This window comes from Salvelinus namaycush, chromosome 3, assembly GCF_016432855.1.
Source record: "Salvelinus namaycush isolate Seneca chromosome 3, SaNama_1.0, whole genome shotgun sequence".
Lineage (NCBI taxonomy): Eukaryota > Metazoa > Chordata > Actinopteri > Salmoniformes > Salmonidae > Salvelinus > Salvelinus namaycush.
In genome coordinates this window covers 17,945,205-18,011,503 of record NC_052309.1, presented here as the reverse complement: position 1 = coordinate 18,011,503, position 66,299 = coordinate 17,945,205, and the positions used below count along the sequence as shown (strand labels likewise).

General features: G+C 42.0%; 2 protein-coding genes across 2 annotated transcripts in view; one reads left to right on the top strand and one right to left on the bottom strand.

Moving 5' to 3' along the window:
* LOC120044249 (neuropeptide FF receptor 1-like) overlaps nt 1-1,657 on the bottom strand; it is a 19,725-nt gene extending 18,068 nt beyond the window's left edge. The window contains exon 1 of the mRNA XM_038988855.1: nt 1,366-1,657. Within this exon, the coding sequence (XP_038844783.1) occupies nt 1,366-1,657 (292 nt within the window). The remainder of the gene's footprint in view (nt 1-1,365) is intronic.
* Nucleotides 1,658-8,190: 6,533 nt separating this feature from the next.
* On the top strand, nt 8,191-55,354 carry LOC120043152 (anthrax toxin receptor 1-like). Its single transcript, XM_038987849.1, has 18 exons — nt 8,191-8,345; nt 25,477-25,548; nt 26,236-26,307; nt 26,475-26,556; nt 26,759-26,789; nt 27,049-27,128; nt 30,501-30,569; nt 30,659-30,739; nt 31,412-31,472; nt 38,614-38,712; nt 40,139-40,208; nt 42,712-42,790; nt 42,968-43,063; nt 47,128-47,169; nt 49,891-49,986; nt 50,111-50,278; nt 53,101-53,181; nt 54,890-55,354. The coding sequence occupies exons 1-18, from the start codon at nt 8,191-8,193 to the stop codon at nt 55,352-55,354; spliced, it is 1,899 nt and encodes a 632-aa protein (XP_038843777.1).
* The last annotated feature ends 10,945 nt before the right edge of the window (nt 55,355-66,299 follow it).

Genomic DNA, 66,299 nt, shown 5'->3' with positions numbered 1-66,299 from the left:
TCTTTCTGGCGGAGCGAATCTCGGTCAAATAAATTATCAATATTTCAATATTATATAGCTACTTGTAGGTTACTGTCTGTAATTTGTCTCAATATATTTCATGATGTGTAGCCTAAGGTGCCCAATGATGTGCCAAATATTTTAGTGCATTATTATAGGGTAAGTGTTAGAATAAGCCACCTCAATATTTGCAGTCATAGGTAATAATATCTTTCTAGGAGCTGATCCGTCGTCACGATTGTGGAATAATTTGAACGTTAATGTAAGATTTGAATGGAGAACGCTGATCCGAGAGGAACGTTGCCTTTCTTTTGATCCCATCAGTATCAACACATGCTTCAACAACGCACTCAGCAAATTTTTCTCTGGGTGCTGTTTTGGGAAACACCTGTTACATCTTCGGCCATTGTAGGAAACATGTATCAATAAAACACTTATTGTCTTCACCTTTTTGCCCTTTGTGCTGTTTTCTGTGCCCAACAATGTTTGTACCATGTTTGTGCTGCTGCCATTTTGTGTGGCTACCGTGCTGTGTCATGTGCTGCTGCCGGTGTCTCTCTTGTCATGATGTGTGTTTTGTCCTACATTTGTATTTTTAATCTTAGCCCAGTCCCTGTAGGAGGCCTTTTGCCCCTTGATAGGCAGTCATTGTAAATAAGAATTTGTTCATAACTGACTTGCCTAGTTAAAGAAAGGTTAAATAAAAAATAAATAAAAGTAAGCCTAAACACTATGGGAAACCAGGCCCAGGTCATTTGGTTGTGATTTTAGATGAAGCACAGTAATAACAAACATGAAGTAGATGTATGAATACAACATTTCTGACATTCTATTCCCATTTAAACTTTATTGTGCTTGTAAATTGTTGAAATTGCAGTGATAACACATTTAGATGACAACTAAATCAAAAATCTGACATTGTTTTAACTTTTTCCTTTGGAATTTTGTTGTGCTTTTTATAGATGGATGAAAGCGTAGTGAAATCAACAAATGTTTGGAATTCAAGAAACTTATGGCTGTCTTTTTGCGTAGGTAAATAAAGGTTGAAATCTCATTGAACAACTTAACCAAATATTACCCACATTTCCCCGTTGAAATGATGTGGTGTGCCCAGTAGGTATGCAATAATTCATTCATATCAACAGCAAGTTGATTGAAATTCAGCCTTTTCACTCCAGACCTTCTCACACTTGGCTGACTGAACTGGAGACAGCCTCGAGCTGTAAAAGCCAGACTGAAACCTTTGATCCCTTCATACAAAGTTAACACTCTCGCCTCCAGAACCATATGATTCCCCTTGCGGCGGGGATCCCACATCGATTTCTGCATGTGCCCTACGCATTTCTGCTCCCTCCACTTTCTCACCTGATATTAGGCTGTCAATCAAAGTCGTTGGAACGCAGAACACTCCAATGAGCAGGTCACTGATGGCCAAGTTGAGGATGAAGAGGTTGGTGACGGAGCGCATGTTGCGGTTCCGGAGGACCACCAGGGAGACCAGCACGTTCCCCCCGACGCAGAGCAGGAGAACCACCATATAGCACAGGATATAGATGACAGACATGCCGGATGAGTGCAGGTAATAAGGTATGTAGGTGCGGTTGGCTCTGTCCATGGTGCTGTTCACAGCAGTTTCATTCAGTGACGCAATCTCCATTTTCACAAGTCACCTTCCAAATGGAATCACATCAGAAAAGTGTGTTATAGCCTACATATTGCCAGAGAAACCTAGCAGATACAAATATATATTTTTTAAGAAACGTAAGGAATATAAAAGAAAAACGATAAAGCCATACACACCAACATTCTCTGAAAAAAGCTTTAGTCATCATACAAATAATCAAGGAAAGGTTGGCATTTGGACGAATCCACTCCATCGTGATTTATTGTTCTTATTTTTTACCATAACTTTATCAAATGACACGTATGTTCTTACTGAAACAAGTACATGAAACTGACGAAGAAAGAAAATACAGTAAAAGCTCAGAGAGAACAAATGGTGAGGTAAATTCATAAGATTGAGAAGGCAAAGTTGCCATTTCATAGAAATCTGCAGGATGACTATTGAGATTTTCAAAGAGAGACTTACCTTTGGAAGAGCTACACTATAGTTCCCTTGTCTGGTCTTGTCTGTGCAGGTGCGCTCTACTGCGTCTCGTAATGCTTCTAGTCCACTTCTGGAAACGCATCAGCGTCACTCATACTCTATAACGATTAGGGATACTGTACCACATGGATAGTGCGACCAATGCATGTAGCCTATATTTGATTTATAGTAAGCCTACAGAACAATTTAAACAAAATTCGATGGTCAGTCTTTAGTTCCTTGAAAAGGCTTATATTTGTAGGACTATTTTTCCCACCACTATAAGACCTGTTCATTCTTTATCCTGATTGATGACAAATAAGTAAGTAAATTGGGCACTTCCAGATCTGTCTCTAAACATGTCAATTATGGTCCAAGTGTAAGTTGCTGTATGATGATATAACCTACTGACAAGTTACAAGGAGAGTCCCAAGAGACATTGAAATCAAAGTAACCTAGTAGTTAAAAGATGTGACTGTACAGTAGAGTGGACATCTAAGAGGTGTATATTCACACATTCACAACACAAATACAACAGTTGGCTCTACAAAAAGATGAATGCTTTAGATGAGTGGATCTCTGTTACGGTAAATAGGCTACAGTACACTAAGAATATGAAAAGTACCTCTCTTTATTAAATCAGTTCTTTGGGGCTCCGTTAGACTGCTAGATCTCATGGCTCAGTCATCCCCAAGGCCATAGAGCTGCGGTAAATATAACCCTGATGACATTGACCTTTTATTTTTCACAACAACTTGCATATTTGCACTTCTCATTGTCTGTTAGCCTACTTGCACTTACAGTATTTCTTATGTATATTAAAAACAAAAAACTATGTTTTAAGTCAAAGTAGGTATTGGTATGAAGCTGAAAAAGAAAGGAAATTCACATGAGTACCACAATGCCTACTTCACCCATGTTCTACCAAGGTTTTCCAGCATACAGCTTTGACCTACTACAGTAGCTATGTTGGTCTATTGTACTTCAAACAATGTGCAGGTTACTTAGGATTCAAACCTTCTCAAACAGCCTAATTCATAATATTAGAGGAGGTTCTCCCACAATAATGTGATTTGTATCGCCTACAAGTTAAAGTATTGGATTCTTCACACACCACAATAATCCCATTCTACTACCTTTTCAAGCTTTCTTAAATTATATGAAAACAAGCTTTACTTTTATACTTACTAGACCATCATGCTTGATTTAGCGAGCTGTTTTGTATGGTAGTAATGTGGTGCCTGCCTGTATTTTCTTAAACCTTTTTATTTAGCAATACAGTACATGTCATAAAGAAAAATATACTGTATATTTCATAAAATCTTTGTTTGGTCAGTTTGTTTGGTCAGTAGATGCCCAACATAACACCAGGTGGTGGTGTGTTGTACACAGTTACTCATACAGTTGAAGTCCGAAGTTTACATACACATAGGTTGGAGTCATTCAAACTCATTTTTCAACCACTCCACAAATATCTAGTTAACAAACTATAGTTTTTGGCAAGTCGGTTATGGCTTTAGATGTCATGGCTTTAGAAGCTTCTGATAGGCTAATTGACATCATTTGAGTCGATTGGAGGTGTACCTGTGGATGTATTTCAAGGCCTACCTTCAAACTCAGTGCCTCTTTGCTTGACATCATGGGAAAATCAAAAGAAATCAGCCAATAACTATTTTTTTTAGACCTCCACAAGTCTGGTTCATCCTTGGGAGCAATTTCCAAATGCCTGAAGGTACCACGTTCATCTGTACAAACAATAGTACGCAAGTATAAACACCATGGGACCACGCAGCCGCCATAACGCTCAGGAATGAGACGCGTTCTGTCTCCTACAGATGAACGTACTTTGGTGCGAAAAGTGCAAATCAATCCCAGAAAAACAGCAAAGTACCTTGTGAAGATGCTGGAGGAAACCGGTACAAAAGTATCTATATCCACAGTAAAACGAGTCCTATATCGACCTAACCTGAAAGGCCGCTCAGCAAGGCAGAAGCCATTGCTCCAAATCCGGCATAAAAAAGCCAGACTATGGTTTGCAACTGCATATGGGAACAAAAATCGTACTTTTTGGAGAAATATCCTCTGGTCTGATGAAACAAAAATAGAATTGTCTGGCCATAATGACCATCATTATGTTTGGAGGAAAAGGAGGAGGCTTGTAAGCCGAAGAACACCATCCCAACCGTGAAGCACGGGGTGGCAGCATCATGTTGTGGGGGTGCTTTCCTGTAGGAGGGACTGGTGCACTTCACAAAATAAATGGCATCATGAGGATGGAAAATTATGTGGATATATTGAAGCAACATCTCAAGACATCAGTCAGGAAGTTCAAGCTTGGTCGCAAATGGGTCTTCCAAATGGACAATGACCCCAAGCATACTTCCAAAGTTGTGTAAAAATGGCTTAAGGACAACAAAGTCAAGGTATTGGAGTGGCCATCACAAAGCCCTGACCTCAATCCCATAGAACATTTGTGGGCAGAACTGAAAAAGTGTGTGCGAGCAAGGAGGCCTACAAACCTGACTCAGTTACACCAACTCTGTCAGGAGGAATGGGCCAAAATTCACCAAAACTTATTGTGGGAAGCTTGTGGAAGTCTACCCGAAACGTTTGACCCAAGTTAAACAATTTAAAGGCAATGCTACCAAATACTAATTGAGTGTGTGTAAACCTCTGACCCACTGGGAATGTGATGAAGGAAATAAAAGCTGAAATAAATCATTCTCTCTACTATTATTCTGACATTTCACATTCTTAAAATAAAGTGGTGATCCTAACTGACCTAAGACAGGGAATTTTTCCTAAGATTAAATGGCAGGAATTGTGAAATCTGAGTTTAAATGTATTTGGCTAAGGTGTATGTAAACTTCTGACTTCAACTGTACATACATTATAGTGCTGAGCGATTAGTGCTTTTTGAGGTCGGTTTTTGATTTCGGTTTCGAATATTTTATTTAACATTAAATGCACTTTGCAATATGTAGGTTGAATGCTGTAACAACACAGAATACAATCATTAATAAAAGTGACTGCCCATTACTGATTATCACTTATTAACCATCATTTATTCACTTTAGTTAACTTTAATAAAATATTTGTTTTATTTGATGACTTTATTATTTAATTCCAGGTTATCATCTCATCTCTAGAGAGCTCCTGCCTATGCTGTCTGACAAAATCACTATTTTGTTGTTCTTCAATGTAAATAAGGCACTCATTATGACTGCTGAATCAATCACTTTGATAATGTATTTTCAGACTCGCGAAGCAATTGCTTTCTATCCCTCTCGGTCGCCTGTTCTCTCTTCTCTCAATCCCAATGTTTTACTCAGCACAGACCTGACAATTTTAAGTGTCCGCACAATAGATTATGGTCATTGTAGTTAATTACCATGTTTTCTGCGCTAAATTATGTAGCATATTGGCTTGTTCAGGCTTGATCTGATTTATCTCTACAGAAACTGCACATCGAGCTCACAAGAAAAAAAACAACGTCGTCAATTAGTCGTTTAAAAACAGAAAAATAACCACCATTTTGGTTCATCGCTCAGCAGTAATACATTATTGACTGTCACATTAGGTGGCTTGGAGAGCAAAGCATGAGTGGCACAAACTGCATGGTGCTCTGCGCCAGCAGAGACTTGGGACACACCGAGGGGACGGCATTGGTGCGGCAGATGCGTGGATTTAGAGGGGGTCATCCGAATGTTTGCCGGGACAACAATGGTCTTTTCTGATATCGCGCAGTGGAGGAGCTGGATGTTCCAGTGGGACCAGAAGATAAACAAGTGCATAGAGAGGTCCTGGTGCTCCCTCAATCAGCTGGTGTGCACATTTCAGGGAACACAATCCACCACCCTGCCATTATACAGTGTGTCCCTGGGATGTACCGTAGGGGTGGAGTTCATCTGACAGATGAGGGCCATGACGTATTCCTTAAAAGTTGAGCTCTCCAGTCTCCACTGTTCTCTGCACCGTAGAGCCACCTAATAATTGAAAATAAGCACACCGTGCTTGCATGCACAGGCCAGTGTGTGTGTCGGGACTGGGAGACGGATATCAAAACTATACACGAAATAGAATGGTCAGAAACCCAGGACCTTCAGATCCTATGGTCGTGACGCTGACGGTTACGCTACGAACTCTGTCAAGAACGTACACTTTACACAGTCTGGTGATGACAGGAAGATTTTATTGTTGTTCGTTCACTCAGTACTGATTGAACCTTCATTTATCTTGCTTGTTTAAAAAACATAGTCTATAACACTTGATGTGTTGAAAACAGTCACATAGCTTCTATTGACTGCACAAAGGTCGCGCAAACATGCAATGATGTTGGTATTATTTAAAAAGACTAAAAAAATAAAGACTAAAATGTAACTTTTTAGGTTGACCCCACCAAATTCACATAGATATGTGATTTACAGATCTGTCATTCACCATTGTTGTCAACTGTACCAGCAGAAATGGAACATAATTCACACTCCAGTACAGTAGGTGGCGGTGTATGCATCTTTCAGTTGGCTGTGATCTGCCAATACAAATTTAAAGAAGAAGGGTTTCGGGAATAAGTTGAAAAGGACCTTGACACTGTTAATCAGTCAGCACAAATTTTGTTTACAATAACAAGAAGAAAATTGCATTTTAGGTGAAAGCTATGATCCCTTATTGATGTCACTTGTTAAATCCACTTCAATCAATGTAGATGAAGGAGAGGAGACAGGTTTGAAGAAGGATTTTTAAGCCTTGAGACAATTGAGACATGGATTTTGAATGTGTGCCATTCAAAGGGTGAATGGGCAAGACAAAATATTTAAGTGACTTTGAACGGGATATGGTAGTAGGTGTCAGGCGCACCGGGTTTGTGTCAAGAACTGCAACGCTGCTGTGTTTTTCACGTTTAACAGTTCCCTGTGTGTATCAAGAATGGTCCCCCACTCAAAGGACATTCAGCCAACTATACAAAACTGTGGGAAGCATTGGAGTCAACATGGGCCAGCATCCCTGTGGAATGCTTGGCACCTTGTAGAGTCCATGCACAAAATAATTGACACTGGCCTCAGATCTGTTTGTGCTCTTGCCAACTCCATTGTTGTCATTGTCAAGCCAAATGTTTTTTTATATATCAATGACTGACAAGGTCATTTCTGATTGAGCTGACATATGCAGCGTTTACCATGAATGCAATCTCTGCCAACGCGGTAACATTTCTTTAAATTTCAATCACGCTGTAACGCTGAACTTCTGCAATACGGATTGAATAGAGTACTGAATCTTTTATTATTGATCATTTTCCCAGTCAAAGAAATTATGTAAAATAAACATAATTAGCACCCTTAGGTAAGTCAATGCATGTCATTAAAGGAACAATGTGGAATATTTGATTCTGTTCTGATGAATGATGTGTGTTTGAGTGCGTAACAAGCCACCCTGTAATCACTACTACAAACTATTGAAAAACAATTACTTTTACCAACAGTTGATAGCTGGACTTCTAACTAACGTCAATTGATTTTGCCAGGTTTTAATTACACTGCTGCTACCGACTTCTTAGAAAAAAACATAGTAAATAGTGAACTTTTTGTAATTGTAAACTTTATGCTTGTGTTGTGTGCTAAAAATGTATGTTGTGTGCTAAAAAGAAAAAAAAACACGGCAAAAGACTACAGGGGAATCATAATCACTGCAGTCATAACCCACTTGCCACTAAGTGGCACTATTGCTGAGGATGTAGGAATCAGAGGGAAGAAAGAAAGAAAAACAATAGAAAGAAAGGAAAAAGTACTGCGTGACAAAAATGTATCCCCACTGCCAGTGTGTGTGTGTTGATTTGAGAGAGTGTCTGACCTGGAACAGCTCTTCCTGATTCAGTCCAAGCAACTCCACTCCCCCTCTCCCGGCACAGGACTGCTGCTGTGGAGATGGGATGCTGATCCAGACTGGGTATAGTTCATGCCTGGAATCTTAACTCTGGGTGGATCACCGCACCGTGAGGCGGCGTGCTGGGGAACATAGGAACTATCTAAAAGGAGATCATTTGGACTGGTTTGGACTTTTTGAAGGTGTTCATTTTGATTTTGCAGCCTCCTCCTGAAGCTGGAATAATGTCTCTGGGCAGTTGCAGGCAGACCATGCTTGCAGCAGAGATCTGCACCCTGATGGCAATTCTGGTGGCAGGCACTGCAGGACAGAGCCAGAACGGGAGGGAGGCAGGGTCCTCCTGCTACGGGGGGTTTGACCTTTACTTCGTTTTGGACAAGTGAGTGTTCTCCTTTGTCTTCTTGCCTGCTCCAAGTCTCACTTTTCTGCAGGAGCATCCATAGAGGCTCTGTAGCAGCCTGCTTCCATTTAGTCCCAGCAAGTCACATTTCTATACATTCTTATCATTATTGCCCAGAGAAATACTTACACCGAGCAATTACATTTTACTATACAATTTTTTATTTTTATGGAGTGATCCACTAATCGGAACCAGAGACATGACAACACAACGTGAACATATGTCTCCAGAGGCTAATTGGAAGTGTTCGAGCATGGGGGTGGGGTGGTTGAAGAGGGAAATAGAGTTGGGGGAGTGGAGGGGGTGCTTGGGCTGAGGTACATACGCAGAAATTAGAGCAGGTATGTGGATGATATGCAGTCCAAGAGACCCAGAGGGCCAGAGGCTGCATACTAACCTCTCCCTAGTGGTTCCAATCAGTTCCACTAAAGCAGCACAGTAGAAAACTGGTCAAATCTACTTCCTCAGCTTTCCACACCTGCTCTATCAAGAGGCTCCATTCGTTTATACTGGAAAACGAAATTGGAAAAAACTGCCAACAAAAAACATAGGCTATCTGTAAACTTGAACTTGTTGTGCTATCACGAGTCTTAGAATCTGTTTTCACAAAACATTGCCCATATGGCAAGGGTAGTGCAAGTATGTTATTGTTATGTGTTCAAGTCATGTGTTCCTTACCGTTCCAGACTCACCCCTCCCACTGTCTCCAAATTCTTTTAAAGATGGTGATTTTTTTCCCCCAGTTATTGGCAGCTCCACTGCAATGACATTTCTGTGGCGCACCATACTAAAATACAGAACTACAGTAATTCCGAGCTTCCATAGGGAAAGTTTTTTCACATTGGAGTGTGAGGTGGCACGCAGTTAGTGCTGTCTTATTCAATTCTCATCCACAATACGGTGAGCAGTCACACTAGAGGATATATGAAAGCTAGCAAATAAGATGATTTTAGAATAAAATAGCCCCACAAAACCATTAGTTCATGTATTTTTTTTACAAGTTGTTTGGATGCATGTGGTAACACTTACCATAAAAATAACCAAAAGTAAAGTAAATAAAAGTCTGCTCTTGAACGTGCAAAGGCAATCAGCTCAGTTTGGAAGTGAGAAAACAATACATTTCTACTTTGGATAATTTTTTGCTGCTTTACATTTCATCCCACAAGCAATTCAAATCTTTCATATTTCAGTTCTATAGATCAGTGTTTCCCAAACTCTGTCCTAGGGCCCCCTCTGTGTGCATGTTTTGGGGGGTTGGGCAGGATCGAGTTTGGGAAACCCTGCTATAGATCACATACAGTATTTCACACACTTTAATCAGAATACAGTATGCATGGGTGAAATGTGTGACTGTCTTCATACAACATGCAGAGCAATGGTAGCTACTTCATGACTCCCCCATCATCTTCCCTTCCACAGTGTGGAGAGCTCCTGTCTTTCTCTATGCGCCAAACCTCTCTCCATGTTTGTCTGGTCTGCAGAACCCTTTCACCATTAGGCCCAGATGTTCCAAAGCTCCCGAGTGTCTGGCAGCTGTGTCAGGACTGGGACTCATATCACAGTACAATGGACAGAAAAACAAGTGAGGGAAGAAAAGAGAGGCAAAGAAAGGAGAGAAATCTTTTGATTTATCATTTCGCAATCAAATTATTCAGACTTTCAAGCATAAACATCTTTCAAATACTTAAAACATATCCATCAACTATGTGGGACATTCTATAAGTATTCATAACTGCTGTATTGCTATTGTGTCAGTCTGAATTGGCTAATCACTCAAAACCTCTGGCACGTCTTTAGGCCTACAGAAAAAGGCACATTGAGATCCCTCCTTAACAAAACCTGTCTATATGCACCATACTTATCAAGTCTAAAGTGGTCACATCTCAAAGTTGCATTGACATTATCCTATTTGACTGGCGTTTTGGAAAAGCTGTGCTCATTTCCTGCGTCCAGTGTTGCTGTCCAAGGTAATCATCAAACACATACTGGTAATCGTCTGAATAATCTTTTTCCTTAATGCTGTCCAAACTACTCCCCATTTCACGAGGTCCCTGCTTTTATTTTTTTATTTGATTTATTAGTATCCCCATTATCCGATGCCAATGGTGACAGCTAGTCTTACTGGGGTCCGACACATAACAAAAAACACATTACAGACAAAAGACTTTACAATTTACATATATTTAAAAATATTAACATGTAGTGTCTATGTTTGCGCATCTATCAGTTACACATACATGTCAGTACATACACACAACAAGTAGGTCACATGGGGAGAGGCGTTGTGCCGTGAGGTGTTGCTTTATTTGTGTTTTGAAACGTCTGCTATATAATGGAAGGGAGTTCCATGCATTCAAGGCTCTGTATAATACTGCACTGTATTTCCTTGACATATATACTATATTTCGTTGAATTTGTTCTGGACCTGGGGACTGTGAAAAGACCCCTGGTGGCATGTCTGGTGGGGTAAGTGTGTATGTCATTGCTGTGTGTAAGTTGAGAATGCAAACAATTAGGAATTTCCAACATTAATGTTTCTTATAAAAACAAGAAGTGGCATAGTCAGTCTTCCCTCAACTCTTAGCCAAGAGAAACTGGCATGCATAGTATTCATATTAGCCCTCTGATTACAATGAAGAGCAAGACGTGTCGCTCTGTTCTGGGCCTGCTACAGATCTTTATTTTCAGCACTTGACCATATGACTGGACAATAATCAAGATAAGATAAAAGTAGTGCCTGCAGGACTTGCTTTGTGGAGTGTGGTGTCAAAAAAGCAGCGCATCTCTTTATTAGGTGGCAGGTAGCCTAGTGGTTAGAGTGTTGGACTTAAAACCAAAGTGTTGCAAGATCTAATCCCCGAGCTGAAAAGGTAAAAATCTGTCGTTCTGCCCCTGAACAAGGCAGTTCACCCACTGTTCCTAGTCAGTCATTGTAAATAATATTTTTATCTTAACTGACTTGCCTAGTTAAATAAAGGTTACATAAAAAATATATATATATACAGTGGGGCAAAAAAGTATTTAGTCAGCCACCAATTGTGCAAGTTCTCCCACTTAAAAAGATGAGAGAGGCCTGTAATTGTCATCATAGGTACACTTCAACTATGACAGACAAAATGAGAAAAATAAATCCAGAAAATCACATTGTAGGATTTTTAATGAATTTATTTGCAAATTATGGTGGAAAATAAGTATTTGGTCAATAACAAAAGTTTATCTCAATACTTTGTTATATACCCTTTGTTGGCAATGACAGAGGTCAAACGTTTTCTGTAAGTCTTCACAAGGTTTTCACACAGTTGCTGGTATTTTGGCCCATTCCTCCATGCAGATCTCCTCTAGAGCAGTGATGTTTTGGGGCTGTTGCTGGGCAACACAGACTTTCAACTCCCTCCAAAGATTTTCTATGGGGTTGAGATCTGGAGACTGGCTAGGCCACTCCAGGACCTTGAAATGCTTCGTACGAAGCCACTCCTTCATTGCCCGGGCGGTGTGTTTGGGATCATTGTCATGCTGAAAGACCCAGCCACGTTTCATCTTCAATGCCCTTGCTGATGGAAGGAGGGTTTCACTCAAAATCTCACGATACATGGCCCCATTCATTCTTTCCTTTACACGGATCAGTTGTCCTGGTCCCTTTGCAGAAAAACAGCCCCAAAGCATGATGTTTCCACCCCCATGCTTCACAGTAGGTATGGTGTTCTTTGGATGCAACTCAGCATTCTTTGTCCTCCAAACACAACGAGTTGAGTTTTTACCAAACAGTTATATTTTGGTTTCATCTGACCATATGACATTCTCCCAATCTTCTTCTGGATCATCCAAATGCTCTCTAGCAAACTTCAGACGGGTCTGGACATGTACTGGCTTAAGCAGGGGGACACATCTAGCACTGCAGGATTTGAATCCCTGGCGGCGTAGTGTGCTACTGATGGTAGGCTTTGTTACTTTGGTCCCACCTCTCTGTAGGTCATTCACTAGGTCCCCCCGTGTGGTTCTGGGATTTTTGCTCACCGTTCTTGTGATCGTTTTGACCCCACGGGGTGAGATCTTGCGTGGAGCCCCAGATCGAGGGAGATTATCAGTGGTCTTGTATGTCTTCCATTTCCTAATAATTGCTCCCACAGTTGATTTCTTCAAACCAAGCTGCTTACCTATTGCAGATTCAGTCTTCCCAGCCTGGTGCAGGTCTACAATTTTGTTTCTGGTGTCCTTTGAAAGCTCTTTGGTCTTGGCCATAGTGGAGTTTGGAGTGTGACTGTTTGAGGTTGTGGACAGGTGTCTTTCATACTGATAACAAGTTCAAACAGGTGCCATTAATACAGGTAACGAGTGGAGGACAGAGGAGCCTCTTAAAGAATAAGTCACAGGTATGTGAGAGCCAGAAATCTTGCTTGTTTGTAGGTGACCAAATACTTATTTTCCACCATAATTTGCAAATAAATTCATAAAAAATCCTACAATGTGATTTTCTGGATTTTCTTTTCTCATTTTGTCTGTCATAGTTGAAGTGTACCTATGATGAAAATTACAGGCCTCTCTCGTCTTTTTAATTGGGAGAACTTGCACAATTGGTGGCTGACTAAATACTTTTTTGCCCCACTATATATTGTCACGTGGTTAAAAACGCCATGGGACCACGCAGCCGTCATACCACTCAGGAAGGAGACGCGTTCTGTCTCCTAGAGATGAACGTACTTTGGTGTGAAATATGCAAATCAATCCCAGGACAACAACAAAGGACCTTGTGAAGATGCTGGAGGAAACAGGTACAAAAGTTTCTATATCCACAGTAAAACGAGTCCTATATCAACATTACCTGAAAGGCCGCTCAGCAAAGAAGAAGCCACTGCTCCAAAACCGCCATAAAAAAAGCCAGACTACAGTTCGCAACTGCACATGGGGACAAAGATCAAATTCTTTGGAGAAATGTCCTCTGGTCTGATGAAACAAAAATAAAACTGTTTGGCCATAATGACCATCGTTATGTTTGGAGGAAAAAGGGGGGGCTTGCAAGCCGAAGAACACCATCCCAACCGTGAAGCACGGGGGTGGCAGCATCTTGTTGTGGGGGTGCTTTCCTGTAGGAGGGACTGATGCACTTCACAAAATAAATGGCATCATGAGGATGGAAAATTAAGTGGATATATTGAAGCAACATCTCAAGACATCAGTCAGGAAGTTAAAGCTTGGTCACAGATGGGTCTTCCAAATGGACAATGTCCCCAAGCATACTTCCAAAGCTGTGGAAAAATTGCTTAAGGACAACAAAGTCAAGGTATTGAAGTGGCCATCACAAAGCCCTGACCTCAAACCTGTAGAAAATGTGTGGGCAGAACTGAAAAAGTGTGTGTGAGCAAGGAGGTCTGCGAACCTGACTCAGTTACACCAGCTCTGTCAGGAGGAATGGGCCAAATTTCACCCAACTTATTGTGGGAAGCTTGTGGAAGGCTACACGAAACGTTTGACCCAAGTTAAACAATTTAAAGGCAATGCTACCAAATACTAATTGAGTGTATGTAAACTTCTGACCCACTGGAAATGTGATGAAAGAAATAAAAGCTTAAGTAAATCATTCTCTCTACTATTATTCTGACATTTCACATTCTTAAAATAAAGTGGTGATCCTAACTGACCTAAAACAGGGAATTTTTCCTAAGATTAAATGTCACGAATTGTGAAAAACTGAGTTTAAATGTATTTGGCTAAGGTGTATGTAAACTTCCGACTTCAACTGTATGTTTTGACCATGACAGTTTACAATCTAAGGTAACACCAAGTAATTTAGTCTCCTCAACTTGTTCAACAGCCACACCATTATTTAGCAGATTCAGCTGAGCTCTAGAATTTAGGGAATGAGTTGTACCAAATACAATGCTCTTAGTTTTAGAGATGTTCAGGACCAGTTTATTACTGGCCACCCATTCCAAAACAGACTGCAACTCTTTGTTAATGGACACACACGCTTTGTTCAATGCCAGTGGCAGGTCATTAGTAAAAATAGAAAAGAGTACACCACACTTTACATGTTTGACATTAGAGAAGCTTCCATTAAAGAAAACCCTCAGTTTTATTAGGTAGGTTGAAAAGCCATAACACATACGTTTTCTCAACAACATGTTATGGTCAATAATATGAAAGGCTGCACTGAAATCTAACAGTACTAACAGCTCCCACAATCTTCTTCTTAAAAATGTATTTCAACCAATCATCAGTCATTTGTGTCAGTGCAGTACATGTTGAGTGCCCTTCTCTATAACCATGCTGAAAGTTTGTTGTTCATTTGTTTACAGAGAAATAGCATTGTATTTGGTCAAACACATATTTTTCCAAAAGTTTGCTAAGAGCTGGCAGCAAGCTAATAGGTCTACTACTCTTAGATCCAATAAAGGCCGCTTTACCACTCTTGGGTAGCGGAATGACTGGCTTTTCTCCAGGCCTGAGGACAAAGACTTTCCTCTAGACTCAGATTAAAGATATGACAGATAGGAGTGGCTATACAGCCAGCTACCATCCTCAATAGCTTTTCATCTAAGTTATCAATGCCAGGAGGTTTGTCATTATTGATTGATAACAACAATATCTCCACCTCTCCCACACTAACTTTGCAAAATTCAAACTTGCAATCCTTTTCTTTCATTATTTGTTTTCTTATGCATGAGTACAATGGCTCACTGTTAGTTGTTGGCATTTCTTGCTTAAGTTTGCCCACTTTGCCAATAAAGTAATCATTAAAATAATTTACATTAAATGGTTTTGTAATGAATAAGCCATCTGATTCGATGAAAGATGGAGTTGAATTTGTCTTTCCGCCAAAAATGTCATTTAAAGTAAACCAAAGTTTTTTTTCCCCCATCATTCTTTATATCATTGATCTTGGTTTCATAATACAGTTTCTCCTTCTTTTTGTTGAGTTTCGTCACATGATTTCTCAATTAGCAGTAAGTCAGATGTGCAGCCAGACTTATTAGCCACTCCAATTTGCCCCATCACTTTCAACAATACAGTTTTTCAATTCCTCATCAATCCATGGAGCCTTAACAGTTCGAACATTAATTTTTTTAACAGGTGGATGTTTATCAATAATTGGAATAAGCAATTTAATAAATTAATCAAGTGCAGCGTCTGGATGCTCCTAATTAATAACATCAGACCAACAGATATTTTTTACATCATCCACATAAGAGTCACACCAAAATATTTTGTATGATCTCATACACTATTTTAGGTTCAGGTTTTGGAACTTTGGCTTTCATGGATATAGCCACTATATTGTGATCACTGCATCCAATGGGTACGGATACAGCTTTAGAACAAAGTTCTACGGTATTAGTAAAAATGTGATCAATACATCTGGATGATCTTCTTCCTGTAGAGTTTTGTAAACACCCTGATATGTTGCTTAATAACCTGAACCAGATTACAGGCACTGGTTACAATGAGAAGCTTCCTCTTGAGTGGACAGCTTGATGAAAAACAGTCAATATTCATGTCCCCAAGAAAGTAGAACTCTCTGTTTACAACACACACACTATCAAGCATTTCACACATTTTATTTAGATACTGACTGTTAGCACTTGGTGGCCTATAGCAACACCCCAAAATAAAAGGCTTTATGTGCCAGGTGAACCTGCAACCACAACACTTCAATAACACTTGACATAAGACCTTATCTAAGCATTACAGGGATATGGCTCTGAATATATACAGCAACACCTCCCCCATACGCGTTCATGTCTCTTCTATAGATGCTATATCCTTGTATTGCTACTGCTGTGTCATTAAATTAATTACTGTGCATTCAGGAAGTATTCAGACCCCTTGACTTTTTCCACATTTAGTTACATTACAGCCATATTCTAAAATATATATATTTTTTAAATGACTCATCAATCTACACACAATACCCCATAATGACAAAGCAAAACAGGTTTTTAGATTTTTTTGGGAAATTAAATACTGAAATATCACATTTACATAAAGTATTCATACCCTTTATTCAGTGCTTTGCTGAAGCGCCATTGGCAGCGATTACAGCCTCGAGCCTTCTTGGGTATGACGCTACAAGCTTGGCACACCTGTATTTAGGGAGTTTCTCCCATTCTTCTCTCAAGCTCTGTCAGGTTGGATGGGGAGCATTGCTGCACAGCTATTTTCAGGTCTGTCCAGAGAGGTTTGATCGGTTTCAAGTCCGGGTTCTGGCTGGGCCACTCAAGGACGTTCAGAGACTTGTCCCGAATCCCGTCCTGGATTGTCTTGGCTGTGTGCTTAGGGTTGTTGTCCTGTTGGAAGGTGAACCTTCGCCCCAGTCTGAGGTCCTGAGCACTCTGGAGCACATTTTCATTAAGGATCTCTCTGTACATTGCTCCATTCATCTCTCCCTCAATCCTGACTAGTCCCACAGTCCCTGCCGCTGAAACACATCTCCACAGCATGATGTGGCCACCACCATGCTTCACCATAGGGATGGTGCCAGGTTTCCTCCAGACGTGAAGCTTGGCATTCAGGCCATAGAGCTCAATCTTGGTTTCATCAGATGTGAGAATCATGTTTCTCATGGTCTGAGAGTCCTTTAGGTGCCTTTTGGCAAACTCCAAGTGGGCTGTCATGTGCCTTTTACTGAAGAGTGGCTTCTGTCTGGCCACTCTATCACAAAGGCCTGATTGATGGAGTGCTGCAGAGATGGGTGTCCTTCTGGAAGGTTGTCCCATCTCCACAGAGATACTCTGGAGCTCTGTCAGAGTGACCATCGGGTTCTTGGTCACCACCCTGACCAAGGCCCTTCACCCCAGACAGCTCAGTTTGGCCGGGAGGCCGGCTCTAGGAAGCGTCTTGGTGGTTCCAAACTTCTTCCATTTAAAGAAGATGGAGGCCACTTTGTTCTTGGGGACCTTCAATGCTGCAGAAATGCTTTGGAACCCTTCCTCAGATCTGTGCCTCAACACAATCCTGTCGATTAAAAATTCCTTTGACCTCATGGCTTGGTCTTTGCTTTGACATGCACTGTCAACTGTGGGACCTTATGTAGACAGGTGTGTGCCTTTCCAAATCATGTCCAATCAATTGAATTTACCACAAGGGGACTCCAATCAAGTTGTAGAGGAATTTAGAATAAGGCTGTAAATAATAACTTCCAAATAACTTCACAGATATTCATTGTAAAGGGTTTAAACATTGTTTTTCCCATGCTTGTTCAATGAACAATAAACAATTAATGAACATGCACCTGTGGAATGGTCGTTGAAACACTAACAGCTTACAGACGGTAGGTAATTAAGGTCACAGTTATGAAAACTTAGGACACTAAAGAGGCCTTTCTACTGACTCTGAAACACACCAATAGAAAGATGCCCAGGGTTCCTGCTCATCTGCGTGAACGTGCCTTAGGGCATGCTGCAAGGAGGCATGAGGACTGCAGATGTGGCCAGGGCAATAAATTGCAATGTCTTTACTGTGAGACGCCTAAGACGGCGCTACAGGGAGACAGGACGGACAGCTGATCGTCTTCGCAGTGGCAAACCACGTGTAAAATCACCTGCACAGGATCGGTACATCCGAACATCACACCTGCGGGACAGGTACAGGATGGCAACAACAACTGCCCGAGTTACACCAGGAACACACAATCCCTCTATCAGTGCTCAGACTGTCCGCAATAGGTTGAGAGAGGCTGGACTGAGGGCTTGTAGGCCTGTTGAAAGGCAGGTCCTCACCAGACATCACCGGCAACAACGTTGCCTATGGGCACAAACCCACCGTCGCTGGACCAGACAGGACTGGCAAAAAGTGCTCTTCGCTGACGAGTCGCGGTTTTGTCTCACCAGGGGTGATGGTCGGATTCGCTTTTATCGTCAAAGGAATGAGCGTTACACCGAGGCCTGTACTCTGGAGCGGGATCGATTTGGAGGTGGAGGGCCCGTCATGGTCTGGGAGTCACAGCATCATCGGACTGAGCTTGTTGTCATTGCAGGCAATCTCAACGCTGTGCGTTACAGGGAAGACATCCTCCTCCCTCATGTGGTAGACTTCCTGCAGGCTCATCCTGACATGACACTCCAGCATGACAATGCCACCAGCCATACTGCTCGTTCTGTGCGTGATTTCCTGATTTCCTGTGTTCTGCCATGGCCAGCGAAGAGCCCGGATCTCAATCCCATTGAGCACGTCTGGGACCTGTTGGATCGGAGGGTAAGGGCTAGGGCCATTCCCACAGAAATGTCCGGGAACTTGCAGGTGCCTTGGTGGAAGAGTGCGGTAACATCTCACAGCAAGAACTGGAAAATCTGGTGCAGTCCATGAGGAGGAGATGCACTGCAGTACTTAATGTAGCTGGTGGCCACACGAGATACTGACTGTTACTTTTGATTTTGACCCCCCCTTTGTTCAGGAACACATTAATCAATTTCTGTTAGTCACATGTCTGTGGAACTTGTTCAGTTTATGTCTCAGTTGTTGAATCTTATGTTCAGTTTACTAAAAATAAACGCAGTTGACAGTAAGAGGACATTTCTTTTTTTGCTGAGTTTATATACATTAATCAGTTGGTGTGTGTAAGTGTGTGTGTGTGTGTGCTGCGGGTTTGAAACTACAAACCCATAGGCTTGGCTCTCTCATCCCTTCCAGGCTTTTGGGAGGGAGGGTGGACAATGAGCCTGTCATAGCGGATGTAAGCAATGTCCCCACACGCGCTGGCAGCTTTCATGGCTGGGATAAGTTCTTTCCTCTTCTGGCACACAGGTTCATGATTGTCCTCATTGAGGCAGATATACATTCCTCTCAAGTTCTTTGCTCTTTCCAGAAACGCTACCTTGTCCTTGAACCTCAGGAACTTGACCACTATCGGCATGGGCCTGCTTGTAGAACTATTTTTGTTTGATTAAAAGATCTTTCACTTGTGATAGAGAGACACCACTGTCTCTAACAGTACTCCCGCCGGCTTTGGTCTTTGTCATGGTAGCAAAGTAGGTTAACGCTCCTCCCAGTTTCAGACTGGGCAGGTTGCAGGGAAGATTGAAAACAACAACAAACAGCAGGGATCTAGACAACCACAAACCTGGGACAATCCGCAGTCCCAGCCACAATGGCTAATCGTGTAACGGGCTGCGTTCAAGCCCTCAAGAAATCCCTGCTAGCTTGATAGGCAACTAGCTAGCAGCTAGGCTAGCTGCTACGCCAAACAGCTCGTCAGACCCAGCTTTGCCCTGCAGGATCATTGGATAGATAGTAGCAGTCCCAGCAACTGATGCCAACCGCATTGTGAGATCCAAACTCACAAGGTAGCTAGTAACTAAACTTTTTCAATAGACTTTCAAAACAACAAACCGAGCTCTCCCTCATTCCACGTTCAACAGGAAGTGTTGAGAAAGAAAATCCCAATAACCTCCAACTTCTCATTGCCATTACCATCATTGGTCTTAGGTTACTACTCCTAATGGGGATGCACTGTTATCACAATGGTACAAATTATTTAAAGGGTCTGACTTTAAATGACATTCAGCTTATACAGGCTTCATAAAGCCTTCATAGGCACTAGATGTGTTAAATCATCTATGTCATGCTTTATAAAGGGTTCATAAATGTGGCATAATTGTGTGACAATCACCAATGTCAAATGTGACATAACCCACTATGTTGAATATGATATAAACATGTGCTTTATAAAGGGTGACGTTGTGTTGAAGGATGACATACGCTCTAAAGTGATGTCATATTACACCTAATGTCATTCCCAGACACTTCCGCCCAAATGCGCAGAAGGTCAGGTGGACCAACGCATCAAACCTGGCCTTCATTAATTAGGGTTAGGTTTAAAATCACATGTTAAGAAGATACATTGTGGAATTGGGAAGGATTGATCAATAATTATGACTTTTTGACTGTGTTAAGTAGTGACGATGACAAATACTTTACTCAGTAATGTCACTCCTGTAGAATTTTATGGTCACTCCCACTAAGTCCAACGTTGAATGGTTGATCTCCCAGGCTTATATGTGCTGTGTAGCCTGGGGACGACGTTACACCAAGAACCACTTACCTTGATGAAAGCCCCCAACCTAAATACATTGAAAGTGTCTTCTGCAACCAAGTTATATGTTCTTCAGAACACACAACAAAAACGAGCCATATTGTGCGGTGCTGGGCCCAGTCAGGTCTTTTATACATTCACCCACTACCCCGCTGAAAGATCAGCCACAAAATGCTGGCACCTTTGTAACAGCTTGCAATCAAGCCCTGTTCTCCAGCATGGAAACAGAACAGGAATATCTCAGGTTGGACTATTCCAAATCATCTTGGTTCTGTCACACACACAAGCTTCGCAGGTCCATCAACTCATTTAAATATCTGTCACACACTACAGTAACCTGTGGATCATGAGAGAACCTTCATAAATCAGCAGAACGTTAACCTATTTATTGACAAATTATGTAGTGCCCTGTAATACTTAGTTTGAAGTGAGACACCTTCGGTCAATCATAACACATACCCCGCACACTGACTCTGTACCGGTACCCCCTGTATATAGCCTTGCTACTGTTATTTACTGCTGCTCCTTAATTATTTTTTATTTTTTACTTATCTATTTTTTCTTAACACTTATTTTTCTTAAAACTGCATTGTTGGTTAAGGGCTTGTAAGTAAGCATTTCACTGTAAGGTCTACACCTGTTGTATTCGGCGCATGTGACGCATACAATTTGATTTGATTTGATTTAAAGACTATATTGCATGACGCTATACTTAATTTAAAGTCAGACCCCTTTGGTCATTTATAACACATACATAAATGCCTTATATCATATGACGCTGTACTTACTATAAAGTTAGACCCATTTGGTCATTTATAACACATACATAAACACAAATATATTAACACTTATTATTACAGCTAAAACAAATAAACATTAAAGACATGTTTAAACCATACATGTCCTTTTATTTGTACATTTTTAAAACAATACAAATACAAAGTCTGGCAATGCAATTACATTGAACTGCATCACAGGGCTGTGAATAGTGTACCTTGTCCCTGAGCTGGTGGACAAATGGGTTGGCTCTTCCCTCTCTTCCTCCTGGAGGTACTGTATGTTGATTCCAATCCTAAAAGTAACAACAAAGAAAGTTAGCAGGTCTGTTAGGAACTGCCTTTGTCACACTGTCTGGATAAGGGCATTTCTGTGCTGCGCCAGAAACTCTAAATGGGAATATGGGAAACTCCATTCAATTTGTATTATTATATTCCTCTTTCATTTACAAATCTCATGATGTGACTATGAGACATGCTGGGCGATTTGTATTTAAGCTGAGCCTGTTAGCTAGCTAAATTTCGGCTAGTTAGCAATTGTTGTGAAGTCATGGAAATTACTTGAAATAACGGCTGAGGTAGCTACAGTATGTAATCTAACTCAACACTTAGCATTAAAATTACATTAAATAAAGGTTAACTCACTTGTTTTGCCCCACTTGTGGCAGCACATCATGTGCGCCTGCCGCAATACGGAAAATCTAACCAAACAAAGTGTTTCTTAGATTTTTCCCAGACCTCAAAAGTCATCCCCTGATGTGGTTTATGCATTGTTGTGAAAATTGAGAAATCCGAAACCTGGAATAACAAAAGCTAGAAAACGGGAATTGTGGGAAAAAAACTGAAGTAGGTAAAAAATTCAAAACTGATTTTAAAAGGTCATACCAACGTGTTTTTCTGTGCATGACTGAACTTTAGAATGTGTGTATTGACTATGTACCCAAGAGGGGAAGAGGTTGGGCCATCCTAGAAATGTTTTAGTGAAATATAATATATACAATTTAGCAGATGCTTTTATTAAAAGTGGTGCTTATGCCACCCTTTATAAAGCACAGGTTTATGTCATATTTGACATAGTGGGTTATGTCACATTTGACATGGGTGGTTATGTCACACAGTTATGCCCTTAACCAACAGTTATAAAGCATGACACATGGTTAGAGATGATTTGTATCACATTTATGTAGTGTTTATGAAGGCTTTATGTAGCCTTTATAAGCTGCACGTAATTTAAAGCGGGACCATTTAAAGTCATTAAGCTGCTATATTAGTTGATATAGAATGGGAATATGTACCCAAATACATTTTCTTCCAAAATGCCATGCCCAAATGCAGTGGTGGGCCGTCAGGGCCTGCAAGGCCTTCTCTGCTGGCCTAAACATCATCAGAATATAATTTTTTTTTAAATATATTTTCCCACAAATATGTATTAAATTATTCCCCAGAGTAAGAGTTATACTCTTCATTTCATAGCTTTCCTCTTGGTTGCACTGCTTCCAGCCCCAGGTTGAGATTTGGAGGGCTGGTCTTTACGTTAGATCTTTTATCCCATCATATTCAGCCATCATGTGTTGCCAGGGGTCTAAAATCTGCCCTCAGGCCTTCAGAATCAACAGTGCGGGCGCTTGTAGCTTATAGTGAATGGAAATGAAAATTTAGTGTCAACCAATCAGCTTTAGAGTTGGCTATTGTACGCCTGCTGGCTGGCTCCAGTGTTACACAGGAGCCAGCTAGCAGGCGTAGTGCGTGCACGTCTTTTGATTGGATTACCAATATTGAGAGGCAGGTCCTATGGAGATCTAGGAAACTGAATTTGATAAACGAATTAATTCGCGTACTACTAAGCTGTTTTTTCAACCCACAATGGCGGAAGGAGGAGAAGATATCGATTTGGTCGAGGATATAATTATAACGCCATTCTCAAGACGAACTTTTCAAGAAAAGTTAGACATTGTAAGGAGAGGTCGCCCGACGCCACAAAGCCTGTCACAGGCGGGAAAGGGCTTCGTTCGCTCGCCACTTTCAAAGTTTCAACTACGAGCGCTGTCAATGGCTCACAGGCTCCTTGGCTCCGAGAAGCACTGCAAACTGTACTGCTGGGAATGCCTATTATTTGCAAGTGATCGATTTGGTGTTTGGAGCCACACTGGCTTTGCAAACTTGAGTTGTCTAACCAAGGCAGCAACGAGACACCAAAGTACGGCTGGGCACTAACAAGCAATGGTGCTTTTGAAAACTTTTGGGGACATCGGAGTGGATCTACAGCTCAAAGAACAAGCGCGCAGGGCAACGGAGCTGCACAATGAAAAGGTGAAGGGAAATATTGAAAAGACTCATTGATTGTGTCATGTTTTTGGGTAAACACTGTTTACCCAAAAATGTCAATTTGTCAATTTCAAGGTGACGCAACGCCTGGTTATACTGCGTTTCTGTCTAAATGTATAGTGTCTAGAGCCATGGCATCATAATGAGGTGGATTAATTCGGGTGGGACTGTGTAGTACCTCACTGAAGGCCCAGGCCCCAGGCCCACGGCACGCCACTGCCCAAATGCCACCTCAATTTAAGAACGACCCACTTGAGAAAAAACATATTTCTATAAAAAGGTATTACATTAGTGCACACTCTTTCTCTCGCTTTCCCTATTTCTCGCACACACATTATAATTTTTTTAAACATTTGAGTAATTTAGGCAACGCTCTTATGCAGAGTGACTTAGTGAGTGCACAAATTTTACAAACTTAGTGAGTGCACAGTAGTGAGTGCACAAATTTCCGTACTGGGCAAAATCCTCTTACTTCTATGTAGAACCAGCAGAAAGGGCTAAGATAATGTGTTGGAGCTGTACACTGCGTCTGGCCCATTCTCTTCACTCAAACTGCCTTTGATTGTGATTCTGAAAAGATTTCCTGATAGAAGTCAATCATAATGGAATGCGGTCTAAATGAAAAAGTAAAGGAAGTACACAGTATCGTCTGTGTCAGTGAAAGGTGGGGGAAAAAACAATATTGACAGGCTCTGTTGTTTTATCCGTAACTATGTAATTACCAGTGATGTAAACTACTATAAAGTACTACTTAAGTAGTTTTGGGGGGTATCTGTACTTTACTATTGATATTTTTGACAACTTTTACTTCACTACACTCGTAAAGAAAATGATGTACTTTTTACTCCATACATTTTCCGTGACATGCAAAAGTACTTGTTACATTTTGAATGCTTAGCAGGACAGAAAATGGTCCAATTCGCACACTTATCAAGAGAACATCCCTGGTCATCCCTACTGCCTCTGATCTGACAGACTTACTAAACACAAATGCTTTGTTTTTAAATGATGTCGGAGTGTTGGAGTGTGACCCTGGCTATCCGTAAGTAAATTTAGAAAACAAGAAAATTGTGCCGTCTGGTTTGCTTAATATAAGGAATTTTAAATTCTTCATACTTTTTTGGTGGAATTTTGACATTTATTTCATCTGTAACCTAATAAACTGTATGCGTTCACGATGAGTCGTAGTGGGAAGACCACACAACATGTCATTGCATGACTCCAACTTTATTTCCATATGATAGCTATTATATCAACATTTGCGCATAAAAGCGTTTCCACCATTTTGATACTTAAGTATATTTAAAACTAAATACTTTTAGACTTTTACTCAAGTTGTATTTTACTGGGTGACTTTCACATGAGTCATTTTCTATTAAGTATCTTTACTTTTACTGAAGTATTAGAATGTAGTACTTTTTCCACCACTGGTCATTACAGTGTATCTCTGATGGTTGAATTTTTCTCTCTATCACCACAGATTTGGTATATTTAAGCAATAAGGCATGGGGGTGTGGTATATGGCCAATATATCATGGGTAAGGGCTGTTCGTAAGCACGATGCAACAAGGAGTGCCTGGATACAGCCCTTAGCCGTGGTATATTGGCCATACAGTATACCACAAAACCAAGAGGTGCCTTATTGCTTTTATAAACTGGATAGCAACATACAGTAATTAGAACAGTACAAATAAATGTTTTGTTATACCTGCGATATACCACGGCTTTCAACCAATCAGCATTCAGGGCTCGAACCACCCAGTTTATAAAATTGGTTGATGCATGTAACATCTGAGCAGGATAACACGTTATGTAACATCTGAGCAGGATAACGCATTATCATTAGCTAACGCCCTGTAGGGTGAGCTGATTGGAGGACACACGGATGCAGCGATTGGTTTGTGGACAGGTCAATCATGATAGCTGTAAGGGCCCTTTTAACAGCTCCACCACACTAACAGACATCTTCTAACCTTTCTTTTAGGTCCGGGAGTGTGCAGCACCACTGGAATGAGATCTATTACTTTGTTGATCACCTGGCTCATAAATTCATAAGGTACAGTATTGCCTGGATTGTTACCCAGATACCACTACAAGTACCAGAGAGCCCAATTAATGTATACTGGCCAGTAAGGATGTATCAATTCCAGTAAGGATATAAACAGACATGTTTTGCACAAAGTATTTGGACAAGACTGCAACATACATAAAGAGATTATGTCTGTCTGTCAACTGTGGAAATACCCTCCCATCTACATGTAACTGGCAAAATAAAGGAAATACCAACACAAAGTGTCTTTATAGGGCTTTGGGCCATAACAAGCCAGAACAGCTTCATTGCACCTTGACATAGATTCTACAAGTGTCTGGAACTCTATTGGAGAAACTCCATCATTTGGTGTTTTGTTGACGGTGGTGGAAAACGCTGTCTTAGGCGCCATTCCAGAATCTCCCATAAGCTTTTAATTGGGTTGTGATCTAGTGACAGACGGCCATAGCATATGGTTTACATTATTTTCAAGCTCATCAAACCTGTCAGTGACCCCTCGTGCCCTGTGGATGGGGGCATAGCCATTGTATCCAAAATAATGACCTGCCCAGCATTTTTATACATGACCCTAAGCATGATGGGATGTTCATTACTTAATTAACTCAGGAACCACAACTGTGTGGAAGCACCTGCTTTCAATATACGTTGCGTCCCTTATTTACTCAAGTATTTCCTGTATCTCTTTCTCTCTAGCCCTCAGCTGCGGATGTCCTTCATTGTATTTTCTACAGAGGGACGGATCCTGATGAAACTAACAGAAGACAGGCAAGACATAATCCCCTCATAATACAACACTTTTAATGATCTGCCCATTTCACTCATTGGTTAATCGTTTTGTGGATGGTACTGTGTGTCAATCTTTCTATTACGGGGGTACTGCCCACATGATACACTGACGATACCAATGGTATATTGTGGTTGTGTGTGAGCAGGGAGCAGATTCGGGCAGGCCTGGAAGAGCTCCGCATGGTGCATCCTGGGGGAGACACGTTTATGCACAAAGGGTTCCAAAGGGTGAGTAATGGATTGGAGACCAGTAGCTGAAGGTAACTGGGCAACAGCTAGACATCCTTCTGCAAAAATTACAAAAGTATATTTTTATTTTCACATAACCTTCTTATCTATCTATGGGTAAAAGCAGAAGACAAATTGCTGTCTCATATTGATCAATAAAGTATCCTTCTAAACATTCTGCTTCTTCTATCTGCTCCTCCAGGCCAGTGAACAAATCTACTATGCTGGTGACAGTGAGTAGATTATTCTTGTTTTTTTGCACTTGGAATAAATAATTTGGGTAGAACTCTGGCTCTCTTTATGTCATAAGCAGACACAAAACAGTACAAATAAAACCCATTGAACCCAATTTATGGTATCAGAGGTAATAGAATGAATTATCCAATTATTATCTTCACCTTCAGAGACAGATAGACAGTACAGTCTGTGTTCTGAGGAGATGTATTTTGTTCTGCTCTATTGTCTTGTAAGCCATTTGTCCTGGTCCATCAGGTTTCCGTACGGCCAGTGTCATCATTGCCTTGACAGATGGCGAACTGAGGGAGAATCAGTTTGATCTGGCAGAGAGAGAGGTGAGATAAATATTGGTTTTGGACCTACAGTAATAGATGATCTATTGGCAATATCTACTGTATCTCTACACTCACAGAGTGAGGAGAGTGCTAATAGCTAACCACATTCCACAGGATATTCCAGTCCTGGAAGAGCGGGTTCTCAGTACTCTGCTGCCTGTCATATTCTGCAATTATCATTATTAGAAATGCTGTTTCTGATAATACACTATATATACAAAAGTATGTGGACACCCCTTCAAATTACTGGATTCGGCTATTTCAGCCACACTCATTACTGACATGTGTATTTAATCGGGGACACAGCCATGCAATCTCCATAGGGAAAAATTGGCAGTAGAATGGCCTTACTGAAGAGCTCAGTGACTTTCAACGTGGCACTGTCAAAGGATTCCACCTTTCCAACAAGTCAGTTCATAACATTTCTGCCCTGCTAGAGCTGCCCCGGTCAACTGTAAGTGCTGTTATTGTGAAGTAGAAATGTCTAAGATCAACAACGGCTAAGCTGCAAAGTGGTAGGCCACACAAGCTCACAGAACGGGACCGCAGAGTGCTGAAGCGCATAGCATGTAAAACTAGTTTGTCCTCGGTTGCAAAACTCACTACAGAGTTCCAAACTGCCTCTGGAAGCAACGTTTTTACAAAACCTGTTCGTCGGGAGCTTCATGAAATGGGTTTCCATGCCCGAATAGCCGCACACAAGCCTAAGATCACCATGCGCAATGCCAAGCATCGGCTGGAGTGGTGTAAAGCTTGCCGCCATTGGACTCTGGAGCAGTGGAAATGCTTTCTCTGGAGTGAAGAATAACGCTTCCCCATCCGGCAGTCCGACGGACGAATCTGGGTTTGGCGGATGCCAGGAGAATGCTACTTGCCCAATGCATACAGTAGTGCCAACTGTAAAGTTTGATGGAGGAGGAATAATGGTCTGGGACCGTTTTCATGGTTCGGGATAGGCCCCTTAGGTCCAGTGAAGGGAAATCTTAACGCAACAGCATACAATTACATTCTAGACAATTCTGTGCTTTCCAACCTCGTGGCAACAGTTTGGGGAAGGCTCTTTCCTGTTTCAGCATAACAATGCCCCTGTGCACAAAGAGAGGTCCATACAGAAATGGTTTGTCGAGATCGGTGTGGAAGAACTTGACTGGCCTGCACAGAGCCCTGACCTCAACCCCATCGAACACCTTTAAGATGAATTGGAATGCCGACTGCAAGCCAGGCCTAATCGCCCAACATCAGTGCCCGACATCACTAATACTCTTGTGACTGAATGGAAGCAAGTCCCTGCAGCAATGTTCCAACATGTAGTAGAAAGCCTTCCCAAAAGAGTGGAGGCTGTTACAGCAGCAAAGGAGAGACCAACTCCATATTAATGCCCATGATTTTGGAATGAGATGTTATACGAGCAGGTGTCTACATACTTTTGGTTATGTAGAATATCTTCCTGCAGCTGGTTACATCAGTAATTCAAGTTAGTGAAATGGAAAAGAGCCTAAACTCAAGCCTTTCAATAACTGGATGTTTCCATCAGTCTATACATTGGCTGATGCTAATTTTGTGCAGAACTTCCTAGACTTGAGAAGTTTACTTAAACTCACCAAGACCCAAGAAGTCATCATGGGCTGTGGAAGATCACCCAAAGCACTTTAACTACATATGAGTACACCGAGGTTTTTCGAATTTCAACAAACAAAAACCTTTTTTTTCTTTTTAGGAACTCAGTCGGGGTCTCAACTTACTGTTGAGAGTTAGAGTAGTAGAATACACAAGGTGACATTTCGAAACATAGTTGTCACTCACTAGCTAGGTTTCCATTCAATTGGCATAAAAACAATCTGAGCATGTCACCAGATGTATTTCCATCAAATTGACTTGTTGCAGATAAAACGCTGTGCGTGATGACGTAATGTGCATAAAATACCTTTTGCCATTAAATTCCCATGCACCGAATAAAAAATACAAGTTAAATGGGTTTCCATCGCACTTTCAACTCTACCGATGTTTTTTTCACAAAAATGTAGTGTTATATAGTGAGCGTGCACACTCTGGTATTGGCACATGCACTCTAGCCAACAGCACTAGCTGTACACTGTTGGCTAAAGCACAATTATAGTCTACAATATGAGATTATTATTAGGGACAAAAGAGCGAGATTATTTTTATTTGTCAAATGTCAGCCACGTATTGATTATCATGTCACCAGAATAAGACCCTCGATATTTATTGGAAAAGAGCATCAAGCTCATACCTTGCATTTTCACCACCATCATCATTTATTTCATCTGTAACCTAATAAACTGTATGCGTTCACGATGAGTCGTAGTGGGAAGACCACACAACATGTCATTGCATGACTCCAACTTTATTTCCATATGATAGCTATTATAACAACATTTGCGCATAAAAGCGTTTCCACCAACATTTTCCCCATAATAGATTTTACCGACACAGAAAGATCCCACCTTGTCTAGCGTATTTTGTTTTGTCGACATTTGAAAAGTTTACAGAAAAATGTAGTGTTTCCATCAGGCCTGTAATGACATTTTTTATCTGACATGTACTTTACACACATAAAAAGGTTGGATGGAAACCTTGTTACTGACAGTCACTCAATTAGCCCATGTCAGTAAATCAAATACATTGGTACATTTGTCTAGTTAGTCTAGCCAGCTATCTGGCCAGCTACCAGCTATATAAAATACTTATTCTGCTAACAGATCCCTCTGTATTTATTACATTATAGTTTTTAATCCTGGTGTTGAGATAATGTGTAGAGGCTAATTGTATAGATAATAGGCCATGTGTTTGTAGATCGACTGAGGTGACAACCTACAGCAGCCAAGGTGATAATGGCTGGAGTCATTTTTGCTTGTTTTTGCTGTTCTCCAAATAGCATTGTATAGTTTTTAAACTGTATATAAATTCAGTAAATGAGTCCCACCTTTCTTAAAATTCACCCTGTCCGGGGACCTCACTAAAACTCAGACTCTGGTTATGGTCATGAAAGCACAAGATTTAACCAAAGCAATCGATCGAGTGGACTGCTACAAAAATGCCTGCACCATTATAGACAGCAAACTCTGCTTTGGAGAAAACTTGGATATCTTTGTCTCCATGTGTCAGTCATGACTCAAGACTAAATACCTGCACAAACTGAGATGGCTGGAGAAAAGCCCCAAATCTGTCGTGCATGCCTTCCATAGATGCTTCATAGAATCAATGCTCATCCTTTATGGAGACACCTTTATACATTGTGTTGTATTGGTTTTCTATATATCTAACACCAGACATGAAGTTCCCTCTACTTTGGTCAATATAGAGTTATGAAATAACTTTCATGTCTATTTGTGTGACCCTTTTGAAAACTAGGCCAGCCGATCGCGTCAACTGGGCGCCTCAGTCTACTGCGTGGGAGTAAAAGACTTCAATGAAACCCAGGTGAGCAACGTTCACATGTCTATTTTGTGAGCAGGGGATTATTATTGTTATTACACTGTTATTGAATTAGAACTCTCCTCACTCCCTAGCTTTGGACAATAGCCGACAGTAAGGACCATGTCTTCCCTGTGAATGATGGCTTTGAGGCACTGCAAGGAGTCATTGATTCAGTAAGGGCAATGTTGTTGTGGTTGGTAGAATGATGCAAATACCTGTTCACTATTGTAAGGTATGTTTTCAACACTGTTGAAAGTATACCATGGTATAAGGTTGACATACTTTCAACAGCTCTAACTCTTTTGTGTTTTTTTGTCATATCCAATTACGATCTTGTCTCATCGCTGCAACTCCCCAACGATCTCGGGAGAGGCGAAGGTCGAGTCATGCGTCCTCCGAAGCATGACCCGCCAAACCGCGCTCCTTAACACCCACCCCGCATAACCCGGAATCCACTGTTCAACTGACAACCGAGGTCAGCCTGCAGGCACCCGGCCCGCCACAAGGAGTCACTAAAGCGCGATGAGCCAAGTAAAGGCCCCAAGTCAAACTCTCCCCTAACCCGGACGACGCTGGGCCAATTGTGCGCCGCCCTATGGGACTCACGGTCACGGCCGGTTGTGACACAGCCTGGGATCGAACCCGGGTCTGTAGTGACGCCTCAAGCACTGCGATGCAGGGCCTTAGACCGCTGCGCCACTCAGGAGGCCTCAACAGCTCTATCTCTAACAGATTTACGTTTCCAGTAATGCTGCTTCCCGCCTTCACCATTAACCATCGCCTTCTCCCTCTCGTCCTCTCCCTCTCCCTGTTTCTCTCTCTCTTGCTCTTCTCCCTTCACTCAGATCCTGAAGAGATCATGCATCGAGATCTTGGCAGCAGAGCCCTCTAGTATCTGTGCAGGAGGTGAGTGGTGTATTAGCTCCTCTGTTGGAGTTCCAGAATAACCCATTTTAAACATAGACTAACCTTGTATAAAATATGTTGAATTTGTACCTTGGAAACAACATCAGATCTTCAACGTAATATTCTTGATAAGAAAAAAACTATAGGCTGGGCAGCACCTCCTACTGGAGAGTTGATTTGGAAAGCATTCCGACCCCTTGACTTATTCCACTTTGTTACGTTACAGCCTTATTCTAAAATGGATTTAAAAAATCTACTACCGTTCAAAAGTTTGGGGTCACTTAGAAAAGTTCTTGTTTTTTAAAGAAAAGCACACCTTTTGTCCATTAAAATAACATCCAATTGATCAGAATTACAGTGTAGACATTGTTAATGTTGTAAATTACTTTGTAGCTGGAAACGGCTGATTTTTATGGAATATCTACATAGGCGTACAGAGGCCCATTATCAGCAACCATTACTCTTGTGTTCCAATGGCACATTCTGTTAGCTAATCCAAGTTTATCATTTAAAAACAGATAATTGATCATTAGAAAACCATTTGGCACTTATGTTAGCACAGCTGAAAACTGTTGGGCTGATTAAAGAAGCAATACAACTGGCCTCCTTTACACTAGGTGAGTATTAGGAGCATCACCGTTTGTGGGTTCGATTACAGGCTCAAAATAGCCAGAAACAAAAAACATTCTTCTGAAACTCGTCAGTCTAATCTTGTTCTGAGAAATGAAGTCTATTCCATGCAAGAAGTTGCCAAGAACCTGAAGTTCTCGTACAACGCTGTTTACTACTCCCTTCACAGAACAGCACAAACTGGCTCTAACCAGAATAGAAAGATGAGTGGGAGGCTCCGGTGCACAACTGAGCAAGAGGACAAGTACATTAACGGGACAACGACCCTAAGCACACAGCCAAGACAATGTAGGAATGGCTTCGGGACAAGTCTCTGAATGTCCTTGAGTGGCCCAGCCAGAGAACGGACTTGAACCCGATCGAACATCTCTGGAGAGACCTGAAAATATCTGTGCAGTGACACTCGCCATCCAACCTGACAGAGCTTGAGAGGATCTGCAGAGAAGAATGTGAGAAACTCCCCAAATACAGGTGTGCCACGCTTGTAGCTTCATACCCAATAAGACCTTGGCGCCGGAGAAGATGGCTGATAATCAACAGTTCTATTTTGTACATTTTTTCACATTGTTTGTCACTTATTTTGTACATAATGCTGCTGCTACCGTCTCTTCTGGAAATCAGAACAGTGATTACTCACCTTGAACTGGACGAAGAATTTCTCTTTAATGAGTCGGACGAGAGGGATTTACTCCAGACACCCGAACAGGCCCTCATCCCTGTCATTCACAGGAGAAACAGACGGAAAAGATATCGCGGAAGGAGATCGGGTGCCTTGTGAGGATCCGCTGACGAGTGGCTAATCTGCTGTTGCCATCCCTACTATTGGCCAACGTACAGTCGCTGGATAATAAATTGGACAAACTAAAAGCACGTATATCCTACCAACGGGACAGTAAAAACCGTAATATCTTATGTTTCACCGAGTCGTGGTTGAACGACGACATGAATAACATACAGCTGGCGGGTTATACACTCTATCGGCAGGATAGAACAGCAGCCTCTGGTAAGACAAGGGGAGGCAGTCTATGCATATTTGTAAACAACAGCTGGTACACAATATCTAAGGAAGTCTCAAGGTTTTGCTCACCTGAGGTAGAGTATTTCATGATATGCTGTAGACCACAGGTGTCAAACTCATTCCACGGGGGGCCGAGTGTCTGCGGGTTTTCGCTCCTCCCTTGTACTTGATTGATGAATTAACATCACTAATTAGTTAGGAACTCCCCACACCTGGTTGTCTAGGGCTTTATTGAAAGGAAAAACCAAAAACCTGCAGACACTAGGCCCTCCGTGGAATGAGTTTGACACCCCTGCTGTAGACCATACTTTCTACATAGAGAGTTTTCATCTGTATTTTTCATAGCTGTCTATATACCACCACAGACTGATACTGACACGAAGACCGCTCTCAGTGAGCTGTATACCGCCATCAGCAAACAGGAAAACGCTCCTCCAGAGGCGGCGCTCATAGTGGCTTGGGACTTTAATGCAGGGAAACTTAAATCCGTTTTACCAAATTTCTACCAGCATGTTAAATGTGCAACAAGAGGGAAAAAGACTCTAGACCACCTTTACTCCACACACAGAGATCCATACAAAGCTCTCCCTCACCCTCCATTTGGCAAATCTAACCATAATTCTATCCTCCTGATTCCTGTTTACAAGCAAAAATTAAAGCAGGAAGCACAAGTGACTAGGGCAATAAAAAAGTGGTCAGATGAAGCAGATGCTAAGCTGCAGGTCTGTTTTGCTAGCACAGACTGGAATATGTTCCGGGATTCTTCCAATGGCATTGAAGAGTACACCACATCAGTCACTGGCTTCATCAATAAGTGCACCGATGACTCCGTCCCCACAGTGACTGTACGTACAGTGGGGCAAAAAGGTATTTAGTCAGCCACCAATTGTGCAAGTTCTCCCACTTAAAAAGATGACAGAGGCCTGTAATTTTCATCATAGGTACACTTCAACTATGACAGACAAAATGAGAAAAGAAATTCCAGAAAATCACATTGTAGGATTTTTAATGAATTTATTTGCAAATTATGGTGGAAAATAAGTATTTGGTCACCTACAAACAAGCAAGATTTCTGGCTCTCACAGACCTGTAACTTCTTCTTCAAGAGGCTCCTCTGTCCTCCACTCGTTACCTGAATTAATGGCACCTGTTTGAACTTGTTATCAGTATAAAAGACACCTGTCCACAACCTCAAACAGTCACACTCCAAACTCCACTATGGCCAAGACCAAAGAGCTGTCAAAGGACACCAGAAACAAAATTGTAGACCTGCACCAGGCTGGGAAGACTGAATCTGCAATAGGTAAGCAGCTTGGTTTGAAGAAATCAACTGTGGGAGCAATTATTAGGAAATGGAAGACATAAAAGACCACTGATAATCTCCCTCGATCTGGGGCTCCACGCAAGACCTCACCCCGTGGGGTCAAAATGATCACAAGAACGGTGAGCAAAAATCCCAGAACCACACGGGGGGACCTAGTGAATGACCTGCAGAGAGCTGGGACCAAAGTAACAAAGCCTACCATCAGTAACACACTACGCCGCCAGGGACTCAAATCCTGCAGTGCCAGACGTGTCCCCTTGCTTAAGCCAGTACATGTTCAGGCCCGTCTGAAGTTTGCTAGAGAGCATTTGGATGATCCAGAAGAAGATTGGGAGAATGTCATATGGTCAGATGAAACCAAAATAGAACTTTTTGGTAAAAACTCAACTCGTCGTGTTTGGAGGACAAAGAATGCTGAGTTGCATCCAAAGAACACCATACCTACTGTGAAGCATGGGGGTGGAAACATCATGCTTTGGGGCTGTTTTTATGCAAAGGGACCAGGACGACTGATCCGTGTAAAGGAAAGAATGAATGGGGCCATGTATCGTGAGATTTTGAGTGAAAACCTCCTTCCATCAGCAAGGGCATTGAAGATGAAACGTGGCTGGGTCTTTCAGCATGACAATGATCCCAAACACACCGCCCGGGCAACGAAGGAGTGGCTTCGTAAGAAGCATTTCAAGGTCCTGGAGTGGCCTAGCCAGTCTCCAGATCTTAACCCCATAGAAAATCTTTGGAGGGAGTTGAAAGTCTGTGTTGCCCAGCAACAGCCCCAAAACATCACTACTCTAGAGGAGATCTGCATGGAGGAATGGGCCAGAATACCAGCAACAGTGTGTGAAAACCTTGTGAAGACTTACAGAAAACGTTTGACCTCTGTCATTGCCAACAAATGGTATATAACAAAGTATTGAGATAAACTTTTGTTATTGACCAAATACTTATTTTCCACCATAATTTGCAAATAAATTTATAAAAAATCCTACAATGTGATTTTCTGGATTTTTTTTCCTCATTTTGTCTGTCATAGTTGAAGTGTACCTATGATGAAAATTACAGGCCTCTCTCATCTTTTTAAGTGGGAGAACTTGCACAATTGGTGGCTGACTAAATACGTTTTTGCCCCACTGTACATACCCCAACCAGAAGCCATGGATTACAGGCAACGTCTGCACTGAGATAAAGGGTAGAGCAGCCGCTTTCAAGGAGCGGGACTCTAACCCAGAAGCTAATAAGAAATCCCGCTATGCCCTCCGACGAACCATAACACAAGCATAGCATCAATACAGGACTAAGATTGAATCGTACTACACCGGCTCCGATACACGTCTTATGTGGCAGGGCTTGCAAACTATTACAGACTACAAAGGGAAGCACAGCCGAGAGCTGCCCAGTGACACAAGCCTACCAGACAAGCTAAATTACTTCTATGCTCGCCTCGAGGCTAGTAACACTGAAGCATGCATGAGAGCATCAACTGTTCCGGACGACTGTGTGATCACGCTCTCCGCAGCCGATGTGAGTAAGACCTTTGAACAGGTCAACATTCACAAGGCCGCAGGGCCATACGGATTACCAGGACATGTACTCCGAGCATGAGCTGACCAACGTGCAAGTGTCTTCACTGACATTTTCAACCTCTCCCTGTCTGAGACTGTAATCCCAACATGTTTCAAGCATACCGCCCCAACAGATCCACAGATGATGCAATCGCGATTGCACTCCACACTGCCCTTTCACACCTGGACAAAAGGAACACCTATGTGAGAATGCTATTAATTGACTACAGCTCAGCGTTCAACACCATAGTGCCTTCAAAGCTTATCACTAAGCTAAGGACCCTGGGACTAAACACCTCCCTCTGCAACTGGATCCTGGACTTCCTGACGGGCCGCCCCCAGATGGTAAGGGTAGGTAACAACACATCAGCCACGCTGATCCTCAACACGGGGGCCCCTCAGGGGTGCGTGCTCAGTCCCATCCTGTACTCTCTGTTCACTCATGACTGCAAGGCCAGGCATGACTCCATCACCATCATTAAGTTTGCAGATGACAACAGCGGTTCAACTGTTCGGCCTCCGACCGCAAGGCACTATAGAGGGTAGTGCGTACAGCCCAGTACATCACTGGGGCCAAGCTTCCTGCAATCCAGGACCTCTATACCAGGCAGTGTCAGAGGAAGGCCCTAAAAATGGTCAAAGACTCCAGCCACCATAGTCATAGACTGTTGACCCTGCTACCGCACGCCAAGCGGTACCGGAGCGCCAAGTCTAGGTCCAAGAGGCTTCTAAACAGCTTCTACTTCCAAGCCATAAGACTCCTGAACATCTAATCAAATGGCTACCCAGACTATTTGCATTGACCCCCCCCCCCCCCCCCCCCCCCCCCCCCTGCACCACCTCTTCACTCTTTTACGCTGCTACTACTCTCTGTTATTATCTATGCATAAGTCACTTAAATAACTCTACCTACAGTGCATGTATATAATACTTCAATTACCTCGACTAACCGATGCCCCCGCACATTGACTCTGTACCGGTACCCATTGTATATAACCTCACTATTGTTGTTTTATTACTGCTCTTAATTATTTATTACTTTTATTTCTTTATTTTTTTCTTAAAACTGAATTGTTGGTTAATTAAGGGCTCGTAAGTAAGCATTTCACTGTAAGGTCTACTACACCTGTTGTATTCGGCACGTGACAAATAACATTTGACTTGATTTGACTTGAACCTGTAATCGCTGCCAAAGGTGCTTCAACAAAGTAAAGTAAAGGGTCTGAATACATATGTAAATTTCAATTTTTATTTTTACTTATTTGAAGAAGAAAAAAATCTATACTGTTTTTGCTTTGTCATTATGGGGTATTGTGTTCAGATTGATGAGGAAAACAAACTATTTAATCCATTTTAGAATAAGGCTGTAACGTAACAAAATGTGGGAAAAAGTAAAGTGGTCTGAATACCTTCCAAATGCGCTGTATCTTCAGCTATCTCTTCAGTCTCCCATCTAAGGCTTTAACCAAACCCAGCCCTGCTTAGCGTTGATATTTGACTATGACCATGTGTTATCATGAGAATAATTGTTGAGATGTCTCCACTTAATAGATTCACTGTTGCTATCTAAGTCATTCCAAACGGTAGGTTCAAAAGAGCAAATTATATGTAACCATATTTAGGCCTACAGTATATAGCATTTGGGAAGTCATCAACAGCTATTGTTTACATTCTAAAAATAGACAATACATATAGGCCTAGGGTTTCAAGCGTATAAAAGTTTAAAAAAATAAAAAAATAAGCAGATTAAGGCAGTGGCTCAGATTGAACTATCCAAGTAATAGATACATACATCTCCTTTAAATGTTTATATTTGGTTGCATTGTCAACCAAACACAATTCAATATTACTTTTGTAAGACAGTAAATAGCTTAATGTTAAGGCTATCGTACAAACTAATGTAACAGTATTTAATCAAACTTAAAATTTGTAACACATCCATGGCACATTTTGAGGTTTGTGTAAAATGTCTTATGTAATCATAGAAATCGTGCATGTTCAGGGTCGCAGTTCTGTGGAAATCTTCACAATTGCTACAGTTATCTGAACAGAATCGCATATGGCATTGATCACTTGCACCATGTAGTTTAATGCAATCTCAATTGCAATCCAGGTCATTTGGTTGTGCTATTAGATGACGCACATTGATAACACTAAGTTGTTGTATAAATAAACAAAACATCTGACATTGTATTACATTTAAATGTTGTTGTGCTTTTAAATGGTTGAAAGCGCATTGATAACACATTTAGGTAACAACTAAACCAGAAATCAGACAATGATTTCCATTGGAATTGAATTGTGCTTTTAGATGGTTGAAGGCATAGTGATAACACGTTGGGAATTCCCCAAACTTTTTTTTTGAGTGGATGAAAATTATTTGGAATCTCATTGATCAATGCATCTACCAAATATTACCCAATTATCCACGTTGAAATGACGTGGTGTGCCCAGTGGGATGTATCATTATGGATAATTGGAAAGCTTTTGGCCTCAGGAAATAAGGATTTGAAAATATCATTATCAACTGTAATTCCACTTTACTTTTGATTATCAAGGTGAACAGATGGCATTGATGATTGTTCTCTCCCTTTCATCCTGGCTTAGAGTCCTTCCAGGTGGTAGTGAAAGGAAATGGTTTCTCACATGCCCGCGAGGTGGGGAAGGTCCTTTGTAGCTTCCGCATTAACGACACTCTCACTTTGAGTAAGTAGAAGTTACGGTATCTACAATTTACCGACCATTAACCTTAATGAATCCCATCAGTAACACCCCTGTTTTGAATGATCTGGAAAGAATCTCTAACTTTCACACAAGGTTCTGAGTGCAGGGTAATGAGGCTTAGAAAGAGATTTGTTTCAACAATGTCACAGTGAGTTGGCTGTTATTGACTGTGACTAAGAAACAGGCAAATACAAAAGAGAAGGATTTCAAACATCCTGAACGAAAGAACCTAAAGGAATGAGCCTGAAAGCTCATTAGATCAAACCAGTTGGGTTCTCAAGACAATTTCTCCCTGTCTTCTGTTCCTTACCAAACCATTTCATTGGGCCAATGTAGAACAGCAGTATCCCACAAGGTGCCCTACACATGACAGGACATTGGACCAAGAAAGGACTTCTTTGCACTTGTGGCACAAATATTTTGATGCAAGAGATTACCCTCGCTCCAAAGTTGCAAACCACTGTCTGGTTGCAAATTCCACACCAATGGAGTCGGCAGCAGTGCACAAAGAGATCTGAGTTGGAGATGTAATGAGGTTTCTTTGTTCCTTTCACTCATCCAAAACTGATCTAGCACATCTGCTGTAGCCTCATTGTCTCTGATAAGCTAGGTAGAAGGCTCTCTGAAGCTTTAAGGGCAAGGGTTTATTTCATCTAGAATCTCCAAAAGTTCCATGGATAAGGGACTTGCAATAATATCCTTTGACAAGCAATATTCAGTAGAGAGTAGTCCAATTCTTTACACTGAAGAAACATTTCTGCATTCTTCCCTGAGGCATTACGCGAAATGGGGCTACGTTTGATTTAGCCACAAGCAGGCGGGGGTTATAGCATGCCCACTGTTATTACAAATCCTAATGATTTCTGGTCTGTCCTTCCTCACTCCCCTACACACACACACACACACACACGCGCGCGGCCTCACTTTACTTCATCTGGTTGAATACTTAAGGCTTCTCAGATGTACAGAAGGAATGTGGATCTTATGTGCCATATGCACACACTGAACGTTCTCTCGGCCAGGGTAAATAAACCACACTCACTCTGAAGGATTTCAGTTGCTTCATTTTCCACAAGTAAAGGGCCACAAAGACAATAACAAAGAAAGGAATTTTCACAATTGGTCTCAAAGTATTTCAATTTCAACTCTAGTCTTTGAAGCACTCTTTGATCTACAAATCTTTGAAACTATGATACTTTAACTAAGATAAATAGTTCAATTAATAGCAACGTTTGGTAATGAATTAGCTACTGTACTGTATTTTGTTGATTTTATTTTAGATTTGATTTCCATGCAACTCTAGCTGGATGCATAGCTACTGTATAGGATTTATAATGAGGCACATTATCCACAGTATTAGGTATTCATATACACATAATACAATGCATTCTCTTCTATAATCCCATAGTGAAAAGACCATTGGTCGTGAGAGACACCTACCTGCTGTGTCCAGCTCCAGTATTGGAGGAGGAGGGGACGTAAGTGACTGTTTAACTCTCACATCCTCACTGCTTTAATTGATGCATGCCAAACCCAACTCATGAAATGCTAAGATAAACATATATATTATTTTACATACCCATTACACACAATGACATCTCCTTTGCTTTCAAGACATACAGTTGAAGTCGGAAGTTTACATACACTTATAGGCTGACCACACCGCTTGCGTCGCGTGCGCGACCGTTGCAAAATAAATTTAGAAATTCAGTTATTGCACACACATTGCTCGCAAGCGTATTTCTGACGCAGATCGCGCTGCAAGTCCTGCCTCTCCCATCTCCTCATTGGTTTATAGAAGCAGGTACCCCACGTAACATCTCGTCATTGGTTTTTCCCACGTGGGTGATTGAAAGACGAACTGTGTTGCCGGTCGGTGTAGTAATACTATGAAAGTTTAGATGCCAATCACCATATAAGTTCAAAGATGAAAAAGCCTGGAAGGATGAGAGATGACTAGAAACGATTCGGTTAACCGTTTTATGTGTGGATTAATTGTCGGAGTAGAGGACCTTGTGCATTTTGGGTAAAATAACAACTCAATGTTTATTTCCCAGCACAAATTAGCTAGCAACAGCAAGCTAGCTAAATAGGACAAATTATTTAGCAAGTGCAAGCTAACTAGCTAAATTGCCATAAATGTTTAATGCTTTTCGACCTTTAAATTTTAACCTGCGTGTCGTGATCGTGTTTGATGTGGGGGGACAAAATAAAATGTCTGCACGATGGCGCACTTGCGCAGCCGGTTTGTGTTCCGTGTTAGGTTGGAGTCATTAAAACTCGTTTTTCAACCACTCCACAAATTTCTTGTTAACAAACTATAGTTTTGGCAAGTCGGTTAGGACTTCTACTTTGTGAATGACACAAGTAATTTTTCCAACAATTGTTTACAGACAGATTATTTCACTTATAACTCACTGTATCACAATTCCAGTGGGTCAGAAGTTTACATACACTAAGTTGACAGTGTCTTTAACCAGAAAATGATGTCATGGCGTTAGAAGCTTCTGATAGGCTAATTGACATCATTTGAGTCAATTGGAGGTGTACCTGTGGATGTATTTCAAAGCCTACCTTCAAACTCAGTGCCTCTTTCCTTGACATCATGGGAAAATCAAAAGAAATCCACCAAGACCTCAGAAAAACAATTGTAGACCTCCACAAGTCTGGTTCATCCTTGGGGGCAATTTCCAAACACCTGAAGGTACCACGTTCATCTGTACAAACAATAGTACGCAAGTATAAACACCATGGGACCATGCAGCCGTCATACCGCTCAGGAAGGAGATGCATTCTATCTCCTAGAGATGAACGTACTTTGGTGCAAAAAGTGCAAATCAATCCCAGAACAACAGCAAAGGACCTTGTGAAGATGCTGGAGGAAACATGTACAAAAAAATCTATATCCACAGTAAAACAAGTCCTAAATCGACATAACCTGAAAGTCCGCTCAGCAAGGAAAAAGCCACTGCTCCAAAACCGCCATAAAAAAAGCCAGACTACAGTTTGCAACTGCACATGGGGACAAAGATCGTACTTTTTGGAGAAATGTCCTCTGGTCTGATGAAACAAAAATAGAACTGTTTGGCCATAATGACCATCGTTATGTTTGGAGGAAAAAGGGGGGGCTTGCAAGCCGAAGAACACCACCCCAATCATGAAGCACGGGGGTGGCAGCATCATGTTGTGGGGGTGTTTTGCTGCAGGAGGGCCTGGTGCACTTCACAAAATAGATGGCATCATGAGGTAGGAAAATTATGTGGATATATTGAAGCAACATCTCAAGACATCAGTCAGGAAGTTAAAGCTTGATCGCAAATGGTTCTTCCAACTGGACAATGACCCCAAGCATACTTCCAAAATTGTGGCAAAATGGCTTAATTAAGGACAAAAAGGTCAAGGTATTGGAGTGGCCATCACAAAGCACTGACCTCAATCCCATTGAGAATCTGTGGGCAGAACTGAAAAAGTGTGTGCGAGTAAGGAGGCCTACAAACCTGACTCAGTTACACCAGCTCTGTCAGGAGGAATGGGCCAAAATTCCCCCAACTTATTGTGGGAAGCTTGTGGAAGTCTACCTGAAATGTTTGACCCAACTTAAACAATTTAAAAAGGCAATGCTACCAAATACTAATTGAGTGTATGTAAACTTCTGACCCACTGGGAATGTGATGAAAGAAATATAAGGTGAAATAAATCTCTCTCTACTATTATTCTGACATTTCACATTCTTAAAATAAAGTGGCGATCCTAACTGACCTAAAACAGGGATTTTTTACTAGGATTAAATGTAAGGAATTGTGAAAAACTGAGTTTAAATGTATTTGGCTAAGGTGTTTGCAAACTTCCGACTTTAACTGTATTTTCTCAGAAAAGCAGTCGGTCTCTGAAATTAAAACAGAGATGTGTTGAAGGATATTAGAGCAAAATATACAAACAGTGCAGTCACCTCACCCCTCACCTTCCTCTCACCTCCCTCAGGGCAGCTACCCTCCACGTCAGTATGAACAATGGCCTGAGTTTCATATCTAGTTCTGTCACCATCACCTCTGTCAGCTGTGTAAGTATCAACCCCTCACCACTTCTCTACAGTGTTGTGCTTCTAAATGTTTGACTCATTTTAGTACTGTACTCTTCCATGTCTATTCCTGGGGGGTAATATAGCTTGTGTTCAAACACAGATTTTAGTTTACGTACACCAGGTTCTGACCTTATTTCCTCTCTTGGCCTCCCACAGTCTGACGGGACATTCTTGGCCATAGCTCTGCTCATCCTGCTGCTCCTCCTGACGCTGGCTCTGCTCTGGTGGTTCTGGCCTCTCTGCTGCACAGTGGTACGTCAGCCATCTTGTCCCAATGAAGGTCCATGAGGAGATACTTTTTGTAATCATTTCGTGAAGTGTGTGTGTATATTGGGATATTGCAGTACACAGCAGTATTTGTTCATGAGATTGTGTTTCATCTACAGTACCTCTAAAAACAAACATACAAAAAATTAATATAGTCGCTAGTGAAAGTCTACACACCCCTTGCACAGTCTTCATGTTTTGCAGCTTTAAAATTACATCTAAAAAGTGATTCAATTTGATATTTTTTCACACCCCAGAGTTAATACTGGCATCCATTACAGCTGTGTATCATTTTGAATACGATTCTACCAACTTTGCACATCTCTTAGGACAACAAACACCGAGCATACCAAACGTTAAGACCACCTTCCTAATATTGAGTTGCAACCCCCCTTTCGCCCTCAGAAAAGCCTCAATTCATCAGGGCACGGACTCTACAAGTTCTCGAAAGCATTCCACAGGGATGCTGGCCCATGTTGACTCCAATGCTTCCCACAGTTGTGTCAAGTTGGCTGGATGTCCTTTGGGTGGTGGACCACTCTTGATACGCATGGGAAACTGTTGAGCGTGAAAAACTCGTTACGTTACAGTTCTTGACACAAACCGGTGCGCCTGGCACCTACTACCATATCCTGTTCAAAAGGCACTTAAATATTTTGTCTTGCCCATTCCACTAACTGAATGGCACACATACACAAGCCATGTATCAATTGCCTCAAGGTTTAAAAATCCTTATTTAACCTGTCTCTTCCCCTTCATCTACACTGACTGAAGTGGATTTAACAAGTGAGATCAATAAGGGATCATAGCTTTCACCTGGATTCACCTGGTCAATCTATGTAATGGAGAGAGCAGTTCTTAATGTTTTGTATACTCATTGTATATCTATTGTTTTTGTAAAAATTGCTCAAGTTCAGTAAATTTGGTTGGGAATAATTGTAGGACAGCAATATTCAAACCATGTCTCTGATTTTCAAGCAGATTTAAGTCAAGACTGAGACTGGAACATTCAGGAACACTCACCACCTCGGAAAGCCAGTCTGGTGTGTCTTTGGCATTAAAATGCATGTAATTGTCTCGCTGAAAAATAAAACTATCCCGGGGTTAGGTTCTCAGAAGACTACGGCGGGTTTTCCTCTAACATTTAACCTGGATCTGGATCATTGTTACTCTAACTTCCGCGACGCATACAAAGCCATCCCTCACCCTCCTTTCGGCAAATCTGACCACGACTCCATTTTGGTGCTCCCAGCCTATAGACAGAAAGTAAAAGAGGAAACACCCGTGCTCAGGTCTGTTCAACGCTGGTCCGACCAATCTGATTCCACGCTTCAAGATTGCTTCGATCACGTGGACTGGGATATGTTCCGGATAGCGTCGAACAACAACATTGATGTATAAGCTGATTCGGTGAGCGAGTTTATTAGCAAGTGCATCGGTGATGTTGTACCAACAGCGACTATTAAAACCTTCCCCAACCAGAAACCGTGGATTGATGGCAGCATTCGCGCAAAACTGAAAGCACGAACCACTGGTTTTAAATCAGGGCAAGGCGACCGGAAACATGACCGAATACAAACAGTGTAGCTATTCCCTCTGCAAGCAATCAAACAAGCTAAGCGTCAGTATAGAGACAAAGTAGAGTCGCAATTCAACGGCTCAGACACGAGAGGAATGTGGCAGGGTCTACAGTCAGTCACGGACTACAAAAAGAAAACCAGCCCCATTGCGACCCAGATGTCTCGCTCCCAGACAAACTAAACAACTTCTTTGCTCGCGTTGAGGACAATACAGTGCCACCGACACGGCCCGCTACCAAAACCTGCGGACTCTCCTTCACCGCAGCCAACGTGAGTAAAACATTTAAACGTGTTAACCCTCGCAAGGCTGCAGGCCCAGACGGCATCCCTAGCCGCATCCTCAGAGCATGCGCAGACCAGCTGGCTGGTGTGTTTACGGACATATTCAATCAATCCCTATCCCAGTCTGCTGTTCACACATGCTTCAAGAGGGCCACCATTGTTCCGGTTCCCAAGGAAGCTAAGGTAACTGAGCTAAACGACTATCGCCCCGTAGCACTCACTTCCGTCATCATGAAGTGCTTTGAGAGAATAGTCAAGGATCATATCACCTCCACCCTACCTGACACCCTAGACCCACTCCAATTTGCTTACCGCCCCAATAGGTCCACAGACAACACAATCGCAATCACACTGCCCTAACCCATCTGGACAAGAGGAATACCTATGTAAGAATGTTGTTCATCGACTACAGCTCAGCATTTAACACCATAGTACCCTCCAAACTCGTCATTAAGCTCGAGGCGCTGGGTCTCGACCCCGCCCTGTGCAACTGGGTCCTGGACCATCTGACGGACCGCCCCCAGGTGGTGAGGGTAGGAAACAACATCTCCACCCCGCTGATCCTCAACACTGGGGCCCCACAAGGGTGCGTTCTCAGCCCTCTCCTGTACTCCCTGTTCACCCATGGAGGCGTACATGGCCACGCAGTCAACTCAATAATCAAGTATGCAGACGACACTACAGTGGTAGGCTTGATTACCAACAATGACGAGACGGCCTACAGGGAGGAGGTCAGGGCCCTCGGAGTGTGGTGTCAGGAAAACAACCTCACACTCAGCATCAACAAAACAAAGGAGATGATCGTGGACTTCAGGAAACAGCAGAGGGAGCACCCCCCTATCCACATCGACAGGACAGTAGTGGAGAAGGTGGAAAGTTTTAAGTTCCTCGGCGTACACATCCCGCACAAACTGAAATGGTCCACCCACACAGACAACGTGGTGAAGAAAGCGCCTCTTCAACCTCAGGAGGCTGAAGAAATTTGGCTTGTCACCAAAAGCACTCACAAACTTTTACAGATGCACAATCGAGAGCATCCTGTCGGGCTGTGTACGGCAACTGCTCCGCCCACAACCACAAGGCTCTCCAGATGGTAGTGAGGTCTGCACAACGCATCACCGGGGGCAAACTACCTGCCCTCCAAGACACCTACACCACCCGATGTCACAGGAAGGCCAAAAAGATCATCAAGGACAACAACCACCCGAGCCACTGGTGTTCACCCCGCTATCATCCAGAAGGCGGGGTCAGTACAGGTGCATCAAAGCTGGGACCGAGAGACTGAAAAACAGCTTCTATCTCAAGGCCATCAGACTGTTAAACAGCCATCACTAACATTGAGTGGCTGATGCCAACATACTGACTCAAATCTCTAGCCACTTTAATAATTGAAAATTGGATGTAATAAATCTATCACTAGTCACTTTAAACAATGCCACTTTATATAATGTTTACATACCCTACATTACTCATTTCATACGTATATACTGTACTCTATACCATCTACTGCATCTTGCCTATGCCGTTCGGCCATCGCTCATCCATATATTTATATGTACATATCCTTATTCATTCCTTTACACTTGTGTGTATAAGGTAGTTGTTGTGAAATTGTTAGATTACTTGTTAGATATTACTGCATGGTCGGAACTAGAAGCACAAGCATTTAGCAACACTCGCATTAACATCTGCTAACCTTGTGTATGTGACCAATAACATTTGATTTGATTTTGCACTTAGCTCCTTTCATGTTTTTTTTATCCTGAGAAACTCCCCAGTCCCTGCCGGTGACAAGCGTACCCATAACATGATGTTGCCGCCACAATACTTGAAAATAAAGAGGATCAACAACATTGCATTCACTCCACATGACTGGCCTGTATGAAAAAGTGAAAAGAAGAATGCCTATGTTAAAAAATCCATTACAAATCATCCATTTTGTTTGCAGTAAGGCTGTTAAGTGATTCTGCATGACAATACAGCAAATAAACCCTCTGTAAAGACCGTGCAAGGGGTGTGTACTGTAGACTTTCACTAGGCACTGTAGGTAACACTCTGTCATCAAACCATTCTCTCATTATCACACTCTCAAATTCAAACTAATTTCCTGTACCGTATAGTACAGTATGCCAATGGAAAACATAATTTTTCATGATTATGATTCAGTTTCTTTTTCCATCTTTGCAGATCATCCATGAGCCTCCACCTCCGGTACTGGAGGACAGCTCAGTGAGTAAATCTTGTAGTCTCATATACTTTGTTTCTAGACCTTGTAGAGTTGAAACATTACTATCATACCCTGTTATAAGGCTCACTGTGTCTCTCTCTGTCTCCTGTTGTCTGCTCTGAAACAGCCAGCTGTCTCTGCCTCAAAGGGCTCTGAACCTGCAGGAGCATAATAGGGATTAGATAGAGTTATTGACTCACAGCTGTCATTTTCTATTTTAACCCGACAGAAGCAGACGTTGAGCATTGAGGCATCGATGTCATCAATCAGAACAACATGAGTTGGTTTCAAAATGTAGCAGGGCATAGGGACTGGTACCCGAGGAGGGTACCCACTCGGGACACACTGGTTGAATCAACGTTGTTTCCATGTCATTACAATGAAGTTGCATTGAACCAACGTGGAATAGACGTTGAATTGACGTGTGTGCCCAGTGGGTAGTTATGGAAGATAATATAGAGGCAACACAAAAAGCCATGGTCAGGCTAAATGAGGTTTCTCTCTCTCGCTCACACACACACAAACTAAACTCCCTTCTTTACCTAAAGAAATCACACCGGTAAAAAAAAAAAGCACAAGGTCAGTCAATCACCCAAGGTCCTGATCTTTACAGCACCATTTCAGTCCTCTGTAGCTCAGTTTGCAGAGAATGGCGCTTGCAACGTTAGGATAGTGGGTTTGATTTCCAGAACCACCCGTACGCAAAATGTATGCATGCATGACTGTAAGTCACTTTGGAAAAAAAATCTGCTAAATGGCAAATATCATATATATATATTTTAAAAAATTGTAAGGGGAGGTTGGCCTCCTGGCTCTCCTGCCAAAGAACACTCTGTCTGCATGTGGACCACCAACCAAGAAAGTGACTGGACTGCAGCTGTAGGTGAGAGGGGCAATGCAGCCAGGACCTGACAGGGCAGATTGGTCTGACATTATTCCAGATGGATGGAGTTGTTTGACTTTCTGTCCAGTAAACTGGATAGCAGCCCAGCTCTTTAGGTAGAGAGAGGAGTTTAGTCATGCTACAAGTTTAGTTACTGTATACTGTAACTGTTTTCAGGCTCTTAGATGCGGCTGCAGTTTCTAACAGGGAGACTTCATGGTCACACACCACAGGGATGCCATGTTACATACAGTACCATTCAATAGTTTGGACACACCTACTCATTCAAGGGTTTTTCTTAATTTTTACTATTTTCTACATTGTAGAATAATAGTGAAGACATCGAAACTATGAAATAACACCTATGGAATAAAGCAGTAACCAAAAAAGTGTTAAACAAATCAAAAAATATCTTAGATTCTTCAAAGTAGCCATCCTTTGCCTTGATGACACTTTTGCACACTCTTGGCATTCTCTCAACCAGCTTTACCTGGAATGCTTTTCCAACAGCCTTGAAGGAGTTCCCACATATGCTGAGCACAGGTTGGCTGCTTTTCCTTCACCCTGCGGTCCAACTCAACCCAAACCATCGCAGTTGGGTTGAGGTCGGGTGATTGTTGAGGCCAGATGCAGCACTCCATCACTCTCCTTCTTGGTCAAATAGCCCTTAGACAGCCTGGAGGTGTGTTTTGGGTCATTGTCCTGTTGAAAAAGAAATGATAGTCCCACTAAGCGCAAACCAGATGGGTTGGCGTATCACTGTGGTAGCCATGCTGGTTAAGTGTGGTTCGAACCAAAAATATCAAATTTGGATTCATCAGACCATAGGACAGATTTCTACCGGTCTAATGTACATTGCTCGTGTTTCTTGGCCCAAGCCAGTCTCTTCTTTTTATTGGTGTCCTTTAGTAGTGGTTTCTTTGCAGCAATTCGACTGTGAAGGCCTGATTCACACAGTCTCCTCTGAACAATTGATGTTGAGATGTGTCTGTTACTTGAACTCTGTGAAGCATTTATTTGGGCTACAATCTGAGGTGCAGTTATTCTAATGAATTTATCCTCTGCAGCAGAGGTAACTCTGGGTCTTCCTTTCCTGTGGCGGTCCTCATGAGAGCCAGTTTCATCATAGCGCTTGACGGTTTTTGCGACTGCATTTGAAGAAACTTTCAAAGTTCTTGACATTTTCCAGATTGACTGACCTTCATGTCTTAAAGTAATGACGGACTGTCGTTTCTCTTTAATTATTTGAGCTGTTCTTGCCATAATATGGACTTGGTCTTTTACCAAATAGGGCTATCTTCTGTAAACCAACCCTACCTTGTTACAGCACAACTGAATGGTTCAAACGCATTAAGAAATAAAGAAATTCCACAAATGAACATTTAACGAGGCACACCTGTTAATTGAAATGCATTCCGGGTGAATACCTCATGAAGCTGGTTGAGAGAATGCCAAGTGTGTGCAAAGCTGTCATCAAGGCAAAGAGTGGCTACTTTGAAGAATCTCAAATATAAAAATATATATTTTGATTTGTTTAACACTTTTTTGGTTACTACATGATTCCATATGTGTTATTTCATAGTTTTGATGTCTTCACTATTATTCTACAATGTAGAAAATAGTAAAAAATAAAGGAAAACCCTTAGGTGTGTCCAAACTTTTGACTGGTACTGTATATATTTGTGAGACTCTGTTGAACTTGACCAGGACATCAAGTTTAGCATGACCTCTGCCTTGCTTGTTTGCAACAATATCACTGGTTGAGTTGAAGGCATCTGATATCGTGAACATTATAGGGCAAGGGTACCATAAGACGGATCTCTTTTTCTTCTATTGTAAGGACGAGGACGAGGACGGGTATCCCAAGAAGAGGTGGCCCACTGTGGATGCCTCATACTACGGTGGCCGAGGTGTGGGTGGCATCAAGAGAATGGAGGTGAGAAAGAAATGCACTGACTGTTGTGCCCGGGCTGCTGTGCCCTTCATCCAATTACGGCTCAGCTCTGCTCATTATATTACCATTACCCTGCCACTGACTGTTGTTGCCTGTCCCTGTTCAGGTCCGCTGGGGCGATAAGGGTTCTACTGAGGAGGGGGCCAAACTAGAGAAAGCCAAGAATGCCCGCGTCAAGATGCCAGAGCAGGAGTTTGACATGGCACCAACACGCACTCTCAACAACGGCATGCACAAACCCATCAGTCCCCAGAAATGGTACTCCCCTATAAAGGTACTGTTCACTTTATGTTACGTAGCCACGCCCAGTTCCTGATCAAATGTGGTTGTTTTCCAACTTAAGACCCATTCCGGCCTGTTGTTACACAGTGAAGAGATGTTGGTAAATACACTATATATACAAAACAATGTGAACACCCCTTCAAATGAATGGATTTGGCTATTTCAGCCACACGCGTTTCTGACAGGTGTATAAAATCGTGCACACAGCCATGCAATCTCCAAACATTGGCAGTAGAATTCAGTAGAGCTCAGTGACTTTCAACGTGGCACCGTCCTCGGAAGCCACCTTTCCAACAAGTCCTTCAAATGTCTGCCCTGCTAGAGCTGCCCCGGTCAAGTGTAAGTGCTGTTATTGTGAACTGGAAACGTCTAGGAGCAACAACGGCTCAGCCGCAAAATGATAGGCCACACAAGCTAACAGAAGCGTCTGTCCTCGGTTGCAACACTCACTACCGAGTTTCAAACTGCCTCTGAAAACAACGTCAGCACAATTACTGTTTGTTGGGAGCTTCATGAAATGGGTTTCCATGCCCGAATAGCCGCACACAAGCCTAAGATCACCATGCGCAATGCCAAGCGTCGACTGGAGTGGTGTAAAGCTCGCCGCCGTTGGACTCTGGAGCAGTGGAAACGCATTCTCTGGAATGTTGAATCACGCTTTCCCATCCGGCAGTTTGACAGACGAATCTGGGTTTGGCGGATGCTAGGAGAACGCTACCTGCCCCAATGCATAGTGCCAACTGTAAAGTTTGGTGGAGGATGAATAATAGTCTGGGGCTGTTTTTCATGGTTTGGGCTAGGCCCCTTAGTTCCAGTGAAGGGAAATCTTAACGCTACAGCATACAGAATCTAGACAATTCTGTGCTTCCAACTTTGTGGCAACAGTCTGAGGAAGGCCCTTTCCTGTTTCAGCATGACAATGCCCCCATGCACAAAGTGAGGTCTATTCAGAAATGGTTTGTCGAGATCTGTGTGGAAGAACTTGACTGGCCTGCACAGAGCCATGAACTCAACCCCATCGAACACCTTTGGGATGAATTAGAACGCTGACTGAGACCCAGGCCAACGTTAGTGCCCAACCTCACTAATGATCTTGTGGCTGAATGGAAGCAAGTCTCCGTAGCATTGTTCTAACATCTAGCCTTCCCAGAAGAGGGGAGGCTGTTATAGCTGCAAAAGGGGGACCAACTCCATACTAATGCCCATGATTTTGAAATTAGATGTTCAACAAGCAGGTGTCTACATACTTTTTGTCATGTAGTGTATAAATTATATTTGCCAAAATTATTAAAAGTGCAGAGAATCTAAACGATATGTTAATTCTAAGTTAAATTTTTTGGGTTGAAAAAATAAAAACATTTATTCTCATGTAGTAGGATGTCGACATTAGCATTCCCATAGACTCAACATAGATGGTTATCTAGCTAGCGTAATTACACTGTATCTAATAGTCGTTATCCACAAAGGCTATTTCCATTTTCAATCAAAGAGCAATACTTGAAAAGACATGTTGTTAGACACAGAATAACATTGACAAATTACAGAAACAACGCAGAAATATTTTAGGAAGACAATCTGTTGTGCCACAAAGCTAACGTTAACCTGTCATGCCTATGGGGAATGCTAATTATGCTAAGAGCATTTATAAGGACACTGCTGACCCCCAAAAAGACTGACCAAAATCCAAAACTGACTCTTACCTTAACCAAAACCCTGACCTAATTTTAACCAATTCTGAATGAAATATTGGTTTGCAGGTCAGGAATGTCTGGATAGCCTTTTCCTAACCCTTCATCATCTTCTGAGTGCTATTACTACATAAAAACAAAAAAGTTGAGTTTTCAATCATTTTCCACACCAGATAATTAACACATCTTTCCAATTCTGTGTGCATCAAATATTTTTGATATTTTTGTCATTTACATTTACCATCACCAGCGGTGTCAATGCGCAGGAAGTTGAAAAACAATAGCAACAAATTGGATACACCCTTGGTTGCCAGGTTGCATGAGGTGGCTACCATAAAAGGTACAATTTCTAGTTGAGTAGTGGAATAACAAGAACAAAATTGCAGTACCTTCCTATCGAAATACAAGTGCATCATATGCACTCTACACTCCATGGAAAAGATCAAAAACATGTATGGTATACCATACAAGTTCAAATTTCTTGTAATTGAGTGGGGCAATAACAAGAACAAAATTGCAGTACCTTCCACTCACATACACACGCAATCATATGCACTCTAAATTCCATTACCCCCCAAAAAATGTCTATGATCAAAATAATTCTTAGTTAGTTGCAGTGTTCCTGTAGCGTCAACATTTCCAGGAAGTTTGTTTCATAACGTCTCAGTCAGCTGGATGAGCCGTAATATGAACCAGGCATGAACTGAGCCGACCTCGGGAGGACGAAATCTGCAGAGAAGAGCGGAGCTGGTGCTAGTCCCAACCCAATACATTCCTTCCCCTTTATCTCTACCTACCCTCCTCCCTGACTGCTATGACGTGGAGGGACACAGCTTTCCATGGACAAAGAGCACCAGACAGACAGACACAGACATATACCCTTCTCCTTGACTATTATGATGTCGAGGGAAACAGACTTCCACGGACAAAGAACACCAGGCAGACAGACAGACAGTCCGACTGATCAACAGACCTGTATACTATACCATATACAGTATAGAAACAAAGCACAGCAGTGTAAAGAAACTGACATGCAACCACGCAGTCAATATTATTGGTATTATCATGTTGTTTGTCTATTATGTAACGTTCTTCTCTTCCCTTTACTGTGCCTGTCTTTGTTCAGGGCAAGCTGGATGCTCTGTGGGTGTTCCTGAGGAAAGGCTATGATAGGGTGTCTGTGATGAGACCCCATCCTGGAGACAAGGTACGACACGAAGACAAACAGCATAGAGAAAGACACATCCAACACATGCTACCTGCTGTCACTGCACTGTATGGGCTGACACAAGGATATGCAGAGTCATGGAAAGCCCTTTTAGCAACTCAATAAGAAAGCCAGTGTGTGACTGATGCTTACCTATATGACAGAGAATGATGGCTTACAGGGGATTTTCTTTCAAAGCTCTTCTAAGGGATCATAAGGCCCACTGGCCCAGCACTTAGATATGCTGTTATGCAAGAGAAGCATGAAAAAAATACAATCAGAGGAAACAGTTAAAGCGGTTGAAATCAGCAGTTGATTTTTTTTTAAAGTGTTTCCCCGCCCCTGCTTTGGTGAAAAGCTGAGGGATGGTTACGGAGAAGTGTAACCACTCTCAAATTCATAGACAGAGCAATGAACTATCCATGATATCAAAAGTATAGCTTTAACCATGTTCTGAGGCTATATAGTGTGTGTTTACATTTACTTTGTTTACAAACATTGGAGTAAAACAAGCTTATATTTTGGGTTCTGATGGGGTACGACAGAACTAAGCTCATGAGGCATTTACTTTCTTCAAGAATCAATGGGTACATATAAAACATTTATGAGACAAAAATGGATGAACCAACAACAGACTGCTCCTTTAAGGAGGCAGAGACCACACTACGTAATGCCTAGGCCCATTCCGTTGCAAATCCTCAAGAGAAAGAAGAACTCAAACTCCTGGAAAAGTGAGGGAAATAGGAAGGTCTGGAGCCAAGACCACATCCTGAGGAGCAAAGCAGACAGCATGGAAAATAGAGAGGGGCTCGGCTTCAGTTTACCCTCTTCCTTTATTATTCTCTTTTTACACTTAGTTTTTTTTGCGATGATTCTTCCAGAACCTTTATAATCATTTTTTTCTTCATCTAAACTATTCCACCAGGCAGTTGAGGAGAGTGGGCATTTTCATTACCTCCCTACACACTCATCACGTTGGCAGTTTTGAACGCCAATTAAGTCCCTAAATTTGTTAAAACTGCTTTTCAATGCCCTCACTGCCCATTTCTTCATTAAATAATCTTAAAACCTAATATTTTAAACCATGTCAAGCCAGGCAGTAAATCATAGAGCAGAAAAGTTGCAGCTGTTAATCATTATAACAGTGCACAGACAGAGTGGCTGCGAGGAAGGCTCAAAGTAACCTGGCATTTACAGGCTGAGGTGCTAATACTGTATTGCTCCAACCTGAAGGAATGTGTTCTAATCTGCTGAAGCCATTAATGTTAGATGACTACCCACATCCCCACCTTCCTGTAACTCTAGCCTAGCTGGGAGTTTTATTTTTATATGGTCTCAATGACAGATGTGGATAGGAGGATGGGGCAAACCATCTACAAAATTCCCCCTCTCCGCATCTTTCCGAAGCTGTTGCTACCTGAGTAAATCTCCTTGTTGTTTTGACTGAATTTGACATTTATAGCTAAGCAGAAGACAAGATGGAGTCAGCACATTATTCCGAAAGGAAAACAAATAAAATGAGAGATTGGTCGTATTATTCCCTTCCGATCCTATTTGAATGGAGACGCTAAGGTCTATAAATCCACTTTGCATGGAAACGTTATAAAATAATTCAGAGATGTGCAATAACGCCAATGCATCAGTAAAACTCTGATGACTGCCTCTGATTGCACTCTTCCCTGTTGTATCCCTCTCTCCTAACTTACAGGGCAGGTGCATTAGCTTCACCCGGGTGAAAGCCTACCCTGCACCTCGTTATCCAGTCTACAACCAGCCCTCCACAGCCATCTACAGTCTGCCTCACACCTACAGTCACCCTTCCTCACACAGCACCCTCTCCCACATGCCCCCCTCTCCCACCTCTACTCTACCACCTCTGCCATCCACTCCCCCCCCTCCCTCCTGCATCACCCCTCCCCCTTACACCCCCCCTCCAAACCGAGCTCTGCCCCCCACTTCTCTAAGTCCTCCCCCATCTGTTTCTCCACCCACCCCTCCACCCCTTTGCCCTCCCACCCCTCCCCTATTTTGCCCTGCCACCCCTCCACCCATTAGCTCCGCCACACCCCCTTCCCCAACTGGCTCGCTGCCCCCACCCCCTCAGGCCCCACCCCCATGCAGAGCTCCCCCCCCTTCTCGCCCTCCCCCACACCCGTCTGACCAATGCCTGTGAGGAAAGAGAAGAGAAGGGCAAAAGCATCTGTCAAAGAACGGTTACTGCTATCCGGGGTCCATGGGACGTCCCTACCCTAAACCCTACCCTTAACCCTTACCATTTTCAATTTCAACTTCAATGGGGTGACGTCAGAGTTGGACATCCCAAGGACCCAGATAGCAAGGACCGTCAAAGAACTGAGCAGCATGGACCCTGGTCCCTGAATACTGTGCCTTTCTCTCCTCCTCCACCAATCGAAACCACTATCAACAGATGGACAGGCAGGACAGCAAGCTTAACTCTAGTCATCAGAAATGATTTCTACTTTACTCAGAGTATCATAGAGAAGCTGAGCAATTGATCTGTGAAACAAAGTTCCATTAGATTTTTCATGTGCTCTATTCCAACTGACCAGGATCTTGGGCATCCTTTCATATACTATAGCTAGCTACAGGTAGTGCAAGACTGTGAGTATGGCTCACGAGTCTACAGTGAAGATAATATCAACACTTTACTGCTTTGCAGAAAAAAAGCCAAATTTAGCAAAAGGGAAAGACTTACAGTTGAAGTCGGAAGTTTATATACACTTAGGTTGGAGTCATAAAAACTTGTTTTTCAACCACTCCACAAATTTCTTGTTAACAAACTATAGTTTTGGCAAGTCGGTTAGGAAATCTACTTTGTGCATGACAAGTATTTTTTCCAACAATTGTTTACAGACAGATTATTTCACTTATAATTCACTGTACCACAATTCCAGTGGGTCAGAAGTTTACATACACTAAGTTGACTGTGCCTTTAAACAGCTTTGAAAATTCCAGAAAATTATGTCATGGATAAACATACTTTGGTGCTAACGGTGCAAATCAATCCCAGAACAACAGCAAAGGGCCTTGTGAAGATGCTGGAGGAAACGGGTACAAAAGTTTCTATATCCACAGTAAAACGAGTTCTATATCGACATAACCTGAAAGGCCGCTCACAGCAAGGAAGAAGCCACTGCTCCAAAACCTCCATAAAAAAAGAAAGACTACGGTTTTCAACTGCAATGGGGACAAAGATTGTACTTTTTGGAGAAATGTCCTCTGGTCTGATGAAACAAAAATAGAACTGTTTGGCCATAATGACCATAGTTATCTTTGGAGGAAAAAGGGGTATGCTTGCAAGACGAAGAACACTATCCCAACCGTGAAGCACAGGGGTGGCAGCATCATGTTGTGGGGGTGCTTGGCTGCAGGAGGGACTGGTGCACTTCACAAAATAGATGGCTTCATGAGGATGGAAAATGATGTGGATATATTGAAGCAACATCTCAAGACATCAGTCATGATGTTAAAGCTTGGTCGCAAATGGATCTTCCAAATGGACAATGACCCCAAGCATACTTCCAAAGTTGTGGCAAAATGGCTTAAGGACAACAAAGTCAAGGTCTTGGAGTGGCCATTACAAAGCCCTGACCACAATCCTATAGAAAATCTGTGGGCAGAACTGAAAAAGTGTGTGCTCCGAGCAAGGAGGCCTACAAACCTGACTCAGTTACACCAGCTCTGTCAGGAGGAATGGGCCAAAGTTTACCCAACTTATTGGGAAGCTTGTGGAAGGCTACCCAAAACGTTTGACCCAACTTAAACAATTCAAAGGCAATGCTACCAAATACTAATTGAGTGTATGTAAACTCGGAATGTGATGAAAGAAATAAAATCTGAAATAAATCATTCTCTCTACCATTATTCTGACATTTCACATTCTTAAAATAAAGTGGTGATCCTAACTGACCAAAGACAGGGAATTTTTACTAGGATTAAATGTTAGGAGTTGTGAAAAACTGAGTTTAAATGTATTTGGCTCAGGTGTATGCAAACTTCCGACTTTAACTGTACATATTTCATAAGTTAAAAGATCAATGGCTCAGATTTGAACTGAAATGTGTCTTTTATGTGTTATATTAGGTAAATATTACATGCTGATTGATAAAAATAGAAGTGCATTTTTGATTAATTAATGACAGACACATTGGCAAAACACATTGGCAAAGAGGAAAACCTCTGACTGGGGAAGATCAGATGACTTGGTTTACTTGCTTACACAGAGATCATGCAAAGAGTTTTTAAAGCAAAAATAATGGACTGTGGCAGAGTCCTGTGGACTCTTAAAGGCAGATGAGATTATGGAGATTATGGATATTGTTTAAGCTTTACATTGTTTACAAAAAAAGAGTAACAACCTTAGACATCGGGGTATGATAGGGTAAGGCAGATGTACTAAGCTCATAAGTCATTATTATAATTTATGTAATTAATTGAAATGAATGACCATTGGAAATCAGCAATTCTGACAGATTGTGCCTTTAAACTCAGCATGGCTGACCTACCACTGGATAACCAGGAACCAGCGAGTGAACATTGACCTTTTGATGTGACCTTTGGCTGTTGTTATATGGGACATTTTGATGGTGTCACTATTGTGGTGTCGCCATTCCTACAGAGGTAATAGGAATGAGCATCTCTGTGAATCCACCAGGGTCTAATCCCATTTCCAATCCAGATATGTGTTTATTAAGTATGTGCTTGCTGAGTATCGTCAACTAATGTATAGAATGTATAGAATGTATTCAAAACCAGTGAGGCCATTTTTTCTGTGAAATAAAATATTGAATTTCAGAACAATGATTTCCTGTTATGTAATTCATGATCATTTTGCTTAAAAGCTTATTTTATATTCTACAACTATCCCACATGATGTCCTAAAGCTATTTAACTCACTCCATCTATAGAGTAGACGGGTAATGGTCTGGAGGTTCACAGATGAGATTGAAAAGTTAGGATGCTGGAGGCTATTTCATACCGGGTGAAATAACTTCAAACAGAATTCCTCTCTGAAGAAATGGCTCAATATGAATAATGCATTGAGAAGTCTGAATAGGGTTGAGGTGGGTCTTCCAATGGCAGACTGACAAATTAGTAAATAATATAATATAAAATAATTTTCCGAGATTGAATGTAATGCCAGCATCATCTCCTGCTGCTCTCTCTCTCAGTGAATCTGTCCTGGCCCCTGCAGACACAACAGGCTGTCATGAGGACAGGGCTTTAGGGGATGCAATAGTCAGAAGTTCTGAGGAACATTAGCTTTGAATTTCACATGACAACTGACACTAATCCCTGTGTTCACACATGCTTAGATCTCTCAGTCCACCCACTTCCCATTATATACAGAATGCATGTACACATGTCTTAATTGTGAGCAGCATCAGCATATGGATTCTGTAAGAGAGTACATATTGTCATGTCCTTGGACTTTAAGGTGCACTTGTACAGTTTCATTAAAGATTCATGTGGCGCAGCCTTGAACACAGCAGATGTAATGTTGAGCACTGGAGACTCAGCACCATATACCTGTAGATGTTCTAACCCCTCGTCTCTGGACCAGACAGATTTCCTCTGACAAGCCAGATCAACATGGACACAGGTAATCACCATCAGTTGTCATGATAGGGTTTAGGGGCAGTCAAATCAGATGAACAGAGAAAAGTAAAATAACCCATAGTAGCAAGTAAAGTAATAAGAAAACGTCAGTACGTTCAACCGACAATGTCTGTGGGAAATTGGTCTGGGGACGAGGTAAGTGCACTCGAAGACAAACAACATGAGTTTCTCCTCTCCAAACAAAGAAACTACAGGGTTACATTTGTAGACCTGCATGTCATGGTCCTTAGCATGTCATTTAGAAAGAATGTTTGGTGCCATGTATTGTATGTGTATGAATTCAGTACATATTCTGTCTCATTTCAATCTATTCTATTATTGGTCAAACAGTGCATACAAACAATGTGGAAACCTTTGTTTGAGGACTGAGGTTGTTGAAAATACGCTCCCCTCCATATGTATTTGGACAGTGTTTTTTGGGGGGAGAGGGGGCTATATACTCCAGCATTTTGGATTTGAGATCAAGCGTTTCATACGAGGCAACAGTACAGAATGTCACCTTTTATTTGAGGGTATTTTCACACATCTGTTGCACCGTTTAGAAATTAAAGCACTTTAAGTATCTAGTCCACCATGTGAAGAAGTATTTGGACAAATTCACTTAGGGTATTAAAGTCGTCAAAAGTGTAGTATTTGGTCCCATATTCCTTGCGCACAATGACTACACCAAGCTTGTTTTTCTACAAAGTTATTGGATGCATTTGCAGTTTATTTTGGTTGCATTGGTTTATGTTTTGCCCAATAGTAACAATGGTGAATGATGACTGGTGGTTCTTTTTTTAAATAAACTAAATCTTCTTCTCTGCATCTCTGGTAAAATCTGAGTAAAAGATTGAAAGTAATGCAAGTCTTATTCAGTACATTTAGTAATTGCTTGCTTTTCTAAAGTCTACCAACCTTTCCAGCAGGCATGCCAGCTAAGATATTAGACAAGCTAGCTACTCTAACTTGATTGATAGCCGGAAATGGCTTCTTTGGTAGCTAGTTATGAGGTTGGGAGATTGGGAACCTATGTGGGCTAGCTAAAGCTAGGGATGCGCATTTGATATTTCCTGACTGTTTAAGTGCTCACATTATGATTCTTTTTTTTGAGTACTTAGTGAAAAAAAGTATTATATTTTTAGAACACAAGGCCCGCACTGGAAAAAAATATGCGGATATTACGGTTACTAAAGGGGCCAGTGTTCCAGGTCTATGTACATAGGGCAGCAGCCTGTAATTTGCAGGGTTGAGAAATGGTTGGTAGCTGGCTAGTGACAGTGACTAAGTTCAGAGCAGGGCAGTGGCGCTTGCTTGTAGTAGCCTATGGCTGTGCAATGGCATAGCCTTGTTTTGTTCATTTAGCAGACAAGACGCTTTTATTTCCTGAGCCCTTATCACAGTGAAGACATCCCTATTTTATAGTAAAAAAACATGATGTACAGTAATATAGCAGAAAATAGAACAATAGAACAAAATAGAACAGAGTCTGGGAACCGTATTTTCAAAGAGTGATCATTTGAAACAAGGCTCAATTTGGAGAGTTGAAAGAAAAAAAATGTTTGGTTACAAACCCAAATCTGTTTTCTTTTCATTATACAGATGTTGGATTAACAATTCCATATTGAAGACTGCATGGTGAGGAATTATGGTCCCGACATCTATTTGGGGAGTAGGCATATGCTTAATGATTCTGATAAAAAATATGCTCTGTCTTTATCAAACTAATGTTTCTGCATATTTTCAGTGAAACCTGTCTATGTTTAGGGGTGTTATAGTTTAGACTAACCAATTGTAAATGGCACTAGCAGTTCGTAAAGGAGCCTAAGCGGAAAATAGACTGAACGCAATTATTCAAAAACTAAAGCTCATTATTGGAACACATATTCCATAGTTTCTACAACTACCTGCACCTAACAAACAATGTTTTAATTTTGTTCTACCCGCTGGTGACTTTGAGTGTCTAGTGACTCTTGTCAAGGAGTGACATTTTTAAATCGGAACGCAATTGAGTGAATGACACACAGAGGGGAAAGGGAATTTAGAGAGAAGAATTGTGTAATGCCTACAAATGCACATGCACAAATGAAACAATGGAGTCAAAGCAATTAACGTTGTCTTCGAAACAACATTTCACTTGCCCGTTTGGGCAGTCACAAAGCAAATTGCACCAAATAGTTTTACAGTATTTGAGTATATTTCTTTCATCTCTGGTTAACCCCCTAGAGACAATGTCCACGCTGTGACGGAAAACCAATTAGCATAATCCCATTTAAAAAATCAGTCAGTTGAAGCTACAGATATCAGCATTTTTTTCATTGGACGCGTCTCAATCCGCCACATCTGCGATGTCTCACGTCTGCATCTGCGGGGAAAGGTGACAGAGCTAGAGCAGTATTTGTCAGACCATGAGACGACCCGAAAACTGGTCTTCTCACAAAATCGTTTGTAGTGTCTGAACGGTTTGGCCTACAAACTATGACCCCTCAGTGGAAAGGTGAGAACACGTACACTACTGTTCAAAAGTTTGGGGTCACTTAGAAATGTCCTTGTTATTGAAAGAAATGCAACATTTTTGTCCATTAAAATAACATCCAATTCATCAGAAATACAGTGTAGACATTGTTTATGTTGTAAATGACTATTGTAGCTGGAAACAATTTTTAATGGAATATCTACATAGGCGTACAGAGGCCCATTATCAGCAACCATCACTCCTGTGTTCCAATGGCACGTTGTGTTAGTTAATCCAAGTTTATCATTTAAAAAACGCTAATTGATCATTAGAAAACCCTTTTGCAATTATGTTAGCACAGCTGAAAACGGTTGTGCTTATTAAATAAACAATAAAACTGGCCTTCTTTAGACTAGTTGAGTATCTGGAGCATCAGCATTAGTGGGTTCGATTACAGGCTCAAAATGGCCAGAAACAAAGCACTTTCTTCTGAAACTCGTCAGTCTATTCTTGTTCTGAGAAATGAACGCTATTCCATGTGAGAAATTGACAAGAAACCGAAGATCTCGTACAATGCTGTGTACTACTCCCATCACAGAACAGCACAAACTGTCTCTAACCAGAATAGAAAGAAGAATGGGAGGCCCCGGTGCACAACTGAGCAAGAGGAGAAGTACATTAGAATGTCTAGTTTGAGAAACCGATGCCTCACAAGTCCTCAACTGGCAGCTTCATTAAATAGTACCTGCAAAACACCAGACTCAACGTCAACAGTGAAGAGGCGACTCCGGGATGCTGGCCTTCTAGGCAGAGTTGCAAAGAAAAAACCTTATCTCAGACTGGCCAATAAAAATAAAAATGGGACTTTTTCTAGAGTCCACAAGAAGGTGAGTCCAGAAATGTCTTGTATGCTGCTGCATAAATAATGTAATATGCCAGGGAGATATGAATACTGTAGCCAAAAAAGTAATACTGAGTGTATGTTGTGTAGTAAGCTGTTAGTAGGCCCTGTGCCTCACCATAATAATTTGGTCCCTTTTTCCCTCATAACTTCGCCTACTGTTCTGACTTTATGGTACACATGTAGCCTATAGCCTGTTTTAGAGAAATGCAATCATTGAATATTGTAAGAGCTTTCATTGTCTGCTTATATGCCCCTTTATTTATCCTACGGTACTGACTTGGTGTACAGGACGAAAACTGTAATAACGGCCCATGTTCTGAATACTATCGCTGTACATTTCAAAAGTGCTGAACAAATAGTTACAGTGCATTCGGAAAGAATTCAGACCCCTTGACTTTTTCCACATTTTGTTATGTTACAGCCTTATTCTAAAATGGTTTCAATTGTTTGTTTTTTTACTCATAAATCAACACACAATACCCAATAATGACTTGCAAATTTATATAAAACATTATTATTTTTAATCACATTTATATAAGTATTCAGAACCTTTACTCACTACTTTTTTCAAGCACTTCTGGCAGCGATTACAGCCTCAGGTCTTTTTGGGTATGATGCTACAAGCTTGGCACACCTGTATTTGGGAAGTTTCTCCCATTCTTCTCTGCAGATCCTCTTCTGGAAGGTTCTCCCATCCCCACAGAGAAACTCTGCAGCTCTGTCAGAGTGATGATGGGGTTCTTGGTCACGTCCCTGACACGTCCCTGTGTTCTTGGGAACCTTCAACGCTACAGAATTATTTTGGTACCTTTCCCCAGATCTGTGCCTCGACACAATCCTGTCTCCGAGCTATTATGGACAATTCCTTCGACGTCATGGCTTCTTTTTTGCTCTGACATGCACTGTCAACTGTGGATCCTTATACAGAAAGGTGTGTGCTTTTCCAAATCATGTCCAATCAATTGAATTTACCACAGGTGGACTCCAATCAAGTTGTAGAAACATCTCAAGGATGATCAATAGAAACAGGATGCACCTGAGCTCAATTTTGCGTCTCATAACAAAGGGTCTGAATACTTATGTAAATAAGGTATCTGTTTTTTATTTTTTTTATTCGCCAGACATGGGTGACATGTCTGGTGAATATGCAGGCCATGGAAGAACTGGGACATTTTCACCTTGAAGGACTTGTACAGATCCTTGTGACATGGAGCCATGCATTATCATGCTGAAACTTGAGGTGATGGCGGTGGATGAATGGCACGACAATGGGCCTCATGAACTCGTCACGGTATCTCTGTGCATTCAAATTGCAATCAATTAAATGCAATTGTGTTTGTTGTCCGCAGCTTATTCCTGCCCATACCATAACGCCACAGCCACCATGGGGCACTCTGTTCACAACGCTGACATCAGCAAACCGCTCGCCCACCTAACACGTTGTCTACGGTTGTGAGGCCAGTTGGACGTAATGTCAAATTCTCTAAAATGACATTGATGGCAGCTTATGGTAGAGAAATGAACATGACATGTTCTGGCAACAGCTCTGATGGACATTCCTGCAGTCAGCATGCCAATTACACGCTCCCTCAAAACTTGAGACATCTGCGGCATTGTGTTGTGTGACAAAACTGCAAAATGGCGCCGGAAGAAATGGCAGCGGTTTTACGGGCACCCAACCAATTGTGCTATTATGTGTTTTTCCCCCGCATTATTTGTAACTTATTTTGTACATAATGTTTCTGCAACCATATCTTACGGCAAAAAAAGAGCTTCTGGATATCAGAACAGCGATCACTCACCTCGGATTAGACTAAGATTTTTTCTTCAACAAACAAGATGCACAAGACAATCTCCAAATACCCGGCAGGGCCGACATCCCCGTTATTTGCAAGAAGAAGCAACGCAGGTACAGAGGACAAAGAGCCGGATGCCTGGTCAGGACCCAGAAAAAGGCGAGTGGGAAAGCTGCCGTTACCGTCAATACTACTCGCCGACGTGCAATCATTGGACAATAAACTAGACGAGGTACGATCACGAATATCCTACCAACGGGACATCAAAAACTGTAATATGCTTTGTTTCACGGAATCGAGGCTGAATGACAACGTGGATATTCAGCTAGCGGGATACACGCTGCACCGGCAAGATAGAACAGCACACTCCGGTAAGACGAGGGGGGTGGTCTGTGCATATTTGTAAACAACAGCTGGTGTAGGAAATCTAAGGAAGTCTCTAGATTTTGCTCACCTGAAGTAGAGTATATTGGGATAAATTGCAGGCCACACAACTTGCCTAAACAGTTTTCAGCTATACTTTTCGTGGCTGTTTATTTACCACCACAGACAGATGCTGGCACTAAGACCGCACTCAGTCAGCTGTATAAGGAAATAGGCAAACAGGAAACCACTCACCCAGAGGCAACGCTCCTAGTGGCCAGAGACTTTAATGCAGGGAAACTTAAATCAGTTCTACCAAATTTCCATCAACATGTTAAATGTGCAACCAGAGGGAAAAAAATTCTAGATCACCTGTACTCCACACACAGAGACGCGTACAAAGCTCTCCCTCGCCCTCCATTTGGTAAATTCGACCACAACTCTATCTTCCTGATTCCTGCTTACAAGCAAAAATTAAAGCAGGAATCACCAGTGACTCGGTCTATAAAAAAGTGGTCAGATAAAGCAGATGCTAAACTACAGGACTGTTTTGCTATCACAGACTGGAACATGTTCCGGGATTCTTCCGATGGCATTGAGGAGTACACCACATCAGTCACTGGCTTTATCAATAAGTGCATCGAGGACATCGTCCCCACAGTGACTGTACGTACATACCCCAACCAGAAGCCATGGATTACAGGCAACATTCGCACTGAGCTAAAGGGTAGAGCTGCGCTTTCAAGGTGCGGGACTCTAACCCGGAAGCTTACAAGAAATCCTGCTATGCCCTGCGACGAACCATCAAACAGGCAAAGCGTCAATACAGGGCTAAGATTGAATCATACTACACCGGCTCGGACGCTCGTCTTGTGGCAGGGCTTGCAAACTATTACAGACTACAAAGGGAAGCACAGCCGCGAGCTGCCCAGTGACACGAGCCTACCAGACGAGCTAAATCACTTCTATGCTCGCTTTGAGGCAAGCAACACTGAGGCATGCATGAGAGCATCAGCTGTTCTGGACGACTGTGTGATCACGCTCTCCGTAGCCGATGTGAGTAAGACCTTTAAACAGGTCAACATACACAAGGGTGCGGGGCCAGATGGATTACCAGGACGTGTGCTCCGGGCATGTGCTGACCAACTGGCAGGTGTCTTCACAGACATTTTCAACATGTCCCTGATTGAGTCTGTAATACCAACATGTTTCAAGCAGACCACCATAGTCCCTGTGCCCAAGAACACAATGGCAACCTGCCTAAATGACTACAGACCCATAGCATTCACGTCCGTAGCCATGAAGTGCTTTGAAACGTTGGTAATGGCCCACATCAACACCATTATCCCAGAAATGCTAGACCCACTCCAATTTGCATACCGCCCAAACAGATCCACAGATGATGTAATCTCTATTGCACTCCACACTGCTCTTTCCCACCTGGACAAAAGGAACACTTATGTGAGAATGCTATTCATTGACTACGGCTCAGCGTTCAACACCATAGTACCCTCAAAGCTCATCACTAAGCTAAGGATCCTGGGACTAAACACCTCCCTCTGCAACTGGATCCTGGACTTCCTGACGGGCCGCCCCCAGGTGGTGAGGGTAGGTAGCAACACATCTGCCACGCTGATCCTCAACACTGGAGCTCCACAGGGGTGTGTGCTCAGTCCCTTCCTGTACTCCCTGTTCACCCACGACTGCATGGCCAGGCACGACTCCAACACCATCATTACGTTTGCAGACGACACAACAGTGGTAGGCCTAATCACTGACAACAACGAGACAGCCTATAGGGAGGAGGTCAGAGACCTGGCTGGGTGGTGCCAGAATAACAACCTATCCCTCAACGTAACCAAGACTAAGGAGATTATTGTGGACTACAGGAAAAGGAGGACCGAGCACGCCCCCATTCTCATCGACGGGGCTGTAGTGGAGCAGGTTGAGAGCTTCAAGTTCCTTGGTGTCCACATCAACA

Excerpts from the sequence above, each read along its gene's own strand:
- LOC120043152 (XM_038987849.1), top strand. The coding sequence starts at position 8,191 with ATGTCTCTGGGCAGTTGCAGGCAGACCATGCTTGCAGCAGAGATCTGC. Across the intron at positions 8,346-25,476 it reads CTTTACTTCGTTTTGGACAA|GTCCGGGAGTGTGCAGCACC; the intron begins GTGAGTGTTCTC and ends CCTTTCTTTTAG. Across the intron at positions 26,557-26,758 it reads TGCACAAAGGGTTCCAAAGG|GCCAGTGAACAAATCTACTA; the intron begins GTGAGTAATGGA and ends CTGCTCCTCCAG.